Below are 72,089 nucleotides of genomic sequence, written 5' to 3' on the forward strand. Positions count from 1 at the left end.
TTGTACAAGAGGAAATTGAAAAGCTGGTAAAATGTGGATTCATATACCCAATTGAACACTCAGAATGGGTTTCTCCGATAGTCATCGTGCCAAAGAAGAATGGGAAACTCAGAGTGTGCGTTGATCTCAAAAAGGTTAATGCAGCCACCAGAAGGGATCATTACCCCTTGCCATATTCTGAACATGTGCTTGAAAGAGTGGCAGGCAAGGAGGCATATAGCTTTTTAGATGGGTACTCGGGTTACAATCAGATCACAATTGCAGTCGAGGACCAAGCTAAAACAGCATTTATCACGGAGTTTGGAGTGTTTGCCTTTCGCGTCATGGCCTTTGGCTTGACCAATGCACCTGCAACATTCCAACGATTGATAAACACGGCCTTTAAGGAATATCTAAGGGACTTCTGTGAAGCTTTCTTAGATGATCTTTGTGTTCATTCCTCGTGGGACGAGCACTTGATGTGTTTACGAAAAATATTTGAAAGGTGTAGATTATATCGCATCTCCTTGAATCCTTTCAAATGCCAATTCTGGGTTAAACACGGAGTTATCTTAGGGCATATAGTGTCCAAAAATGGGATTTCCACTGACGAGAGTAAAATCAAGGTCATTCTGGAATTGCCACCACCCACCAACTACAAGGGAGTCCAACGCTTTATGGGCCACGTTGGTTATTATCGAAGGTTTATTCTATTCTTCGCCGAGATAGCTCGACCATTGTATAAGCTTCTCATCGAGTTTATTTGGACCGAAGAATGTGACCGTGCCTATGAGCTATTAAAGAAGGCCTTGGCAAGTGCTCCAATCTTGAGAATGCCTAACTGGGATTTACTCTTCCATGTGCATATTGATGCATCAAACTTTGCTATTGGGTGTGTTTTAACTCAACCTGGAGAACACAAGCTAGACTACCCCATTAGCTTTGCCAGTCGCCAGTTGAACGATGCTGAGATGAACTACACCACTACGGAGCGAGAAGGGTTGGCAATGATATATGCAGTAAGGAAATTTCGTTATTACCTCCTTGCCACCAAGTTTGTTTTCTATGTAGATCATCAAGCATTGTTGTATCTGGTAAACAAACCATGCTCCACAGGAAGAATCACACGATGGCTATTGATTCTTCTTGAGTTTGATTTCACTGTTGTTGTGAGACCTGGCAAAAAACATGTTATGGCTGATCATTTGTCTCGCATACCTAATGGTGAGGCTCCTACGGGGGTTGATGATGACTTACCAGACACTTCCCTGTTCATGGTGGAGACAATGCCTGAATGGAGTGAGAAGATTGTTAACTTTTTGGTTAATGGCTTTCCACCCAAGGAGCTTCGTAAAGATCTAGCTCGAAAGCTGATCAAAGAATGCGAACCCTATTGCCTGATAGCAGGGACTCTTTATAAAAGAGGAAAGGATGACGTTCTTAGGCGTTGTGCCCGAGAGGATGAGTATCTATACATTTTGCAAGAGGCACATATGGGCGTAGCCGGTGGTCACTTCTCAGGAGACTTAACTGCGCGAAAGATCTTACAATCAGGGTATTGGTGGCCCACTATGTTCCAAGATGCATCACTCTTTGTGAAGGGTTGCGATGAATGCCAACGATACAAGAAACCCCAGAGGAAAGATCAGATGCCCCTACATCCAATCAAAGTAAACCAACCATTTGAAAAGTGGGGTTTAGACTTTGTAGGTCCAATTAGTCCAGCGGCCCGAAACACACAATCTCGCTATATTATTGTGGCCACTGACTATATGACCAAATGGGCTGAAGCGAAAGTGACACGTAAGGCAGATGCAAGGACAACAGCCAAGTTCCTCTTTGAAAATATAATCACACGCTTCGGTTGTCCTTTTGAACTTGTGAGCGACAATGGTACACATTTTATAAATGAAGTGATTAAGGAGCTCACAACAAATTTCATGATATCCCATCATAAATCTACTCCTTACTATCCGCAAGCGAATGGCCAAGCCGAGAGTACCAACAAGACTTTAATCTCTATTTTGACAAAGACAATTGAAGCTCATCGCACGGATTGGGATCTAAAGCTTACGACAGCTTTATGGGCCTATCGTACTGCGTACAAAGTGGCTATTAATAATACACCATTCAAAATGGTATATGGCCAAGAAGCAGTCATGCCGTGGGAATTTGTCATTCCTAGTCTTCGTGTTGCTACTCAAGAGGGATGGGATGGTAATCCCTTAGTAGAGCGTCTATATATCCTTGAGAGGCTAAACGAAGAAAGACAATTGGCTGTATACAATGCCCTTGTGGAGAAGGATAGAAGGAAAAAATGGTTTGATCGCCATCTAAAGGACAAGGACATCAAGGTTGGGGATAAAGTCTTGATGTATGGAGTGCGAAACGAAAAGAAGAAGCTCAAATATGCTGGTAAGGGACCATATAGAGTATGTGAAATTACCCCGCAAGGTACCATCAGAGTGGAGACTCTCGACGGAGTTGAAACCATTGGATTCCTTAATGGGAGTAAATTCAAACGATACTATGACCCCCTGAGCCAGGAGGAGTTACATGCAATACATCAAAAAAAGGCAGCTAAAGAACAAGCTGAGCTTAAAAAGATACAAGCGAGAGTCGAAGCTAAAGAACGTCAACAGCGTGCTAGGAGACAACGAGAAGCCAACTTGGGAATTACGCAAGTATTTTTCGAGGAAGCAGAAGAGGATGCACTGGAATCTGACCCACCTCTAAGATACCCAATTGAGTTACAGAGTCCTTACGGGGAGGTGCTGTACAATGCATTATTGGATACAGGAGCTCAACACAATTTGCTATCATATGGCGTGTGGTGTCAACTGGGAAAACCACCTCTATCCAAGAGTTCTATCCAAGTTCAAGGAATCAACAAGAAGAAAACCCCCGTCTCAGGAATTCTGCACACTCCGGTTGCCTATGACAAGGGAACCATAATTCAAAGCTTTTTGGTTATGCCAGCTGGCACCATGGAAGGGACTGTAATCTTAGGGCGCAAATGGATGATGGCCACCAAGTGCAATATCGATTGGGCAACCAGACAAGTCACAACGCAAGAACCAACACTAGGTCTGACAGCTCAAAATCCCGCACCTAAGTCATCCACTCAAATATTAGATAATGAAAAATCACAAAGTCCAGTGGCAAAACCATCTTCGATTGTTGGCCACCCCTCTAACGCTTCAACGCCAAGAGTGGAAACAGGCAAGGTGGTCCCTAAAGCTTTGCTTACTATGCCAAAGAGTACATACAAATGGGTCCCCAAAGCTTCGCTAATAGCTACTTCCCCTGCTCAATCTCGTTCAGCCACCACCAAGAAGCCTCGTAAAAGGAAAGCAGCCACCCACCCGAGAAAGGGCAATGTAACATCACGATGGATCCCTAAAAAATTATTAGTAGCCCAAGGGTACTACGAGGGAAGTGACCAGATTTGGGTCCCTAAACATAAGCTGAATCCCTCTACATCACCTGTAAAATCTTGCAAACCAATTGTTGCCACCCCAACGATAATTCAAGATCGTGGTAAGGGAAAGGTAACAGAGTGCTCCATACCACTTCTTCCAGAGTTAGTTTGGATTCCCAAACGATATCGATCACTACCACCTAGCTCAGGAAGGGGGGAGCCACATGAAGCTTCTAGCTCCTCATGCCACGCACACACTCATATAGAAGTTTCTACATGCTCTACACCTACTCTTGTCAACACCCAACAAAAAACCGATAAGTCTACGTCTCCCCTTGTAATAGTATCGTCGGAAACCATTTCCTCCATTCGTCAATGGGAGCGTACACTACCATCTCTGCAATTGGATGTGGCCACAAGGGTCATAAAGAGCTATCTGCCCACATCACAACCTATGACCCGCTGGGCAAATTGGTTCCAAGAGGCTGCAACATCATTGCAAATAATATGATCTGTCCAAGGAAAGGGGGAGCATGTACTCACGCTTGACATTTTAATGCTTCCCCCTTAACCTTCTCCCCTGACCATGTAATTGCCAAATTCAAGGGGATGTATATATATAGCTTCATACATAAAAAACAGAGAAAAGAAAAACAAAAAATAGTAAAAAGAGCAAGAGCACAAAACAAGAGAAATATCCGTATACAATCAAGAACTAGATTGACCTGTCTAAACCTACTGATGCTATATCTGTGTTTGCAGATATGGCAGATGCCCGATCATCATACACTTCATCCACTCCTACCTTTGGTGAGAGGTATCATCTATACCTTTCTCAGATATTCCACATGTGCTATCCTGTAATTGAAACTGAATGGGATCATATAGATGTACTAGCCAGAGAAGAAAATGTTGAGGAATTAGAATGGCTAATTCGCCTATTGACCATGACTGACCCCTACTCCGTAGAGGACATATCCCCGATAGCCCAATGCTTTCCTTTTCCACAAGATGACTATCCTCGCATGGTTACATTTTTGATGAGTTTATGTGGATGGGAAAATGAAAAGGAAATATCTGACAATGATGAATGGACGGATGAAACTCATGGCACTACTTAGGTTGACTTTATTTGTTTGGATGATGCGGATAGAGGCTTAGCCTTAGGGCTAGAGCCAGGACTCTACAACATCCTATTACCGTATCCTCAGTAGTAGTGTGGTGACTGGTAGGTAGGTTAGCGTTTCCAAGTTTTTTCTAGTTCAGATTCCTTAAACAAGTCTTGAAATTTTCACACTGATGTGCCTCTCGAGGTATAGTGCTTGTTAGTTGATTGTACAGGTTAAAAACTTTGAGGTGGGTTCGCTTCCAAGTCCAGAGACTGCCGCAACGTTCATCAAAATATATCTACATCAAATTGCAAGCTGTCTCGTCAAATCAAGGAGATCTCCAATTACAGGTGTAATTCTTCCATACCCACTCTCTTTCGTTTTTACTGTTCAATCAATTGCATAAACTATAATGCATGACCACATGGAAATTGTCAATGTACTACTTAGTTTTTGAAGTTACTTGCATGCTAGTGTAAATCATTAATGAGCTTAACTTTATTGGAAATATTCCTAGGCAGCATGACGTCTTTAGTTAACCTTGGAATACGATTGTCTTAGGTCTAGGGTAAAACCATCTTAATGTTTGACACCTGGCCATGTGTGTGTTGACCTCTAGGACATAGCTATTACCCCTTTGTCGAAAAGATGCAAGACAAAATATAGTTCAGGAGCGAGAATCAAAAGAAATAGATTTTAAAAAAAAAAAACAAGCCTACAATAAATGGCAATACAAGTCTATGATGTGCTTCAATGTTGGCCTATCGCCTTATTGACACTTGGTAGGCGAGGAGTATTCTACTCCAAACCGATGCCTTGGTTGGTAGGGGGTAGCCTTGCCTAAAGTGAGCTAATGGATTCCTGGATAATGCCTTGTGTTAAACATGGTACCAGGATCGATGTTAGTCTTGCCTTAGGAAGGTCGCCATTGTGTAAAAATTGTCACGTGCATTTTTTTTTTTAAAAAAAAGGCAAAAGGCTCCTGTAACTCTAATGTTTCTTGTGTCCCTAGACTCGTGGTATTAACTTGTTCTTAGAGTAGACACAGTGTGGTCATCTGTTTATTTATTAAGCTTGGTTATTTACCTTGACTTACGCCAGTTATAAACCTTGATTAACCTTTGACACCTTGCTTACTCTGGATTTACTTTCAATAATTTTAAACTCCTGTTAATTTGCTACACTAGCTCATTCATGTGACCCTTAAACTAAGTTCTCATAACAACATCCATTGTGGTCTAACATGCTTGAATTTATACACTTTATATCTTTTGAATTCCAGCATACTTTCACTCTACTTCCCTGTTTTGCAGACGGTCAACAACAACAACCCTCTCAAGCTTACCATACCATAGCTTCCGAGGACGGAATCTACATCAGGAAGGGGGGCATGTTAACCCATGACGGACACATACTATGTTTTACATCATTAATTTAAATATTCTGAGTCATGGGCCGGGCTTGTCGGTACCATATGTTAAGGATGAAGGGATTGGGTGATCGCCGATGAGAGGCGCACCTTGGATATCAGTAGGATAAGGGTTAGGGTCGGCCAGCCATGTATGGGCGCCCAAGTGTGAACGGCCAAGTCACCTATATGAGTCAAATGTAACCCTAAAATCCTTATTCTCATGTGTTGTGAATAGAAGAGTGCTCTTGCCTTATCTCCTGGTTTTCCTTCTCCTGCGTGTGTGAGAGAGAGAGAGAGAGAGTGAGAGCGATCGAGCGCACTGTGTAGCGGCACGGCGAGGCGGCGGAGAGGCGGTAGAGCGGCGTGAGTCAAATGTAACCCTAAAATCCTTATTCTCATGTGTTGTGAATAGAAGAGTGCTCTTGCCTTATCTCCTGGTTTTCCTTCTCCTGCGTGTGTGAGAGAGAGAGAGAGAGAGTGAGAGCGATCGAGCGCACTGTGTAGCGGCACGGCGAGGCGGCGGAGAGGCGGTAGAGCGGCGACGGCGGCTCCTCCTTCACGGCTGCGACGCGGGAATCCTTCAAGGCGGCAGTTAAGCGGTGAGTGACACACCTTTGGCATTCTGTTTTGAGCTTGCCTTCCTGGTTGTATGCTTGCAGCCATTCGTGGCTCGCATACGGTGTTCGATAAGTCCCCAGCTATGACCTGTGCGGCAAAAGCGCACATCAATGCACGATAGTCTACACACATTCGGTAAGTTCCGTTCTTCTTCTTAACAAGAAGTACTGGAGCTCCAAAAAGTGAACTACTAGGTCGAATAAGGCCTCTCTCTAGCAAGTCTTCTATTTGGCTTTGGATTTCTTTTTGCTCTAAATTGTTGACTCTATAGGGAGCTTTACAAGGCGGGGAATTTCTAGGCAATAAGTCAATACTATGATCCTCACTCAGGCCTAGACTTAGGTAATCCTGGAGGCAGATCTTCCATGAAACAGTCACTAAATTTGGAGATAAAGAGATCAAACTTTGGACTTTTGGATGTGTCAAACTCAGCATCAAGCTGGTTAACCCATACCATATAAGTCTTGTCTCTTTTTCTTAGAGCTCTCTTTGCTTGAGTGTGACTCAACAAAGGACTCATTTCTCCTTTGACTTGACACTGGAGGATAATATTTTCATTGTCCTTCCTTAGAGAAATGCTATGAGTGTCATAGTCTATAATAGGATTGTATTTGTGTCTCCAAGGCATACCCAAAATTATATCTACCCCTTGTAAAGGTGCAACTAAGAAATCCCTCTTTTTCGTTAAAGGTTTGATGCATAAATCCAAATCTTTCACCTCTTGTATGTAATTATACTTTGTTCCAGTAAATGCTGCTTTGACTTTATAGTGCGTAGGTAAAGAATGAAGATTTAATGCTTTAAGTACCTTTTCAGAAATGAAATCATGTGTACTACCATCATCATGCAAAATAAGAACTTCATGTCCATTTATCGTTCCTTTTATTTTAAGCAAAGAATGAACATGAGGTTTACCTTCTTGTTCTGAGTAATCTGGATCGAAATTACCCTCTTGCTCGAATGATTCTTCTTCATTGTCGTCTTCTTCAAACAAATCCCGAACGATTCCACATGATCCTGTAAACCTTGCCCAATCTCTGTAATAGTTTTCTGAAATTTTCAAAATTTTTCAGAAGCGATTTCGGAATTTTCTGGCCTTTTCTAGGCAATTTTCAAGCCTTTTAAAACCTGTAAATCACTTTTCTTCTGCACCCAGAAATTTTCAGAATTGGAAACCTTTGAATTTCTCTTCAAATTTGAAAATAGGGAAAAGTAAAGGTTCAAAAAGTGATGTGACTTGTATGGGGATTGGGAAAAGTAAGAGTAGATTAGGATTAAGAGGTGATTAGGCTTATGGGAGATTAAGCACTTTTTTTTTCTACTCCACTAGCCGTTTTGCGCCGGGGCAGGCTGCCGCCGTGCACCTCTTCTCCACGAATTTCCTTGATGATTTATTTGGTAGCTTTTACACTGATTTATCTGCTCCGTCTATTATAAATTTGCTCATCCTTGAAGCTTTCTGATTTCTGAGAGATACCCGTGAGGTTTTTGGCTATGAGGATTTCATCCATACGGTCAGATTTTGATTTCACTGAGTATTTGAAAAAACCACTTTTTGATAGAGAGGGATGGTTTTGCAGGGTGGTGAGTGGGTTTGAGAGTAGATCTAGTTTTGAATCTTTGACCTTTGGGTAAAGACCTGCAAAACACCCTTCTGTCCACTGGATAAATTCCTGCACTTTCTTGATTTTTGAGAAGTTGAAGCCCTTTCCTACCTTCTCCACAAATCTCCTAGCCCAAGCTCTGATACCACTGCAACCGGAATCTTATTCTAGGAATTGATTGTGGAAAAGTAGAGAATTAATTCAATCATAAAAACCATTGCTTGTAAGCTTCAACTAAATCAAATCAATTGAAATTTAAACACTTAAACAAAATTAAAAATACTTAGCTCATAGACCATATTGGGTGCAATCTTCCCCCCTCTTATGCGTGGCCTCTCCCCACACAAGAGTATTTCTTTATTAGCGTTCTTTTTCACCAAAATTAGGCCATAGCCCCCAAAATATACAAGATGTGCTTTTTAGAGAGCACGGCACTCTTCTTTAACAAAAATAGAGTGTCAAATTGGGACTAGGGTAAAGCCATAGGCTTTAATAAATTCCACATAAATAAATGTATCTTTCCTAAAGTTCAAAATGGAAAAATCGTTTGATAAGGTTACAAGCTACTATGCTTGCTAAAAATGAAATGTGATGAACCAAGACATTTCTTCCAAAGTAAACTCTTCAATTTCCATAGTCTTCATCACCTGAAAATATAAGCCCAATTAATTATAAAATTAAACCCACAAATATTAAACAGGCACAAATCATCACCAACTCATGACTACCAGGTGGTAGTACCCCAGGAATCACCCTGCCATACAAACCTAACTGAAATAATCATAGGTGGCCTTAAACATACGTCATATACCGCACGTATTAATATTTATAATGGTGTCACCCACGATATTAACCTAGCCGGCATGACGCAAGAGTAATCTAGGCGTCCCCAAATTACTCAAGAGGGGATAAATAATATTTTTCTAGAGGACTTAAAATATATTCTCATGACATTCCTATTCCCATGGGTAGCTACTAATGTGACTCCTTTTTCCAACGATAGCCTTAAATTGATCCAACATTTCTAACCACCAATGCTCCACATCAAAGTTACGAAAAACATCAATTTCAATTAACCTTTATAACCGAGCTCCCCTCCCAAGGTTCTATTTGTGCATGAAGAGATGTATACTTTCGTTTTGTGTTGTATACTAGAGGAAGCGCCCTTCTTTGTGTGTTGTATATAGGGGGTTATTGAAAGCCGAGTGAATGTAGGCGATAGATTAGATTTTGAATAGCTAGGCCTTTCGAGCCCGTCTTGAACTTGCATATAGTTGATTGATTTTAATTTGAACCACAATACTTCCTTGGGCATCACTAGTTTTGCTTGATCATATATGATGTTTGTAACTTGCATTACTTTAATAATGGTGTTAGAAAATATTTTGATAAAATTCCTTTGCATTCCATTATCAATGGTCCTCTACATGTTTTGCCACTAGATGTACCAATATGACCCTTATTCCTTTTAACACTAGCATAACATGTAGTGATCCATACGGAGTGCTCATCACACACCTCATAGCGTTTTAAGTCATCAAGGGAGAAAGCACTTTTTATTTGTTTTGATGCAAGATTCTTTATAGCTCTTCATTGATTTTTTTTTTGTGGGAAAATAGTTACTAGCAACAAACATTCAAACCAACCTAAGCTTGCAACAAACATCCCAATTTAGTGCCCCCCTAGAGTACTCTTTCAATTGATTCTTCAACTCTGTGAAAAAGTGTACAATGTGAGCTGATACTCAACTTGATCATCCCTTCTTGAGCCTGAATTCCCAGCTTTGGGGACAAATTTACAAGGGCGTTCATTCTCTAATTGACTTTTGTGGCACCACTCACATGTGAATGTGAATGTTGCCTACCTTGGGCTTGCTTCATTGGATGTCCTTGCAAATCCAAAAGCTTGAAGACACACAAAGCTATTCATATCCATAATAAGAAAACGACTAGGATTTACCCCGATCCTCATGGCACCAAGGAGAACTAAATTGGGTAAAAAGTTGTTACTTCTAGCATATTAAACTACAATTGGGTAAACCTAACTTCCCATTCCTCTTCTTCCTCAATTCCCATACGTTTAGCCATACCTATGTGCAATGTATGTCATCTTTGTTTGAGTTCTTTTGGCCACTTTTTGGGCTTCCCTTTGAATCTCCTTCTTTCGCTTCACCTTCTCTTGGGACTCATGTACTCCCATGAGTTGTTCTGAGTTAAGACCCATAGTAATGGTAGAGTTTATTGTTGCAAGTCTCTATTTGGATACCATCCAAATTTTCTCAGCCACTCTTAAAGAATTCATCCACTTTGTAGAGTCCTAGTCTATGAAGTTTTAGTTTCTTTCTTCCTTTCTTGATGTTATATGTCAATACTATGTCACCCACATGAAACTTGTGTTTCTTCACATTAGTATCAAACAAACACTTCCTTTGGCAATTCTTTGTCCACATTCCCACCACCACCACTACATATAGCCTTTTGCTACTCTTAAAGAATTCAGCAACTTTGTATAGTCCTAGTCTATGAATTTTAGTTTCTTTTTTTCCTTTCTTGATGTTATATGTCAATACTATGTCACCCACATGAAACTTGTGTTTCTTCACATTGGCATCAAACAAATTCTTTCTTCAGCCTTTCTTTGTCCACATTCCCACCACCACCACTGCGTATAGCCTTGCCTCATCTAGCTTTTCTAGCTCTACCAATCGTTCAGAGATAGATCATGTCCATCAAGATTACCTTCTTTTGTTGCCCTTAGGGTAGCAATTAACACGTCAACAATAGGGGTGATAGCATCTAGGCCATAAATGAGGCCGAAAGATGTTGTAAGTTGTACAATAAGGCAAAGAGTAGCTAAAATCTTTTGCTCTTAGTCTGTGTGGAGGATGGAACTATGTTTATGAGGATTTGAGAAAAGGAACTTGTTGGTACTTTCAGCTTGTCTGTTCGATTATGGATAATAAGGTGATGACTTTGTATGGATTATTGTTAGGAAATAATTCTCACATGAGCAATGGAGATATACCTAGACAAGAAACACCTAGAAAAGGAGAGATACACACACGATCTATACCAAAGATATAAGAAGGAACCCAAGGCTAGAGTGTGCGACTAATATTTCTCTTAGGAGTATGCAATCCAGTCAAACTCAACACCCCACTCCTTTCCACAAATGCTATGTGATTAATATTCTTTCAATGTTTATAATGCATCATGCAATCACTGAAAATAAAGCAAGTTTGAGTATAAATATTATGCACTACATTCACAATGGTGATGTTGACAAGTGTACAAATGTATGAATCATAAGAGTTCGAAAAAATATTTAATATGTGTGATGATGGAATTTCTCTAGAATTTTCAATATTGTTGTTTATCAATGTTTATCGCGGAAATGAGGAGGGAAAAGAAAAAAGAAGATCTTATCTCCTTTCGCTAGGTGTTTTTTAGCTGAAGTCATTTGTTTCACCGTCAATCGATGTTGTCATTCTCGAGTGTGTGTGTTCTCTCGATGTTCAAGATACACAAATTCAATAGAATTTTACAACTTTTAGTAGGCATTTTTTATGTGTAATATCACAATGTGAGTACGTTTGTTTATGTGCTTTTTTTTAAGGGAGGGAAAAGTTCACAAAACTGCAACATATGGAGGCGATAAATCCCACATAGCATTTGGAGATGTTTTTTATTAGGGTTTAGATGTGACTTTGAAACTATAGAAAATTGTGGAGGAGATAAATGCCACATAGCATTTGGAGACATTTTTTACTAGGGTTTAGATACGACTTCAGAGACAGGAAGCGAGAGAGTGTAGCCTATTCTTTTATGCATCCGTGTGTATTGGCCACCCCACTGTTGTTATGTCGTGGCGTCTTTTTGCACTCTTGTTGTCGATTATGCCCTGTGATATGCACCGGTTGTGCATTGTGTGCGCTCTATGTTGTGGCTAGTTCCGTGCTTGGTAGTTTCTTCTCACCGCCCATTGATGGTGGCTACTGTGCACACGGGGACGTTGATTTCTCTTTTTTTTATGTTATGCCCCCACCCCCTTTTCTATATCCAGTGGTTCTCTTCTACAAAAGGGTGTATGCCCCCAAAAGTCACCCTTTCGCTTCCCTTTAAATTTCCCTTTTTTAAAAACTACTAATGTGCCTCTTCTAAAGTCCTCTTTGATGCATAGGGCCACCTACAATAAATAACTGCATGGCATCTTTGATTTGTGCTAATTAGCACCCGAAATAGGGATGTCATGGTCTTTGACCAAAAACCTCGAACATGGCTACCTCCGAGGCCAATGATGTGCAGTTGTGAAAGAGTCTCATAACTTGAATGGGCTTGGCCCCTTTGTCGGTGACGTTCTATCCAGAATTTGTCCACATGAGAAAATTGCATTCATCTCCATCTTGTGCTCACTTTTGCATTGATGTCAATCTATCCTATCCAAATAGCTCCTCAAGGTTGACCAAGTGAGATCATCATCGGTGTGACATAAATGTGCACATAACAATAGTAAATGGACGCATGCCGACATAAAACACATACATGCATGAAATGCTCACACAATGCTCCCGGGCTCCAAAGAAAATGCAACAATTACCATGACTTCATTGAATAAGAATGCCACTACCTTATTTAGGATGTGTGTGCCTTGATCACTAACAATCTCCAAAACAAAGAACCAAATTTGGTGATAATATTTTTCTAAAAGAACCTTAGCCACTAATTGTCTACCAGCTTTCATTGTCGCCTTGGCTTCTGCCCTTTGGGTGCAATTGCACAATGATGTAGTGAGCTTGGGTGTGGCAACACAATGATGTATTTAGCTTTGCATGATGTAGTGAGCTTGGGTATGTATGAATTAGATGTAGTGAGCTTGGGTATGGCGACACAATGATGTAGTGAGCTTGGCATGATCTAGTGAGCTTGGGTATGTAGTGAGCACAATTACGTAGTGATCTTTGGTATGTATGAATTCATTCAATAAGAAGGCCACTACCTCATTTAGGATGTGAGTGTCTCGATCACTGACAATCTCCAATGGACAACCAAATGTGGTGATGCTATTTTCATAAAGAACCTTAGCCCCATTAATCTAATTTTCTATTAGCTTTCATTATCACCTTGGCTTCTGCCCATTTGGTGGTGCAATAGTAGTGAGCTTGGCATGATGGAAACTCATCATGAAAAGGACCTTGCAAATTAGAGCACCCATACGTGAACTACCTCTTCATCGTCACCTTGGCTTCTGCCCATTTGGTGGTGCAATAGTAGTGAGCTTGGCATGATGGAAACTCATCATGAAAAGGACCTTGCAAATTAGAGCACCCATACGTGAACTACCTCTTCATCGTCACCACTCATGTGAATGTTGCCTACCTTGGGCTTGCTTCATTGGATGTCCTTGCAAATCCAAAAGCTTGAAGACACACAAAGCTATCCATATCCATGATAAGAAAACAATTAGGATTTGCCCCGATCCTCATGGCACCAAGGAGAACTAATAGCTCTAATGGCAAAAACGCATTGATGGGTCTCATTTGCTTAGTGGGCTTTTGTGGGGTGTGTGCATGAGGTTAGTCACACAATACCAGCTACCTTCCAGCAAGAGCAGGACGTTGCACAAGTAGCCTTGGGCTATGACCCACCCTAGTCACACAATACCACCTACCTTCAGGCAAGGGAAGACTTTTGTAAGGCAAGGGCACACAGAAAGCTGCCAAATTATGGAGTGCTATGCTTCCTTTCTATGTGGTGCACCTTCACTTTGGGTTGTTTGATGTTGAAAAAAGAGGTGGTGGGCATGCTGCATTGCTGCTGAAGGGCTTGTTCACAAACTAAATAGTGAAGATGGTTTAAGCTGACAAGTCTTAATGATGCCTTTCATGAAGAGTATTGATTAATCACACCTCAAGATTTACCTGATATTTGTCTACTTGCATAAATTTTGAGAGAGTAAGGTATTTTATTAGATATCGGGGTTTTAACCTGCCGCCACAGCTGGGGAACGTAGAGCAATAGCCACTCAGGCAACATTTGCAGTACAGCCTTTAAACAGATAGGGTAAATACATCCAGACTGCAGCAGTCTCCCTTTATTTTTGAATGTTGACTGTGGAAGGTTTCAGAGCAAGCAAATCTCACAATAATAAGGAACACATACTGGGCTCTCTTTGTCTGAGGGATGCTCAAATTATAAACATGAAACTAGCTTCCACGATAGGTGGTATAAGAGAAGGGAGACAAGAGGACTGGAACATGAAAATGCTCAGACATCTGAGTGGGCTTTATCTCAAAAACAACTGAAATATAAGGGTAAAAGCATCCTGGTACCTCACTCCTATCACTGCTGCTGCTTAACTTTAGCAAGTACTTCCCAGTATTGAATGTCAGTTTGTATCTCCCTGCAGTAACACTATTTGAGGGTGGCATCAACGGGCCAGAGCGACCATCGATATCAGTAACAGATGAGCCAATATTGGCCCACTCAGTAGATTCATCTCCTTTTGAGTAGCCTTTCCACATGTCAAGCACTACATCAATACCTGCACCAGGCCTTCCACGAGACACATCCAGGACATGGGTGGTGATAGGTGGACGTGCCGAAGAAAGCTGACTGGGCACGAGGCATGCAGATGAATCTAGAGATGAAATCGCTCTTTTGTCTGCATCTACCACACCAAGGTGCCCCCCAATCTGGCGGACCCGCCAATCTGCAGTCAAAGAGCCTGCCCAAGATCAAAGAAACATTTAACTGACACCAAGCAAGAATTAGAAACAACTATGAGAACCCATTCTATTGCAAATGCAGTAAACAAGGCAGTTGGCTGGAACTAATCTAAAGCTTGGAAATCAGAAAAATTATTATGCTCAAAGATGGTGCACCAGATGATAAGTTCTGCATTGATTCTCGTTCTGCAAAAAGCTTGCCTAGCCGTATTTCAGAAATTTTTTGTTGCTCGGCTGCAGCTACCTGAAGCTCGTCTATAGGTCTGCTAGAAAATCGATCCTGATAAAAACTAGCATTAATCTCTCTCTCTCTCTCTCTCTCTCTCTCTCTCTCTCTCTCTCTCTCTCTATGTATATATATATATATATATATATATATATATATATATATATATATATATATATATATATATATATACTGGCGTTCGACTACGTGAAGCCGTGCGAATGATTGATTGGGAGCTAGTAAGAAGGGATACTTAGATGTTCAACTACATGAAGCCGTGCAAATGATTCACAGACATTAATCACTTTTTTTTTCCAACAAGCTTTGGGCCCAAGATCCTCCCTGTTGCATGCACGGAAGCCTTGCTATACTTGATCCAGCCCTCAGCCTACTGATTAGAAACACTAATGCGAAAGCAATGAATAGACAGTAGAGAGAAAAGAGAGATGAACAGTATTTTCAGTATATTACTATGATACAAAAAGATGTATATGTCTGTACAACTTCCATGGCCTGTGGCCTTCCAAAAGAGGACTGAATTCTAGACCAGAAGACTGTCTAAGAACTGACTATGACCTGCCCCCAACTGGGATCAGATGATCTAATGACTGATTATGAATTGCTATTTATAGGCTCTGTGAATTACCCTTGCAAAAGGCCAACTGCTGTCAGCCAGCAGAAAACAGCACAAAATTCACAAAATATTATTCAATGCTGCTGAATGTGTCTGTCTGATGCTCCTGACTTGGCCAACTGATGGGCTGCCTATTGGGACTTCTACTGTACCTACTAGAGCCTCTGTTATGTACTGTAAACTGCTGCCTAATCAGGGATTAGCTATGGGATTAGCCATGTCCAAGGTTGTGCATGTGACATTCCCTCATGTTAAACTTGATGATGGGTTGGAAATATGTCATCCTTCCTCCCTAGACTACTGACTCTGTACTTTGACTACCTGACTTTTGACACTGACTGAAAACTCTGTCATTCCTCTGATTCTGGTTAGAGAACTGTGCATCTGTTCCACATTGTCTCCATGCCTGAAATCCCTTTCCCTTAACACAGCTATGGTCTCCTGCTGAGAATGATAATGCCTGATGCTCCACCTTTGGAACTGATGTGAGAGCCAATGGTATGCTCCTTTGAGCACACTGCTCCCATGGAATGCTTTCCTTTGGCTTTGCCTACTGCCAACCACCTCATAAATGCTACCCTTGCTACATTCTTCAACGGATCTGTGCACCTTTTCTTGGGACAACTGAGTGCTTAGATGGCTGAGCCTGAACACTCTGATACAATGTTGCATGCACGGAAGGCCTTGCTGTACTTGATCCAGCCCTAAGCCTACTGATTACGAACACTAATGTGAAAGCAATGAATAGACGACAGAAGAGAAAGATGAACTATATTTTCAGTATATTACTATGATACAGAAAGATGTATATGTCTGTACAACTTCGATGGCCTTTGGCCTTCCAAAAGAGGATTGAATTCTAGACCAAAAGATTGTCTAAGAACTGCCTATGACCTGCCCTCAACTGGGGATCAGATGATCTACTGCTATTTATAGGCTCTCGGAATCACCAGCCATGTTCACGGCTGTGCACGTGACACTCCCATAGTTAATCATTTTTTACCGCCCATAGGCACCCGCCTATAGGCGCTTTTTTATCGGCCCGTAGATGATGCCACCAAGGAAGCACCTTATGGGGTTTTGAATCCAAGACCTCTTGGTCCTTGGCAAACACCTTTACCACTTGAGCTATCACCTCATTGGCTCACAGGCATTAACCACTTATCATATCAAAGCCATAAGATTGTGATTCACACACATATATACACTCATAGGCACTAGATAAGTGACAGATAAATGACAGATGACACACTTATCCTTTCCACACCTAAGGGTGGGTTCACACACATATATACACTCATAGGGAGTGTCACATAGCTCCCAATCCTAACAAACCCCCCTTCGAAGCGAAGGTAGAGATGGTGGAGAAACCTTCAATAGTCATGGTGATTTGGACTCTGGACTGTACCACATGCTCAGAGGAGACACGGTGGCACCAACACCTAAACTCTCATGTCAAGCTTGATATAAGAGCTTGACCACTCATGATAGCCTACATTAGTCTACCCAAAAACAACCCCCCTTTGCTTTAAGCCGAGCCTTTGTGAACATGGCATTCTCTGGCTGGAATGCAGCTTTTTTTGTTATGTGAGGCAGCGGTCTTCATCTAGAAGGATGGCTATCATTTCATCATATGTCGTTTCTCGAGCCACTCTCAGTACAGTCAAGGTTTCGAAGTATTTTGAAACCCCTTCTATGCTGGATAGAAGCACTGCTTTTATATCATCTTTATCAACATTTCAATAAAGTAGAGGTGATGAATGCTACATTGGAAGAGGAAGCCAAGAGACGGGCACGTGCCTTACATGTATAGATAGGAATCAATGTTCCGCCCTCAGCCCCACACAGTGGGAGGTACCAAAGGATCTGGAGGAGTGGTAGTACTTTTCAGAGAGGAGCTTCGTGACAAAATACATGTGGTACATAGAGATGTAGATGCGAGGTACATGTGGGTCCGAGTATACAGAGAGGGGCTCCGCGAGCTATATCCGGCGGTATGCTACTTTCCCCCAGCCAACTCCAGGTTTGCACCATCAAGAGAGTCGCCCTATATGCCACTATATGATGATATCATGAGGTTTGCCAACATGGGGGACATATTAATATTGGGAGACTTTAATGCACGTACAAGCATAGAGCAGACAGAGTTGTATGATACTCATGAGGCTATGTACCGCGAGATCACGGCACAGGATGCAGGGTTGCAAAGATCAGCACAGGATTGAGATCATGGCACAGAATGCAGGGTTGCAAAGATCAGCACAGGATGAGGGGGAGATTACAAATTATGGCAAGCATTTTCTCACTCGGGAGTGCACATGGGTTGGTCACATACAATGGCCTATCGAGATCGCAGGGATCAAATGTTCACACATGCTGGAACTCTAAAGGAGGAGCGAGCATAGTGGGATCTCCGTCATTGATACCTGATGTGCAGAATTTCACGATTTCCAGTCAGCCCATCGGCATAGCAACCAATCATGCATACCTAAGTTTCACACTAGTAGGTAGATCCCCGAGAGATGGGCCAGCCACTCATCTACCTAGGTACCCGAGATATCAATTTACACGTGAGACAATTGGGGCTTACTCAGATGCAGTATCTGATGGCTTGTTTGCTTTAGACCCGCATAGCCCTCTGGACGAGTTTACAAGAGGATCGGCAGGTGAACTGCATGCATCCGCCTCATATGCATTTCCTTGCACTATGACACCCCCCCCCCCCCCCAAACGCCTTGTGCAGAGGAAGAAACGAGCCTACCTGGCTAAGTTAGAGGAGGAGATCTACCAACTCTTCTTGGGGAAGGACAGCAAGAGGGCATGGAAGATGTTTCAGAAGAGACAACTTGGTACTCCGATTACTGCACATGAGGCATGGCATGCTTATGCTAGAGAGCTGTATGATGCACAAGGACAGCCCCCCACCCCCCCTCCACTAGGAGCTAGACCGGCTAGCATCACCTTTTTTACTATGCGGATGGAGCTAGATGCGATAGACAGGTTACAGAATGGAAAGACACAAGATCATGATGGGCTAGTTGGAGAACACTTCTCATACGCGCGTGATACTTTGGCTCCGCTGATTGTACATGTGTTTAATCGTGGCATTTGTGAGGGTTTCCCGACAAGCTGGATAGAGCATACCATTGTAACACTCTTTAAGAGTGGGGACCCCATGGTACCAGGCAACTACAGGACGATCATGATTGGTCATTACTTGGCCAAACTATATGGCTCTATATTGGAGTCGGAGCTGAGCCGCTAGGCAGAGAGGCATGGTCACCAAGCACAGGGCCAGGCCGGCTTCAGGAGAGCATTTACTACCTTGGATCACATACTTACACTTCGGGCACTTATTGAAGAGGGCAAGGCACAAAAGAGAAGGATATATTGCTGCTTTGTGGACTTACGCAAAGCCTTTGATACCGTACCACATGCCAAGCTTATGCACAGATTGCAGGACATTGGGGTACCTGAGGATATGCAGTGGGTTATATATGCTTTGTATGAGTCTGTGACAGGCAAAGTCCGAGCTCCATGCAGACTATCCGATATGGTGACCAGCACGATAGGGGTGAAGCAGGGATGCCCGCTATCACCCACCCTCTTTGGGTTGCACATGGATGTGGTCTCCGATTACGTAGACAGATTGGGAGGCCCAAGGGCATGCCTGGCAGGGGTGTTGATACCCATCTTGTTATATGCAGATGATATTGTTCTAATCTCAGACTCTCCAAAGGGATTACAGAGACATTTGGATGAATTACAGGCATTCTGTGCAGATAGAGATCTGACAGTGAACCTTGGGAAAACCAAGGTTATGGTGTTTAACACCACACAAGCATGGGTAACGAGATCAAATTATCAGTTCACTTTCCGAGGGGAGCCGGTTGAGTACCTCATGTCATATGTCTATTTGCGAGTTACTTCCACACGACCGCGTTTCTTCTTGAAGAAGGCAGCAGAGCTAGATTAGCCCGAGGGCATGCAGCCTTGGGGGTACTTGAGAGACAGTGTGCACACATACAGTTTCAAGAGCTGCGCACCAAATTGTGGCTATTTGATACATTTGTCACACCGACCCTCCTGTACGGAGCTCCAATTTGGGGGCCCAACATACATCACAGATCTGAGAGAGGGACGGATGAGGGATGGAGACATATGGAGAGACCAGTGATTACGATGATTGCCCGCGTGATTCGGAGCAAATCATCGGTACCACATGAGATTGTTCGGGCTGAGTTGGGTGCCGCACCAGTAGTGACCGAGGCCCTATTCCAAGCAGTTACCTTTTTACAACGGCTATGGGAGCTCCCTCTACAGAGGTACTCCCAATTGGCATTGACCTCATCCATATAGTTGGTAGAGGATGGAGATACTCATTGCTGGTATGCTCAAATGAGATCATGGGTTGACCTACATGGTTTGCGGATAGAGGGACTCCCACCCTTTAAGCACAACTTGGATTGTCCATTTTTGGATCTCACCCGCTCAGAGAAGAACCGCTAATTAGGATGGATATTGTCAGAGTGGACACAAAGAGGACATGGACTAGTCCCCTTGGGGCCTTAGGCACGAAAATGGCTCATCACAAGAGCCATTTTCTGCACCTCTCACCATATGGTTTTATCACCCGCCCGGCATACATTGATGTACACCTATCACATGGGATACGTTGTGCCATTGGACAGATCCGGACCTCATCACACCAGCTGCGGATTGAGACACGGCGATATGTGCATCAGATCTCGGATGACTGCATTTGTCAACTATGCTACTGGGAGACAGAGCCAGAAGAGCACTACATTTGCCCATGTACAGTCTATTATGATGTCAAGGGAGGTATCACTACCTCTTCCAAGAGGGTTTTGGGCCGTTGCGTAGGGTCATGGAGTTTGAGGATTAGAGATGCCTGGGATTGTTCCTACTTGAGCTCAGGAGACACAGAGAGACCCTCCGGCAAACACGAGACCGAGCCATGATGTACCTAGACAGAGGATCCTGACAGATTTCTTCAGCACCAACACCAGCACCAGCACCAGCAGCCCAGCCCACACACCTCTTGATACCTCCTCCATCGGGCCATCAGGACACCAACCACGCTCCCAAGGAGTCACCATTGATAGAGCAATCGTCTTATGTCATGCTCGTCGGCCACGCCCACCAAGATCCCAACCACGGCATCCTCACCATCGCCAAATCAGAGTCAATATTGCTCAGTATCAGAGGCGCCTACCTCGCTTCTACGACCTCTCCATTCTAGACAACCCCATGGCGGAGATATTTGATCTAAGGAGAGGGCAGCACTTCAACTGATAAGCATACATGGATATACTTGATATACATTTTCCAGTACTTTCTACTCAGTATCATCTAGGAGTCTTACTTACAGTTCTTATAACTGTAAGATAGTCATTTTATTGTACTTTTCAGTTTCATTTGGTTGTTCTCTTTGATGAGACACCAACTTCAGATGTACTCTCAATTTTCTCTCATAGGCCATTATGGCCTCTTAGAGATGTTAATATATCATTTCATCTCTCTCTCTCTCTCTCTCTCTCTCTCTCTCTCTCTCTCTCTCGCATACACACACGTGCGCACATATTCATCTGAATGCCTAGATACATAGAGATGAGTATGTCACACAACTCAAAATATCCATAGGACATCCAAAAGTTTGGCACAACTTGTAATGCGTAGAAAACTTCTTTTCTTAATGTCAAAATGTGGCCTCTGTATAAACCTATCATTGATGCATACCCATGTTTTGTGGTTATAGCTTCCTGAGCTCAAGTGCTTGGCTATGACGTTAAAAAACTCATCTCATCTTTCTCATGATCAGAAAAAAAAAACCATTCATTACCAAACTTGCAGGCAGATTTGCTTTCTATACTTAAGACACTAAAAATTAAGTGTTAGAACTTAGTGCCTTCAGACTTGTGAGAATTTCGGAGCTGGATTTCCCAGCAGCACATATCAAAAATCTGAAGCCAAACTTTGACATTAAAAGACTCATCTCATCTTTCTTTTAAAAAAAACATTCATTAACAAACTTGCAGGCAGATTTGCTTTCTCTAGATAAGACAGTAAAAATTAATCGTTCGTGCCTTCAGACTTGTGAGTATTTCAGAGCTGGATTTCCCAGAAGCACATATCAAAAATGTGAAGCCAAACTTTGCCTCGTATTGCCGGTTCCACTCCGCAAGCTCCTGTGCAAACAAGCATGAGTCAAGAAAGAAAGAAGATAAGTGGGAGGTTGACGCTAAAAGGAAAAAGGAACAGCATCCAAAATGCATTCTGGTTTTTTTTTAATCTATGGTGTTTGATATGGAAGGGACACAAATCAAATGCCTTTTCTAAAAATTTTGAAACTAAAATAATTGAGGTGGTCAAAAATCCCCATAAAAATAAATTATGGGTCAATGCTTACAAGGGAAACTACCACAAGCCCAGAGCATTTACCACCATCACCGTGGGGAAGAGTAAAGATGCACGTAATCAGTATCTAAGGAATTGGTAAAGTTCTTGAAATATAATAAAAAAGAGCATTATGTTGAAGAGTGCAAGAAGCAAGAAATAACAAGAATGGCACTCATAACCAAAAAAGGCCAATAGTGGTGTAGATTATGATATCATGTTCCTATTCATCTAAAAGATGAAAGAGTAATGCAGCATAGTAGCACGTGGAGAGATTAGGATTATCAGAAATGGAGCATCCCAGCACATGACTAATCACAAAGACAAGTGTTCCATGGTTGTGCTCTCTACACAATTTCATGCTGGGAACCAGAAATCAGCCCTCTCCAACCCCTTTCTTGCTCACCATCGTGCTCCCGGACCCCTACACTTTGTGCTGCAGCCATTCTATTTGCGAACAACTTGTTGTTTGGTCTCTTTCCCAGTTGTACCAACCTCTGTACCTGTCGTACCAGCCTATGTATCTGCTGTATAAAGCTTCTGTACCAACCTGTGTATCTGCTGTGCCAGCTTCAGTACCTGGTGTGGCTGCCCGAAGTTGGATTTTAGGGATTGAAGACCCATGGTTCTTGGGGAAGATCGGTACCCACACGGGAAGAAGGGTTTAAACATATGCATGAGTATTTGGATCATGGATGGTTGTATGCGGATGACTCACCCCTTAGCAAAGGATATGTGTGAACATTGAAAGGGCTTTGAGTATAAACCTTATAGTCTAGGCCCTAAGGTCAAAATGTCTTCCATCCAAAAATATCTTAATTTTGAATTACCTCTCTCTAGACATTTTCTCTCTCAAGGCCAAAACAGGGTAAAGCAAGATCTTTTTCCATTTCTGAGGGGGGGGATGATTACAAGAGACTAAAGGGAAGGTTCTTACATCGGTACATCTCAAAAGCTGGGGGAGAGGAATCTTACACTGATTAAATTTTAATACGTTAAAAGGTGGCACTTTAAGGTGGAAAAGGTACAAAATCCATGGGAACTGTAACATGCAACTCATGATCGTGTAATGCACAGCAAGACCACAAGTCATGTGTATTTGAGTGGCAAGACGGAGCTCTGTGGAGGACTGCATGGCAGTATCGCTCACGAGGTCATAACCGGATGATGACACCGTCGTGGGCTGGCCACCAAAAGCATCCACATGCACCCCCAAAGATGCTTGTTGTTCCGCCACGAAGTAGAGAATGCAGAATTTTCAGAAATCAAGGAGTTAAAAGCTCGTGATGAGGATGTAGTAGGGATGCGCTCAGCTTGTAAAGGAAAAAGCACACTTTTTTGCAGAACAAGGATGCTCACAAGGTCGACCAACAGCCAGCCTTTTATACACAAGGGTCTGATTTGAGCATGTCCCAAAAAAAGCAAGTTTCCTCCAAAAGCATGTGCCTTCAAACATCGAGAAGAAGACCAACGCTTTTTTACCCACATATTTGGAGAAAAGCCAAGTATACTAGCACTTTTTAAAGTTATCCACCCTGTATATACACTCATGTGGACCTCTACTATACACAACACATGGTCAGGTCTCCGCCCCCATGTGTAGTAACAGCAGGCAGGGCTGTCCAGCAGCCAGAAAAAAACTCTACAGTTTATCGCCACCCCTACACCCTTTTGTAGTCACACATGTGATAGGGTCCCCCCCCCCCCCCCTTTCTCTCAGTCGACTGCTCATCCAAGGTAGCGCTGTTTACAGCTATATACAGAAAAAGCATACAGTGGAGTCCAAAAAGCATAAACTCCCATGCACAACCACAAGCACACAGGTTACAGCCTTCTGCATAACTCGACCAGCTCTCTGTATATTATAGACAACAGCCACAAAACCTCATGTGCATAAAAACAACCAAGACCTAGGGTTTCACCCTGGAGGACATGCGTACAAGGATTGTCAGGGAACAAACAACATACACAAACATGACAAAAGCTCTTTCTTTTTCCATTTATGTGCAATGATTTTAAGAACGGTCTACACACATCTTACCATAGCATCTTCCCCGTTCACCTCTGACTCTGCTCTGTCCTCCGCCCTAAGTGTCCCATACCACCAGGCCTTGAAAGACAAAAAGCAGCCCACAGATTAGAACCCAGAAGATTCGCACGATGGATTTTCCCCTCCTTCCAGAGTGTTAATTCCAATAGGTATGGCTCTGATACCAATGTCACACCCCCAAGCTATCAGACCTTGCGATAAGCATAAACAAAAAGGAAAACACATAGACTCAGGCATCTAGCTCACCGCCCAACCATAGAGCCATTCAGGCTCACCCTTGAGCACACGGGGCATCCAAGACATGGCTCCACATGCACAGTCCTTAGCGTCCCATACCACCAGTACACACCCATCAGATGTAAGCACGCAATAGTCTCAAAGCCTCAAGTCCAAGTCTGAGGAGCTCTCTCTCAAACTGACTCATACATTCACTTATATAGGCCTCCTATGAACTAAGAGCCAAATATAGCACATGTCTCATAAAAGCTACTAACCCCACAATAGATGCCTAAAACCCTAGGCTATGGTTAACCTAGCCTGAAGGTCTTAACCAAAATTAGCCTTGGGATGTAACATGTTGTATCATGCAATAAGATAGTAAGTTGGGCAGTGACAGTGGATAGATATATATATATAGAGAGAGAGAGAGAGAGATTAAGTGTCTACTAGAGACCCAATGGGCCTATGAGACCAAAGTGATACAATAATGTCCATGGCGTATCTCATCATGGAACAGAAAAATAAAATAGAAACAAAACAAAGCTATCTCCCTAGGGTGATACAAAATTGTCCATGGAATCTCAGCATGGAATACCAGGAACATGGAACATGCAAGGAGCATCAGCCCCCAATAGATAGTATACCACTCTCCAAAATATCAAGCATGCGGCTAATGAGTATGGCCGAGAGCTATATTAAACGTCTCCTAAAGACCCACTGGGTCTATGAGACCACAAAGAGAAAGAGAGAGAGAGCACATTGGGTCCCAAAACCCACTAAAGGGCCCCCACCTTGCAGTGTATTTTCTTATATTATGAAGTTGAGATAAGAACATTCTAGCTCTTTGACTTTGACCCTCTGATGTCTCCTTACTTCCTCATTGGCTTTGGCATATGCGACATCTATACTGTCAACTGTCATTCTAGTTGCTCCCACTGTATGCTTGTCAAAACAACATGCCTCCTCTATGACATTGAAATCTCTATTGCTTTTGGTCTCATGTGAAGTTGAGTATTGTTGTCTTGGCTTTGGATGCTCCTGCTTATGCCTTGGATCCAATCCCCAAAGGAGATGAGATCACTGAACGGGGAGTAGAGCGGGCTATTTATAGGGAACTCTTTACACCAATCGACTAGCCTTTTACAAGCCCTTTAAAATGTCATAAATGTTAAGTGGGTAGCTTAATAAAGGTGTGAATCCTTATTAAAAAGGCGTTAAAAAACAGCCTGTAGCTGACTGGCTTTTGTTAATGGGGTTCATTGCACTCTTAGTTGCCGAGTGGTGTGTTGCCTCTATCATGGGCTTTTGCTAGTGTGGATAGAGGTCTTAGAGCATGTGCTGGCTTTTGTTAATGGGGTTCATTGCACTCTTAGTTGCCGAGTGGTGTGTTGCCTCTATCATGGGCTTTTGCTAGTGTGGATAGAAAAAAATGTAAAGCATTTACTCTGATACATGTCGTGTATTGATGGGATGCTGCCAGGGACAGTTGCGTAATTAGGGAGGCTATAGGGATTAATCAATGTTTGGGATGGCCATTGTGAGTTAGAAAGGCCTAATAGCATACCCAAAAGAATTAACTAAAGATGAAGGTGAAGGCCCAAAGGGGTCGAGCCTTAACGAAGCAATTGGCCACATGGTAAACATTGGGCAAGGCAGAGAACCGTCTAGCACGTGTAGAAGCCACAAATTGTGGAAATGCCCAGTTAAGACTTTGCAAGGAAAGAGTTGTGCAAGAAAGAGACATGCTCTAAGACCTCTTTCTAGAAGTGCATCAAATGCTCCAAGATTTGATCGCAGAGGTGATTATCAAATTAGATGCATGCTTCTGGATACTAGTTTTTTCTTTCAAAAAATGTTAAAGTACCTGCTAGCACTTGCGCGTGTTGTTTCAATTCATTTCATTGGCTCTTTTACGCAATTCACAGTCACTTCATTTTTTTCTTGTTTTTTTTCCAACTAAATGTCAACTTTGACTCACTATTGAGTCATTAAAAAATTAACCCAAAGGAACTAACACAAGGAACAAAATTCCCATAGCATTATAACAAGGACAAAAACATCCAAGATTTAAAGAATGTACCTGCATTACTGTATCATTGGCACTCTGAAGTGCCACTGATTGCTCCCCCTTACTCCACCTGCAACAACAAACGTTGATGAAAATTGTGGAGAGAAAGGCAAACTTGACCCAAAAAAATGATAAAAACACCCCAAAAAAGGTAAGAAAAACACTGGTGCAACAAGTTCATCTTTTCTATACCAAAAGCTTGAGGGGTTTTGATATATATGTCATGCCACAAAAACAATAGCAAAGGCAAAAGAGACAATACTCTGCAGTTGGTGCCTCCCTTTTCAAAGCCTCCACGTCGCCAATTCGAGGATGGGCAGCAAATGCTTCCAACCAACCAGGGATATCCACCTGCTTTGAAATGCATGATCCAGCAAGCAAAACAGATCCTCATTAAGACATAAACCACCAAAAAGAACCAAAGATGCACCAACGAAAGAAGGGGTTTTGATCATCTCACCTGGGATTGTTAGCTAAGCTTAGATTGTTTATTGAGTTTTATCATATACAATAATCAAATCCACGTGAATATGCATGCAAGCGTCATGTTGCCCTAGTGGCACATGGGAGCTCCCTAAGACAAGGTCAACTAAAGGTCATTACTGACCCAAAAATTTTATTATTATCCTAATGTGCATGCAAGAATGTGCATTCTGATTTTTTATTCCCCACACCCCTTGAGAAGTTGTCCTCATGATATGTAGTCCTTGCAGGGTCTGCCCAAACAGCCAGACTAAATCAAAATAGCAAATGATAGGAAATATTCCTGCCATTGTATTAGTAGATTGGTTAAGTCAAGGATCCACATGCAAATATCTTGGTGAGCTGGAGCTCCCCCCCTCACGCTAGCCTGTCGCCTCCCCCCTTCGCCCTCTTGCGTAGCCTATGTGGCCCCCACCCTGCCCTTCCGCCTCCTACCTGCTTTCTCCTGAGCCCCAGCCTGCCCTGGCACCTTCCTGCCCACCTGCCCTCCTGCGCACCCCTGCCAACTTCACATCAGCCGACGTCCACCTTCAGCCCTCCTGTCGTCTTCCACCTTCCCCCACCTGCTCTCCTTCACGCCCTGTCTCCTTCGCCCATCTCTGCTTCTTTCTTCTGCCCGTCACCCTTCTGAAGCTTTCTGCATGTGCCCAGATAGACCGTCCTTCACCTATCCGCCTTTCCACCGTTCCCCTGTCCCTCGCTACCTTGATCTCACACCCTATCCTCCCCCACCCCTTCCTCTTCAGGTGCCACCGTTTTGGTTTCTGTTCTTTCAGCAAGTGTCAGCTTACTATGGTCTCCAGAGGACTCCATGGCAGCCACTCCATCATCCCCGACCGAGGCTGCCGCCCCTTGCTTATTCTCCGAAGAGGACATCCAGCTCTTGACATTGACAGCCTCCTCCCTTGTGGCCTCTTCATTGGTTTGCAAGCTTGTGGGGGAACCACCCAACACGTGGTCAGATTTGGGATTTGTTCCAAGCAGCCCTCATTGGTGAGCCCGGCAAAATCACCAATATTCATTTTCTTCAGCATGGCTACACCCAAGTAAAGTTTGACTCTCCCACAATGGTTGAGAGGGGCAGCTTTGCCTCAGGACAGATGTGATTACTCTCTGTTCAAACCCACGCCTAAGACTCTTCAGGTGGAGGGGAATTCCGCCTCCCATCACTCTTAGTTATGCGGACTGTCTCACGGAACATTCACCGTTTGGGAGGACCGCAGTGCTTGCAAAGGCACGTGGTCTTGGGAGAGGAGCTTCATAGAGCCGTAGTTGGTGGGCTCTCTGACATCCTGCGGGAAGATTCTTCAAGGTAGGAGTCACACCTTTTGGTCCTATGCCTTTGCCCCCCCCAAAACCCAAGGTGGGTTATGCATTTCCATCAGCGAGCAGCTTACCTACAATGGTCGACTCAGGCACCATTGTCATTGGGAGAGCTCAGTGGGTGATCATCAGGATTGGAGAGATAAGAGTGGGCTTTTTCAACATATACGCGCCGAATGCCAAAATACAGTTTGTCAATCCCTCCCACAACGGATTTCTAGGGCATGGCTCGTGATTTCAACATGCTAGAGTCGACAAAGGACAAACTCGAAGGTGGCATGGCTACAGTTTTAGGTAGAGAGTACTCGGCCTTGGGAGGAGTTGATTCTAGCTTTGAGGGGTCGTGACCCTTGGCATTTACCATAGTTCAGACGCAGCCTCGGGAGTTTGTGCTTCTCGAGATCTGACAAGAGGGAGACTCCTAGAGGCAAGAAACATTTGAGCACCCAAATCCCAGACAACCTCATTCAGGACTCCAAGATATGCAGCAAGATAGAGGAGATTTGGGAGAGTCTAGATTTTCAATCTAGTTCAGCCTTAGGAGCCTTGGGCGCAGGCCTTGGAGAGATCAGCAACTTATTACACAATGCAGCATAGAGAAAATTGGTTGGCTTCCACACGAGCAAGAGAGAAGCGTCCGTCGAAGCCTAGTCTCCGTGCAACGGCTTCAAGAGAGTACCCTATATAGCCCGTAGATTGAGGCCCAGTTGGTTACCGCCCGTACAGAGCTTAGTTCCATTGAGAAGCAGAGAGTGGAGTACAGATACCATGCTAGATGAATAAAAACAAAGAATAGGGCTGGAAACAATACCATGACAATTGTATAAGGCTTAAGCTGAAAGTCTCGAGAAATTGCTCATCCCCAAACTGTAGAAAGTTGGAAACTAGTCCTGGAAAATGCCTAAGTGGTCCCACGAGTTGGAATAGGTGCTAATATCATTGGCACCGCAACGAACAAGAGGAGGAGTTCATCAACAGAAACCCTAATCCTAGTCGCTGAAAACAAGCTGTACTGGGATGAAGTTGTCATTTATGTGCCAAAATAGGCTGTCCCAGAGTCTAGAACTGGAGATAGACTGGTCTTATAGATGTACGGATGCTGATGTGGCAGTCCGTACAGTGTCTGTACAGTCCGTACGAGCAAGGCGGCGGTACACCATGATTTGCAACTATGGATCCATCTTGGCCTCACAACCTGTGGATACCATCCCTCTGCTTGTGTGGGCCTGCTATCTCAAAGAAATCTCCGGTGACCCTATCTCCTGCCTGGGTCCAAAAGGGGTCTTCATGTTCAAAGTGTTGTGCATACTCTCTGTGTGAGAGTGTTGGTTGGGCTCTTGATACACTTGCATACAGTGTATTTCCATTAGAATTTTGGTTATCATGGCACGAGATGCAATGAAGAGTATGGTCCTTTGTCTGAAGATGGTACCAATTACTCCTTGTGGAGTTTTATGCTACATAACGAGTATGGTACTTTGTTCGAAGAGATGGTACCAGCATTTCATGCTATGTAACATGTTGGTTGCCAAAGGCCTCCACGATTTTGGTTGTCATGGCACAAGATGCAACGGAGAGAGTGGTACTTTGTCTGAAGATGGTACCAATTACTCCTTGTGGAGTTTTTCGCTACGTAACATGTTGGCTGCCAAAGGCCTTTGGGACATAGTCTCAGGTGATGATGCAAGGCATGTGGCTATACAGCCAACTACTCCTTAGAGAGGTGCAGCTGCTGCAGCACCTGTCTACCGCATAGCAGAGGCAATAGGATACCACAGATGCTCAAGCAATATCTGTTAATGCTTTCTCCGTCTCGGGAGGACAATAACACTGCTTATCAGGTCTTGTGTGATAGCAACGAATGCCTAGGACACCTTGGAAAGGATGTATTAAGTCAGAAATGAAGTAGGGTTATGTATTTGAGAAGGCAACTAGACATTCTGTCAATGGATGAAGGTGATTCCATGACAAATCATCTCATTGAAGTCGAGGATTTGAGAGAACACTCGTGTTTATGTGCTAGGGTTTGAGAGTAAAGTGCAACGGAATCAACACACATAACAAACACGAGTAATTTTTGTATTATGTACAAGAAATAGTTTACAACTGAATCTTGAAAGTGTCAACTACAACCCTATGACCTACTGAATTCTCCTCACTAGCACTTCACCTACAAAGAAACACTCTGTGAAGTCCAACAATGAGAAATCCAGATGATTATGACAATTTTGCTATGCACATATATATATAGCACATACCAGTGTTGGTCCACCTATTTTACTAATGTCGACCAACTTGCCACATGTTAGGGCTTGCCACGTGAAATTGGAGACTGCCCACCTAGCCACACCACCTACCCAACCTCTGCCCAAGGCTAGTCAACCTATACTATAGGTGAGGTGTGTCACATTCTCCCCCATCTACCCTCACATGCACGGTGTCCATATAAAGTGCCCTTTATCCAAGCAAAGTTCACCAAGGTATCTAAGATTCCAAACACTGCAAGACCACTTTGCGTCCAGTGCTGCGAAGGTTCACATTCCATCCTTGCTGCAACAGCACAAAGACTTGCAAAGAAACCTATGGATGACCAACTCTTGTCAGATCCAACACTTTCCGTTTGTCCAACCGTTCATTAATAAACATTGCAGGCCGTTGAGTGTCCTCCGGTAGCTCACGGAAAGCACACTCTGAAGAAAGGCCTAGCAACACTCCGCTACCCACACTCCAGCCACTAATAATGCATCAACTCAAATGGATCACAATACATACTTGCACCACCTCTAATGCACCCTGAAGAAATAAAGCAAAGCCAAGAACAAGACTCCCTAGAAGCACACCAAATCTGTATCCATCGGTATTGCTTGGCTCTTGTATGTCAAAGGCCACCATCTCCCTGTGGAACAAACTCAAGTAATACCTTTGCCGCCGATACACGGAAGGAAAAACTCTGGCTGCTATCGATACAGTCTCCAAGAAACATGTGCACTATGAAGACACAGCCGTTGGCATATCTTCCTAAGGTGAAGACAAATCTAGTGATATGTACTCTTGTGGTGCCGCCATGACACCCAAACACTAAGTAAACTCCATCCAATGCAAACAGCAGGTGAGAAGAGTCCTATAATCCTCGAAACTAAAGCAACTGCCATTGAGGCAAAAGATACTCCAGCTAGGGTAAACGTCAACTGTGAAGACTCTCCCTCAAAGACCTAGCCGGAAACTTCCTTTTTTCGAACATGTAGCATGATGCAATGACCCGAGAAATGAAAAAGCTAAGACGCGCACACACATGCATCTCCTTCACACTCATCCTCCAGTTCTAAAGAAGATGCCTCCTCAATTGCTCCTTCGGTTCTGAAGAAGCTACCTCAGACTGCTCCTCCAAGGTCCTTGGACGATCCTTCACGATGAAGTCGGTGGAGTCACACTTGAAACATTGACTGGCCAGCCGCTTGGCTTGGAACTCCTCTCAAGGAAAACTCATCAGCGACAATACCCAAATAGAACTATTGTTATCCTCCATGGCCTTCTGTAGAAACCTACTACTAGACTTTCTGTTGAATCCCAGACTTGGGACTTCCCACGTCTCGAGGGTATTCACCCTACATACCACCCACATTCGAGAGATCACAGGGATGGAGTACACGCACATCTGCACGCAAGGACGGTTTCAAACCATCCACGAAACACTCAACCTGTGGAATCTTATGGGCTGCTTCTACCTCAGGTTTTGGGCAACAAGTTCACAGCTAAATTACCATAAGCCTCGTCATCCACACACATCTCTTGTATACTTCGTGTATGGACTTGGACATATAGCTTGGACATGGAACTTGAACATGGAGCTTGGACATGGAACATAGAGCTTGGACATGGGACTTGAACATGGAGTTTGGACATAGAGCTTGGACATGGAACATAGAGCTTAGACATGGAGCTTGGACTTTGGACTTGGATCTAGATCTTGTGGGTCATCCTTGTGGTGTGCTCGACAACAGAGAACTTGTGCCTCGACATTGACATCGACTTGGATATCCTACATCGGCATATCTGTTATTCTTATTAAATTTGATTCTATGCATAGAAAGATGCATAAAGGAATTTTTTATTACAAAAGTGTTAAGGGGGTGGGGCTTGTTCCCTGCTCAATGTGGTGTACTATGTAAGATCCCTATTCCCTTCTCTCTCTCCCCTCTCTCTCTATATATCATTATCTATTGCACAAGTGGATGAGTCTGTCACTGCACACCCCATTGGCTTACAGATTTCAAGCCAGGACCAATACAACAAATGAATACAATTTCATACAAAAGTGTCGATGTCGAGGTCGGGCCGAGATCGATGTCGAGGCACAAGATAACTGATGTCGAGCTCACCACGAGGATGACCCAAAAGAGTCTTACACTAGGACTGACCATGTTAGCTATAGGGGCTGGTCACCCCTCACATATGTTTTCCCATTTTAGGGAGTCTTGGGCTTTTTTCCTAGTCGTGGAGGATCTTTTCCCTAGTCGGTTGCGTTCATGTGGGCATAAATATAGCTGGCTTGCCTCCCTCATTCTTCACTACTTACTTAGCATTGTTTGCTACAATCCCTCACATACGAGGTTTTCTCCCCTCTTGCTCGGAACATGTATTCCATTGGATGATGATATTGAGAGCACGTTCTCACCTGTGTTTCCTCTCCGTCTCTCTCTCTCTCACTCTCTCCTGTGTTTCCACTTTCCCTTCTTCCATTGCACATTCTATCATGATATGCGCCGGTGACAATGTTGGATGCTCCCTCCTCTCCCTCTTGCGTTTTTTTCTCAGAGTTGTTGCTGGTCGCCTGCCTCTTCCAGGCGTCTTCTCCATTGCAGCTATTGGTCATCCTTTACACGTTTTGATCCCTAAGATTCACCTGTTTTCTGCTCAATTTTCAGGGCAGCAGCACCTAGAGTGCTGCATTTTTCTACAACAGTTTTCAAATTCATCTTCCCCTGTAGTGCAGGCAGCCTGTTGTGTGCAGGACAACAACCACACATGTGCTACGTTTTCTTCTCCTACAAGTTTTCTGATGCTATTTGCTGATCTGAGGCTTGGTGGTACCATATATCTTCTGTTTTTCTAGATTCAACCCGTTCTACAGCCGCTTTTACCTCTGCATTTTCAGAATTCCATCCCTTGTTGCTGCGTTTTTTTTTTTACAGATCTTGCTCGTAGCTCTCCCTTCATCTGGGCTTCATCTGTTGGAACCGAAGGTAACTTCTCTTCAGCGTTTTTTTCCTCATAGGAGGTGTGGACACTGGTTGGCCGGAATTTTCAGGTTTGTAGCCCTTGTTTGGCTGCGTTTTCTTCTCCAATGGACACAGATCACTTGCAAAGGGAGCCTTGTTTGGATTGTGGCTTTGGAGGCAATTTGGTACTTGAGGAGGATACTGAATTTTTTATACTCAGAGGGGACCCATCTCTAGCTACTTCACTTGAGGATCAGTTTCAAGAGCTGTTTTGTATCTGTGGAGACTTTCTTCTGTGATAGGAGTTTACAGATTTTGAAGGAAACTGTACGCTAAGCTAGCGTGCTACGCCAGCATGCCACGTGGTTGTGTACAAGCCTGTCCATAGTCTCGGTGCGGCCTACTCCAAGCCTATATAGCCTGCTAATCAATGTTGTATTGTCTGTTCGACGGTCTATCTAGTCTTGTTTGGCCTGGTCCACTACTTACAGCCCTATAGTCCACCTTGTATTCGCTCTTTATGTGTGTGTATGTGTTCCTCCCAAATAACCTTCGTATAACACTACTCTTATGAGTAAGTGTGTATACATGGGAACGGGTTATATCACGCTTTACAAAATATTAAAGTTCAAGTCATAGAAACATGGGACGGGGAACGGGAACGGGAACGGGGATGGGGACGGGGACGGGGAACGGGACGGGGACGGGGCAAAAGGCCGTCCCGGGGACGGTGGAAAAAACGGCAATCTGAAAACGATTGTTTTTTTGCAATTTTTTTTAACACACTTGATTTACACTTAGAAACCAAGACATTAAGCACAAAATTGCACCAAAAAGAGGAGAAATGCATAGTCGTATTAGCAAAAAACTATAATGGATGGCGTGATAAACAAAAGTGAGTGTACAATCTAAACAAAAATGCCAAATGGCATAATGAAAGGCCCAAGGAGGGTGTACACTCAAGGCAAAATGACTAAGTGCCAAGATACAAGATTGCTAGCAAAAAAGTGGAGCAAGAGTCGAGACTCGAGACTCTAGACTCAAGAGACTAGGCAAGAGGCTGAAAAGGGTGAAGATCAATCGTGACCTCCTCAGTGAAGTCCTCCATAGGCTGGTCCTCAAGTGGAGGGGCAGGGGGAGGTGGGGGGGACAATGCCTCGGGCACAACCTCAAGCTCCTCTAAAATCTCGGCCCTCTGCTGATCAGAGAGATGTGGGTCCTGCTGTGCCTGCTCCCATTCGATGAAAGGATCTACCTTCTTTGTCAAGCCCTTGCAAAGCATTCGCAAGTTGGCACTGACAAATACCAAATCATTTGCACGCTATACACCAAGGCGGTTCCTCTTCTTAGAGGCAATGTGGCTATAAACTGTCCAGAGTTGCTCTAGGCAACTGCTACTGCAAGCATGCGAGAGTACGCGCACAGCAAATTCCTACAACTTTGGAGTTTCCGCACCATAATCCTCCCACCAAAGTGCAGACCCTACCTTGAAGCGGTCCGCCTGTGCATCTGCCAAACCAAAAGCCCCCCGCTTCTCTCTATAAATCTGCAATTGGTCCTTGATTGTGCGACGATCCTCCTCACTAGTGTAAAGGCGATCCAAGGTTTGTCGAAGGCCTTTGCTCACCTCTTTGTCCTTGTGTTGCCCTTTGTCTTGAAACTCAAGATCAACAATGTAGGCAGCAGCATGGAGGGGAGAGTGGTAGGCTTGCCACCTTTTCAAACATAGGGATTTGACCTGTTTATAGTGAGGCTTGACTTTGAACATTGCTTTTAGCTTCTTTGTCATGCGATCCATTGCCTCGTACACTTTGCCAATGCATGGTTGAGTGGAATCCACTACCCTAAGGAGATCAATAATCGGTTGCACCATCTCCACAAGCGCCTTGGCCTCCTCCCACCATGCCGCATCGTCCGCCCTTTCCCTACAAAATTTGCCGACCGTCGTGGAAGCCTCTGAAGTGCGTGCAAACTCATCACTGAGGAAGAGTCCCCTCAATGCCCCGCTACATGTACACAAGCGGCCTAGCATGAGAAAGTTGAATGCAAACCTCGTCTCGGAATACTTAAGAAGAGAGGGGCTTGACTTCTTGGAAAACTCGTGTTGCCCCCTTTGATGGTTGAGGACAAAGGTCACTATTTTGTTGGCACCCTCAATGACAGGTGCAACCCAATCCAAGGCCCCTATGTCTTTGATAAGGTTGTTGAGGCAATGGGCCATGCAAAAGCACACGGTGATGCGAGGATAAGTTGCTTGGAGAATTGTCCCCGCCGCCCTATTTGCCGGTTCTCCATCCGCACATATGGCAATGACATCCTCCGCCTCCACCGTCTCTAGTGTTGTTGCCCACTCCGCAGCAAGTATCTCAGCACTCTTCCCCGTCCTGGAAGCATCATGGGAGTCGACAAAGTATGTCTCCCCTCGTGAGTAGGCAACAACTCCATGGATGGAGCGCTTTCTAGTGTCACTCCACCCATCAACGACGAGGGTAACACCATTTTCAGCCCATTGCTCTTTCATGTGGTTGGCCGCCACCTCCACGCTTGCCTTCTCCTTCTCAAGGAGAGGTGCGGATGGTCTCCGAAGAGGGGGGAACATAAGAGGGTCCATACTCCGCTATCAATTTGCACATGGCCCGAAAGTATGGAGATCTATCCAAAACACCATATGCAAAACACAAACAAAATTCAGATTTTTACCATCATTTAGTCTTTTAAGTTTTAGTCTTTAGAGCATGATGTTTGAATAGTACATGAGCATAGTGCCAAGGACTTACCGTGCCGCCCGAAATGCTATGTGGTCATGAAAGAAGAATCGTGCCACCGCCATGTCCACCTCCTCTTTCAATTGAGGGTTCCAATTCTCATCAAGAGTACTTTGGCGTCCCCGGGAAGCGGATGCCTCTCTTGATGAACGAGGTACATGCGGCATTGATGTCCTCACAAAGGATGTGGGGTCGACGGCCACTTGAGAATTGCGTTTTGCCAACTCGGCCGCCTCATAAACCACAAGCTTTTCAAGGAGCTCCTTCTTCTTCTCGGCCGAAACCTCCTTGCAAAATTGCACTTCGTTGCCGGGCTCATGCAAGAAGTGAGCACGCACTTTGTGGGCACCGCCGGTTCGCTTGTAGCCGCAAAGCTTACATACCCATGGTCTTGAACCACCCCCTTGACCGTATTGCAAGCACTCTACCTCATTCCACCAACTCCATCGATGTACGGCGGGCCTCCTCCTTCATGATGGAGCGGGTGTTGAAGTGGTGGAGGCGGCGACGGCGGCGGACCCGGGTTGAGGAGAGGAAGGGGTTTGAGAAGAGGATGCCATAGTGATAGAGTAGAGCTTGAGATGGATGGTAGAGCTTGAGAAAGAGTCAAGACGGAGAATCGGGATGGAGATGTTGGAGAAGGAGAGCTTGGACAATGGAGAGGGTGAGCTTGGAGAGGGAGAGCTTGGATGTTGGAGAAGGAGAGCTAGAAGAGGGTGAGCTTGGAGAGGGAGAGCTTGGATGTTGGAGAAGGAGAGCTTGGAGAGGGTGAGCTTGGAGAGGTTGGAGAGGGTGAGCTTGGAGAAGGAGAGCTTGGAGAGGGAGAGCTTGAGCCTTGGGTCTTGGAGAGGGAGAGCTTGGAGAGGAGAGGGCTTGAGGAGAGCATGGAGATAGAGGTCTCTTATATAGAAGAAGAGGGGAGACATGTGGGAGAGAGAGACTCAAGGAAGAAGCCTTGGAGCCTTGGAGGAGTGGCGCAAGGGAAAGGGCCAGGACAGATAGCCGTTGGTGCCCCGCCAACGGTCAAAAACTGCCGCCAACGGTCTGTTTGACCGTCCCCGTACGGACAGGGAACGCCGTTCCCGGAACGCGTTCCCGGCGTCCCCACATTGCCGTCCGGAAGTCATCCCGCCGTCCCGCGGACGTCCCGCCCCCGTCCCACGTGTTCCCCGTCCCTAGGGTCCGTTCCCCCCGTCCCATGTCACTATGGTTCAAGTCTATGCTTAATAAACTAAGGCTTTCCAAAATAAATCAAAATGTGCACAAGCTAGCACATGTATATACAAAGCTTGTTTACAAAAATATGTACCAAGTAATAATTATGTGCGAATTCTCCTCAATCTTCGGAATCCTCTTCACCTATAAAATAACCAACAATAAATTGGTAAACAAATATTTCATAAGTATACAAACCATAACTACACACATGTTTTCCAGGCGTAAGTAACCCAAGAATCTGTCAAAATGCGCAGCGGAAATGAAAGACAACTGTTGTAAAGAGCAAAATGCAAAATAGAGAGAGAGAGAGAGAGAGAGAGAGAGAGAGAGAGAGAGAGAAGCTGTAGAAACTCTACTCTATACACAAGATCCGATACACAATGTACAAAAGGTGTGGGGGGCAGGCCACCTATATATATGGCCCTGGGGTGCTAGTCAGCCAGCCCAAAACACGCCGACAACAGCCAATATGTCCACAACTCCCTAGAAAGGCAAGTCGGCCAAATCAATACAATCGGCCAGCACTGGAAACAGCCGACAGCAACACATCCAGTCGGCAAATAGAGTCGGCCAGCACATGACAGCCTCCCATGACCCAGAAAAATGAAAAAAATACATGAAAAAATAGAGAAAATGGAGATACACCTAACTAGGCGGACACAACCACAACTGAGGCCCTCGTGTGTAATGTACAGACAGGAGATGACTCCTAACACCCCCTCTCAGCTCCAGGATGTGGAACCAACCCCAGAGAGCTGGAGTGTTGATGGAGCAAAGCCTGAGATAGAGACTTCGTGAAGAAGTCCGCCGCATTGTCCTTCGTCGAACAATAAACAAGCAAGATGTCAGCAGCCAAAATCTTCTCACGAACAAAGTGATAATGTATCTCTATGTGCTTGGTTCAGGCATGGAAGACCGGGTTTCGAGCAATAGCGATACAGCTCTGGTTATCGCACTGGATGATCGTGGGCTCCTTCTGTGGAAACCCAGTCTCGCCAAGCAACCTCCGCAGCCACACAACCTCGCAAGCAGCACCACAAGCAACCCGGTACTCTGCCTCTGTAGACGACAAGGCAATAGTTGGCTGCCTCTTGCTGCTCCATGAAATAGCTCCTAAACCGAAGAGGTTCAAGGCTGTAAAACAACCCTTAACCTGACGGTTGCCACATGGACTTCGTCTTGTGGATCAATAATGTAACATGCAGAAGCTTCGGGGTCAAATCAGTAACTTCAATGCTCAGAATTCAACAATCTTTCACAACGAAAATAACGCACAAAACTGAAGTAGATGTGTAGAAAAATAGAGAGAGAGAGAGAGAGAGAGAGAGAGAGAGAGAGAGAGGGAAGAGGACATAGTATTGGGTCCCGAATACCCTCTGTAGGGCCCCCAACACGAATGGTGTATTTGCTTTGTTAGAATGATGCAAATCAAAAAATAAAGACTAAACCTTGACCTGTTTGGCTGAGATAAATCTTTGCCCTTGACCTTCAACTTTCACCCTTACGTTAGCTTCTCCCTTGGCTGTCCAGCTGTCCGGGCCCTTGAGATGCCTCAACACTTTGTGAAATATGAGATGATGGAATCGTTTCTTGGCTGGAGTATTTATACTTCCAAAAGCTTCTAGTCGGCTAGCACCTAAAACTCCCACGACTTGTGTAAATGATATTTAATGCTCTTTATGTATTCGTTTTCACACAGACAGCTGCTAGCTTTCCATCGCTTCTGTCCAACCATCGATCTGGGGCTATAAAGCCTGCGCATGCTACCCATCGGGCTAGCCCACAGTCTAGCCTAGCCTTTCGCCGATTGGGCTGCCCAAGCCTGCCATGCTGGCCGACAGGCTGGCCGACTTGCTGTCCAGGCCCCCTTAGGACTGGCCGACAGCATGTTGGCCCAAGCATGGGCCTCTTGGCCCCCTCTAGGATGGCCTCCAAACCTTTCCATGATATATTCAAGGAGTCTTACCTTCTTTTCTGGGGGAGCCATAAGGGCTTCCCCCTCTTCTATATGCAACCTAAATGCACCTACACAGAAGTCTGCAAACCAAATACACAGAACATCTAACATCATTCCAGAGGGAGACTCACAACGCGGACTAGCACTGCATCATGTGCAAGACAATGCACACCTGAACTCGGACGCATAAAGTGGAACCCTGGCTAACTCGTCCCGGATTGAGGTCACATGGGACCAGTTTCCACTCCAGGTCCTGCACCTTCTTGTTTAGATATGTCCATGTGGCATCCAAGTGCGGGATGCACATGACATCCCCTTCTGCTTAACTTGAAGGAAGCTGCATAGCCTCCCAATAGTCCATCAATAAAGCTAGATAGTTGTAGAAGAACTCTTTGTCAAGCCATACCGCTTCGTGGGTCCTTCAGTCCTAAAACTTTGTGAGGAACTGTCTTTTTCTTCGGCCTAAGCCATGCTTGAAGTGGTGCAGAAGGATCTGTTCTGGAACCATCACTTCAGCTTCATCAATGATATTGTGATATGCAGCGGAAGTCTTTGTATTGGTTGATCCTGTCACACAATATGCTCACACCGTCTTCTGTATCCTGAGTTTCGTGAGTTTAGCAATCCATTTCATTTACTTCAAACTTTAAAGAGATGAGAGAGAGATATGAACACTGTACACCAGATTGGGTCCCGAATTACCCACTGAAGGGCCCCCTATCCCGATAACGAGATAGTATTTGCTTTATTACTTTTAGAGAGAATGACTTTGGACTGTAGATAAGCCAAACGCAAGATCTCGGAGGATCGGAGTATGGCTGATCTGTACACTGCTGTAGAAACACCTCAATGACTTGATCTTGAGCCTATGCACTCCTCCCAAGGGCATGAGGAAGGGCTGCACACCTGAGGCTCAAAGAAGAAGAAGGTGGACTGTTCTACACACTGTTAGAATGCTGAAAACACATATGAATGCTGTGTTACCTTCACCAGATGACTGCTGAATGTGTTGATGATGCAGAGAATGCTGGATACTGATGCAAACAGCAGATTCAGGGCTGGAAACTGCTGTGGACTGAATCTTCAGGGCTGGAAACTGCTGTGGACTGAAACACTGAAGAGTAGGGGTGCTGAGGAGCTGAAACGCAGACCTGTAGGGCTGCTGGACTGCAAAACACAGGTATCTGGAGCTGCTGGACAGAAACGCAGCACTGCTGCACTGCTGAATCAGAAAACGCAGGAGAAAACAGGCTGTTTGCTACTGGTTTTCAGGCGTGGAACTGAGCTGAGTCTGGGGGACTGTAAGGGACTGAATCAGGGCTGCTTTGGTGCTGAAAACAGGCTGATTAGAGGCTGAGGACAAGCACCTAGGGCTGGACTGAAGCTATGGTTCTCAAGGGCTGGAGAAGAAAGCTTATGGGCACTAGGGCATGGATTAGTCTTATGCTGAGAGCAAGAGAGAGAGGAGAGCTCTTAGCACAATGAAGACTGAATGAGCAAAAGAGGCTCTAGGCAAGCCTATTTATACTAACTGGAGGTTGGTCATTAATATTTATAAATGCCCAATAATGCAAATAATGATAAATAAATACTAATAAATATGGGAAAAATACCAGATAAATCCCAGTAAATTCCCTAAGGCTTTGGGGATGTTCTAAATGATGCACAGGCATATGTATGCATGTTATGCAAGATGCAGAGTGCTTTCTGATGCAAACCCTAAGGCTTCTACTGACTCTACATGCATGAATGATTCTCTCCAAGTGGGTTAAGGGACTTGACTGACTGACTGACCCACTAAGGCTGAGGAATGACCTACGTAGCTCGTGCCTGACTTATCCTGGACTGAGGATGTACAATGGGGTCACGGCATACGACAAATATCATCCTACTGGGTTCTACAACTGTACAAATGATGCACTTCTGATGATGAGCCATCTTGTCACCATGCACTTAGTGCAGAGTGCATGTGACATTCCCTCCTGATTAGCTTGGCGGCAGGTTCATGGCTTCCAAGTAGTCCGCCAATAACTGGGGGTACTCCTGGAAGAACTCCTCGTCGAGCCATACGGCTTCGTGGGTGCCTCGATCTCGGAACTTCGTATAGAACTGACGAATCCGGCGACCGGAACCATGCTTCCATCGATGAAGAAGGATCTGCTCAGGCTCAATAACTTCTGCCTCGTCTACCACGTCTGGCTGCTGTTCATCTGAAACATCAAACACTTCTGGACCAACATATGGTTTTAGCCAAGAAACATGGAAAACATCATGCATTGTCCAACTGGCAGGCAACTTTAACTTCATTGAGACATCACTTATCTTCTTAACTATTGGAAAAGGGCCAAAACTACGGAATGAAAGCTTGGGACAACGTTTGCCCACTTGTTTCAATCTCTGCTTCATGATACGCAAATAGACCCAATCCCCTTCCTTGAAGTGGACATCTCGTCTAGATTTATTTGCCTGTCTGCTATATGCTTCCTGAGCTTTGGTCAAGCGGTCTTTGACTGACTCAATGATCTCGGAAAATGCTTCCGTGGTTTTATTAGCCTCTAAAGATGGAGACACCATTCTCGTCAAAAGAGAAGAAAAACGGCGACCAAAGGCTGCTTCATATGGAGTCCGTCCGACACTGGATGAATGAGTGTCGTTCAAGATAGCTTGGACCAACGGAAGATAGTGCTCCCATTTGGACTGCTGGTCATGACAGTATGACTTGAGGACGTCAAAGGCCAACTGATTATAAATTTCTGTCTGGCCATCTGTCTGGGGATGGAATGCACTGGACAACTGCAACTTAGTTCCAAAGTTTTCAAATAATGCCCTCCAGAAATGCGAGGTAAACTTGGAATCTCTGTCTGATGTTATGGTGCTAGGCAAACCACAAATTGGATACCAATGCTTGAGAAACAGACGGGCTACGTCCTCGGCTGTGGCCGTATGCTTGCATGGGATGAGCATGCAGAACTTACTAAAGCGATCCACAATGGTAAAACACTGAGTGTTACGGGATCCAGTGGATGCTGGTAGAGGCCCTACAAAGTCCATAGATATGTCGATAAAAGGTCCGTCGGGGATAGGCAAAGGTTGAAGTAAACCTGCCTTCTTTGAATGGGGAACCTTGACTTTTTGACAAATCTTACAGGCTTGTACATGTGCATAGACATCACGCCTCATCTTTGGCCAATAAAAGGACCGTTCTAATTTCTCGAGGGTACTGTTGATACCCCTATGTCCTCCAACTAAGGAGTCATGGGCATCATGGAGAAGAGCAGAACGCTTTTCTCGAGTAACACAGAGACGGTTCTTGTAGAACAACCAACCGTTCTGTACTGAATAGTGGCCAGGCTCAAAAGTGAGGGCCAAACTATACTGAGTACCAAACTCAGGGGAGTCGACATATTGGTCTTTCATACTATCTAAGTCCTTCCCCGTGATTTCGAGAATGGTAGCTTCTTGGACTGCCTGGATGCTGGACTTTCGACTGAGAGCATCTGCTACTGGGTTATGCTTACCAGGGATGTATTCAATCATACCTCCAAACTGTTGGAAGATTTGACTCCACCTGGCCTGTCGATCACTCCACTGGGCACTTGGCATAGTCTGAAGCCACTTAAGTGCTTGGTGGTCTGTTTTGACTGTGAAAGCCTGTCCATAAAGAAAAGGCTTCCAATGTTTGAGCGCTGTGATCACACCCAAAAGCTCTTTGTCATATACTGAATAATTCTTTTCAGCGACATCCAACTTTCTGCTGTAATATGCCACAGGTCTATTGTCCTGCTGGAGGACTGCACCTATGGCTACATTGCTGGCATCGGTGATGACCTCGAAAGGTTCGTCCCATGATGCTAACTTTAATACAGGTGCTTCTGAGGCAGCTTTCTGGAGTGCACGGAATGCATCAAGTGCCTTACCTGTAACTGAGACTTTCTGCTTGCGAGTCTTCACCCCCTTGAGCAAGTCGGTAAGAGGTGCTGCAAGGTTGGAAAACTGATGGACATGTGTGCTATAGGCCTGACAAAGACCTACGAATGAACGGATTTCTTGGGCGGTCTTAGGAATATCCCAATCTAAGATCTCTTGAACCTTTGAGGGGTCCAGTCTAATCCCATCGGAACCGATGATGTAGCCCAAATACTGAACTTCCTTAACACCAAAGATAGACTTTTTGGCGTTTATGTAGAGCTGATTATCTCGCAAAAGTTGCAAGACTTTCTCCACATCTTTCTCATGCTGCTCCGCAGTGGCTGAGAAGACTAGTATGTCATCAAGGAATATGAAAACACACTTCCCAATGTGGACTGCGAAAATCCTAGACATCATCTTATTGAACGTTGCGGGTGCATTTGTAAGCCCAAAAGGCATGACTACGAACTCGTAGTGACCACGTTCTGTCCTGAAAGCTGTTTTTGGAATGTCAGCTTCAAAAATGCGGACCTGATGGTAACCACTCTTGAGGTCGATCTTAGTGAAAAATTTAGCACCGTCTAAACGCTCCAAAATGTACTCTATCCTGGGCATAGGAAACTTGTTCTTGATAGTGAGTTTGTTTAATGCCCTGTAGTCTACACAAAGGCGTGCAGACTTGTCCTTCTTTTGGACAAATAGGATAGGTGCAGCAAATGGGGAGGAAGAAGGCCGAATGAATCCGGCTCGGAGAAGCTCAGATAACTGCTTTTCCAACTCGCCCTCTAAAGTCTTGGAAAGACGATAGGGAAACCTGCTAGGAGGGTCTGATCCAGGGACCAAATCAATGTGATGGTCCTCAAGGCGAGAGGGTGGGAGACTGGGTGGGAGATCGTCCCTAAGCATAATGTCCTGGTGTCTGGATAGGAGGTCTGCTAACTGAGGGACTGAAGATGTAATGGATGCTACTAATGAGGGAGGGTCTGCTTGAGCACGAATATAAAGGAGTGCTCCTTCTGCTCCCTTGCGGATAGCTCGTCGGGCCTGGAGATGCGAAATCAATGGGATGCCAAGAATGCTTCTATCCCCACGAATCATGACAGGCTCAGGAAAACCTTTACAAATAGTAAAAGTGTCCTGCCCCCAATCGGGAATAGGCTCATACTGACGGAACCACTGAATTCCTAAGATCATGTCACACCCTAACAGAGGGGAGACGATGAAATCTCGTTGAAATGAGGCCTTCTGAACTTCAAAGACAAACTGCTGTGCCTTCTGGGAAATGTGGGTGCGAAGACCAGGTGTAAACCCGTCCACATCCAGATGATATGGGACTAAAGTGCAGTTCAATTTATTAGCCAACTGGGGAGAGATGGCGTCTTCAGAACTACCCATATCGAAAAGGACTACAAATTGTCGGCCCTGGGCAGAGCCATAAGCTCGGATAAGGCTCTTCTGAGCAGCATCGCTCTCACCCTCCTGCTTAGCATCAAATACCACGGATGGCATAGGATGCATGGAAGGTAAAAGTTGAACTGCATTTGAGGTAGTAGGCGGGGCTGGAGGAGCTGGGGAAGCTGTGGCAACTGTGGCAGAAGGAGCTTTGGCAGCTTGTGCCGCTTGCCATTTGTGGCAATCCTTCTTACCATGCCCTATAATATGACAAAAAAAACATCTATTTTCTGACTGATACTTCTTTTGCTCCTCTGGAGGAAGATAACCTCCAGTAATGCCTGCTTTAGCCTTTTCATCAGGGGTTTTCTTAGGTTCTTTATCCTTCTTACCCCCTGAACTGGAGCTATTACTGCTGTCCTTCTTAGCATCTTTAGAAGATGCGTTACCTTTCCCTGACTGTGCAGCTGATTGCAGCTGCTGGGGTTTGGTACTGGACTGAGATGTCTGCTTGGGCTTGCCCCCGTTGAGCTTCATTTCTTCGTTCTGAGCGAGAGTCAGAGCCCGGTCATAAGTACTTGGTTCAAAGTTACGAACTGTGAACCGAATGTTGGAGTCCAATCCACGAATGAATTGCTCCATCTTGGCCTGCTCAGATAACCCTAACTGCTGTGCTAAAGTAATAACCTTACCGGAAAACTGAAGCACTGGGGAACCGTTCTGTCGGAGTCCATAGAACTCGTCTTTCAGACCGGTCATGTACTGGGGCGGGAGAAATCTGGTCTTCAGGTCATGGACAAAGATGTCCCAGTCAAAGGCTGTGACACCTGTGGCCTGGTCAGTATGAATACTAGACCAATGCTGCCACCAAGTGACTGCCTCACCAGTGAGATGGGGAGCCGCTAAGTGGACTTTGTCTTGTGGGTCTGTGATCCTAGCTAATGGAAAATGAGCATTAAATTGATGAACAAATTGATTAACTGAAGAATGATCACACTTACCATCATACTTGCTGAAATTCGGTTGACTGCGAATGATGGTTGCTGCTGCTGCGGGATGCTGGCTGGTGACACCTATGACTGGGGAGACTGAGGAGAGCTGCTGATACCTCAAGTGTATGGCCTCCTTTTCCCGTTGGTGTTCGAGTAGCATACGTTCTCGATCAAGCTCACGTTGGTGTTCCCGAGCGGCGAGTTCAGCCTGACGCCGGTCTTCGTCGATCCTGCGTTGGGCTTCCTCATAGTCCCGTCTTTCTTCTTTTTCTCTTCTCCTTCGGGCCTCGTCCTCTCTCCTTTGTTGTTCCATCTGAAAGAAGAGGGAGATGTAGTCGGGTGCTGCTGGAGGTGTAGAAGGACGTGCTGCTGCTGCCTCCAAGAGTTGGAGACGCTCCATGAGTAGCTGGTTCTGAGCTCTTAGAAGAGCTATGGTGTCTGCTGTAGGCGGAAGAGCAAGGTCTCCTTCGGGGGAGACGTCTTCCGGCTGATGAGTACTCTCTCCTGTAGACATGATGCTGAAGTCGGTGGTCGTGCCGGAACGCAATCTAACCATCCGAGGATGCCCCCACGCTAGGATACGGTGTGTGTGGACTATCTGAATCTGATACCAATGTGATATGCAGCGGAAGTCTTTGTATTGGTTGATCCTGTCACACAATATGCTCACACCGTCTTCTGTATCCTGAGTTTCGTGAGTTTAGCAATCCATTTCATTTACTTCAAACTTTAAAGAGATGAGAGAGAGATATGAACACTGTACACCAGATTGGGTCCCGAATTACCCACTGAAGGGCCCCCTATCCCGATAACGAGATAGTATTTGCTTTATTACTTTTAGAGAGAATGACTTTGGACTGTAGATAAGCCAAACGCAAGATCTCGGAGGATCGGAGTATGGCTGATCTGTACACTGCTGTAGAAACACCTCAATGACTTGATCTTGAGCCTATGCACTCCTCCCAAGGGCATGAGGAAGGGCTGCACACCTGAGGCTCAAAGAAGAAGAAGGTGGACTGTTCTACACACTGTTAGAATGCTGAAAACACATATGAATGCTGTGTTACCTTCACCAGATGACTGCTGAATGTGTTGATGATGCAGAGAATGCTGGATACTGATGCAAACAGCAGATTCAGGGCTGGAAACTGCTGTGGACTGAATCTTCAGGGCTGGAAACTGCTGTGGACTGAAACACTGAAGAGTAGGGGTGCTGAGGAGCTGAAACGCAGACCTGTAGGGCTGCTGGACTGCAAAACACAGGTATCTGGAGCTGCTGGACAGAAACGCAGCACTGCTGCACTGCTGAATCAGAAAACGCAGGAGAAAACAGGCTGTTTGCTACTGGTTTTCAGGCGTGGAACTGAGCTGAGTCTGGGGGACTGTAAGGGACTGAATCAGGGCTGCTTTGGTGCTGAAAACAGGCTGATTAGAGGCTGAGGACAAGCACCTAGGGCTGGACTGAAGCTATGGTTCTCAAGGGCTGGAGAAGAAAGCTTATGGGCACTAGGGCATGGATTAGTCTTATGCTGAGAGCAAGAGAGAGAGGAGAGCTCTTAGCACAATGAAGACTGAATGAGCAAAAGAGGCTCTAGGCAAGCCTATTTATACTAACTGGAGGTTGGTCATTAATATTTATAAATGCCCAATAATGCAAATAATGATAAATAAATACTAATAAATATGGGAAAAATACCAGATAAATCCCAGTAAATTCCCTAAGGCTTTGGGGATGTTCTAAATGATGCACAGGCATATGTATGCATGTTATGCAAGATGCAGAGTGCTTTCTGATGCAAACCCTAAGGCTTCTACTGACTCTACATGCATGAATGATTCTCTCCAAGTGGGTTAAGGGACTTGACTGACTGACTGACCCACTAAGGCTGAGGAATGACCTACGTAGCTCGTGCCTGACTTATCCTGGACTGAGGATGTACAATGGGGTCACGGCATACGACAAATATCATCCTACTGGGTTCTACAACTGTACAAATGATGCACTTCTGATGATGAGCCATCTTGTCACCATGCACTTAGTGCAGAGTGCATGTGACAGATATCTAGTTCCGCTTCGTCTTTCGCTTCTGAAGGGATTGGACCTGCATACAGTTTTAGCCAACTGACATGGAGCACATCATGCATAGTCTAGCTCGGAGGTAGCTTCAACTTCATTGAAACCTTGTTAATCTTTCTCTCGATGGAAAAAGGTCCGAAGCTCCTAAATGATAGCTTTGGGCATCGCTTGCCCGCCTATTTCAATCTTTGCTTCATGATCCGAAGGTAAACCCAATCTCCTTCCAAGAACTTCATATCCCTTCGGTCTTTGTTAGCTTGTCGAGTGTAGGCCTCCTGTGCTTTAGCCAACCTGTCTTTCACTGACTCCCAAATCTCCTGCTAAGACTTTCATTCTGTTCACTTCAGGTACTAAAGACAAGGTTCTAGTCAATAGCGACTCGAATGCTCTTCCAAATGCTGCTTCATATGGAGTCCTACCAATAGTTGAAGAAAAGGAATCATTCAAAACAGCTTGAACTAAAGGCAAATAAGATTCCCACTTACCTTGCTGATCGTGGACATAACACTACAACACATCAAAGGCCAACTGGTTGTAGATTTCTGTCTGGCCATCAGTTTGTGGATGAAATGCACTGGAAAAATTCAATTTAGTACCAAAGTTATCAAACAATGCCCAAAAATGACTAGTATGCCTTTCCTGAAAGGTACTCGATCATACCACCAAATTGCTACAAAATCTGGCTCCAACGATGCTGTCGGTCACTCCATTGTGCACTTGGCATTGTCTGAATCCAACGTAATGCCTGATAGTCAATGCGAACCTCAAATGCACGACCATAAAGGAAATGTTTTCAATGTTTCAAGGCCTGAATGACTACGAGGAGTTACCGATCGTAGACCGAGTAATTCTTTTCCACAAGCAGTAACTTACAAGACATGTAAGCTACTGGATGGCCATTCTGTTGAAAACACCTCCAATTGAGATGTTACTTGCATCGGTGATTACTTAAACGGCTCGTCCCATGAGGCAAGCACTAGACAAGGCACTTCTGACAAAGCCACCGTGAGGTTCTTGAATGCCTCCAACGCTCGTGGAGTCATTCGAATCCGTTGTCTTCTAGTCTTGACACCCTCTCCCAGATCGGTGAGATCCACCCAGAAGTCAAAAAACTTATTTATGTGGGTGGAGTATGCCTGGCATATGCCCACAAAGGATCTGATATTAAACGCAATCTGTGGTACTTCCCAATTGACAATCTCAACCGCCTTGGCCGAATCAAGTAGGATGCCCTCGACACTGATAATGTATCCAAATAAAATTCCGACTTCTCATTGACATAGAGCTTTCCAGCAACCTCAGGACTTTCTCCACATCAATGTCATGCTGCTCAACGGTAGCTTAAAATACCAGTATGTCATCCAGAAAAATGAACACACACTTTCCCATTAAGTCCCTGAACACCTATATCATCATGCGGTTGAATGTGGCTATGGCGTCCGTCAAGCCAAAAGGCATGACAACAAACTCATAGTGGGCCCGTTCTGTACGGAAGGCTGTCTTGGAAATATCCCCCTCAACAATCCTCACCTAGTGGTACCCACTCTTCAAGTCTAGTTTCAAGAACACCTTGGCCCCATTTAGCCTCTCAAGAATGTATATATATATACCTAGATAAATCCAAGAACATGCCCAAATTCACCTTTTAGGGAACGTGCATGTTATATACTCATGGTAGTCAACCCACAAGACTATATAACTATCACCTCCATTATGCATAGTATGGACTAGATACTACGACATCCCCACTAACGTCATCAGTGCCTAATAGTGGGTGTAGAACTCTATATCAAGATATATTCTCACACACGCACTCCACACACACACACACACACACATAAGAGCATATATTCACACAAAGGCCTTCGTACTGAGTTTCTATCAAACCTCCGAAGATGCAAGGCAGACTCGGCCATAATGAAGCCTAGCACTAAGGAAAGTAGCAAATAGAAAGAAATAGTACAGCAAATAAGTAGTTGATAGGGCAAATGCACTGCTAAAGATAGAAAGAATAAGCACAATATCAACTGGCCGCAACTCGGACGAAAAATTCACACATAAGAATATTCTCGAGAATGTAATCTATTCGAGGCATCGGAAACTTACTCTTGATAGTCAGCTTATTAAGTGCACGATAATCGACACATAATCAAAAAGACCCATCCTTCTTCTTGACAAACAAGTCGAAGCTGCAAATGGCGACACTGGGACGTATGAAGCTAGATTGCAACAATTCGCGGAGTTGTAGGTCAAACTCCGATTCCATTGCCTTGGAAAGGCGGTATGGAAACTTGCTCGAGGGATCCGAGCCTAGGAGGAGGTCTATTATGTGGTCCTCCAGTTTGGACGGGGGAAGCTGGGCAGGGAGATTGTCCCAAAGAAAAATCTTCTGGAACTTGTCATGGAGAATCTGGTAGTTCTCTGAAGCCTTGGCCACCGTCTGGGCAGTCTGGATGTAAATTATCGCACACTGTGCGCCTTTCCTGATTTCTCTTTTAGCCTGTAAATGGCTTATGAGAGAGAAGTTCGGGATTCCTGGCTCACACTTAATGGTCACTGGGGCTTTAGACACGTTCCGATTAATAACGAAAGTGTGCTTGTCCCACAAAACTTGTGAAACAACTGAAAGACACTTGATATCTGGAAGAAACTTGTGAAACAACTGAATTTCCAAAATTATGTCTCCTACAAAAGGTGCAACCATAAAATCACGCACAAACTCTTCGCCCTAAATGACTAACCTAGCACTCTGAGCTTCAAACTTGATGCTCGTCGTCATGCTTGTGCTAAATCCCTTAACTTTCTTGTCCACCAAAGCCAAGACGAAACAGGCTCGCCGAGCGGCCTGTTTTGGAAGAAAGTGAAGCAAATAGAAAACACAGATGTAGGCCCAGTACAAGACTTGTAAATGCTAAAAACTAATGTTTATTGTTGAAATCTGTGCACGAGGGAAGCCCGTAGGTGCTGTATAATGGTAAGAAGCAGAAGTAGCTGCTAATGACCTCAACTAAATGCTGAAAAATGAGATGAACGGGGGGAAAGGGAGTCAACCTTTATATATTTCCCCAAGATGCTGTTCGGCCAGCTGTAGCAGGCCGACAGCAAGATAGTAGCATAAAAAGCTACAAAAATGCCTAAAAATACCCAAAAAATGATAGAAAAATGATGAATAATCTCTGCTAAGATATGCCAATGCAGGGCCTCATAAATAGCCAATCCAAGCATGAAAAATGTGATGTAGACCCTCTGGAGATGATATAATCCAACATGTTCTGTGACCACATCCTCCGTGCTACCGTTGTCAAACAAGACGACGACTCTTTGGCCACCTATGTAGCCAAAGGTCTTGAGCAATTCGTTGCGCTCATACTCCTAGTCATGGGCGCCCTGCTGCTTATCTTCGAGCTCCTGGCTAATGATTGCTCCAACCGAAGCACCAGGATCCGAAGAACTAGGGGCAGCCACTGAAATCTGTGTGGGAGCTGGGCTCACCACTGAAGCCGTGGAGGCTAGGGTGGTTGTCTGTGGAGTAGTAGTCTTCTTAGAGCACTCCCTAGAAGTGTATCCTTTTGTATAACAAAAGAAGCACCTACCCTCGTCCTTGTACTAAGCTGTCTCACTTGTCTTGCCTGCTTGAGCTTTCTGGTCTGGAGTAAGCTTGGGCGCATTGGTCGAGTTCTTGGAGCCACAAGCTCATGTGCTCTGTCCTGGGAAAGACCCGATCTGGTTCTGGCCTTTTCCCCCCGCACCGTTAGCCTTGGGAGTAGCAGGCTGGGAAGTCTTGGGCTTTCTGCCATTGTGTTTCATTTCAGCACTTTGCGCAAGTGAGAGTGCGTCTTTGAAGGTGGCTAGCCTAATCACACACACCTCCCACTGGATTTGCGTGTCAAGGCCATAAAGGAACTACCCTTTCTTGTCCTTGTCAGATAAGCCCAACTACAAACATAAGTTTGAGATTTTATTGGCAAACTGAAGGACTGGTTACGCGTTTTGACGCGCTTCCCTAAACTCGTCTTCGAGTCGCTCAAGGTAATGGGGCAGAAACCGCCGCTTAAGGTCGAGGACAAACTCGTCCCAGACATAAACTGCCATACCTAATCTGGTGTGGGCATGAGTGTCTGAAAATGGCATCTTGTCCAGCCCTAAAAAGGGGATATTATCTAGATTTTTGTGGATTTATTAGCTTTTTCCTATTTTTGTGTCTTTGCTGCTGGCCGACCAGCAGTCCCACAGTATATATAGCTTTGCCTCATCATACATCACTGTGTACCACTTCATTGTCATATCCAGTACCACTTTTGCTGCAGTTGCTGCTGCCGGGAACTGCACATCATCTGCCTCATCTTCATTGGCTCTTCAGGTCCGCACATCAGCGTTTTATATCTCGCCACTCATCACGGGACAGCAGCCCACTCTCTGCTACAGGCCACACAGTGGGACAGCAGCCCTCCCTGCTACATTCAGTGCTTACATCAGCGTTTTATCTCTGCATTCACATCTGCGTTTTACATCAGCATACATCGGCGCTTACATCAGCACTTCATCTGCATTTTACATCAGCGTTTTACATCAGCACTTCATCAGCGTTTTCCATCAGCATACATCAGCACTTCATCAGCGTTTTACATCACCATACATCAGCGCTTACATCAGCACATCATCAGTGTTTACATCAGCATATTAGCCTTGCATCCACAGCTCATGGGACAGCAGCCCTCTCTGCTATACATAGAGCACTTCAGCATTTTTCCTCAATTCTCACCATCGGGATAGCAGCCCACTCTCTGCTTATCTTCACCATCAACATCACTTCAGGTACGCAGCACCCATGTCACCAGAGCTTACACCACTCGGGACGGCAGCCCTCTCTACTCCTTACCCCCTCAGGTACGCAGCACCCTTGTCACCAGAGCTTGCACCCTTCAGGTACGCAGCACCCTTGTCATCAGAGATTGCACCCTTCAGGTACGCAGCACCCATAGTTGTCTCCGTACGACATACGACAACATATCGTACAGAATACCGCACGGTACGATACCGTATGGACTCATAAGAATTTTCCGAGCAAAAAATTTCCAAAAAAATATTTCCAAAAAAAAAAAATTGGGAGTAATGGTCTTGTTTTTGCTTGCCTATGGCTGTTTGAGCTTTCCTCTGTACTATGATGCTTCCCTCATTTTTAAAATACTCCATATCTCAAAATTGGAAATACCGAAGTTTATAAGTAATTTTTTAAAACACACAACGAGGTTCTGGTAGTTCTTCCTCCGCTCTTGCAAATGAGGACACTCCGATTGCCTTGTCACAGGAGCTTAGAGAGACCGAGTTTGATGACAAGGGCAACATCCTTAGCAAGGGTGACTTCTGCAAGCGCTCCGATAGGCACTCTTCTGATGGAGATGATCCTAGCGAGAGCTCTGATTTTGATACTGATCACTTCTCCATCTAGATTCTAGCCTCCCTTTTTTGTGCACCACTTTTTGTACTTACTACTATGGCCACATGTGCCTAGAGCGCCTCGCATTGTATGACTTAGGCTTTAGCCTAACATCTATATATGTTTTCAACTTCGTTTTAATGGAATTTTGGTTTGAGTCATCATCATGTGACAACTTGTCTTCTCTTTGAATTGAAAATACTAAAGTTTGTAAGTATTTTCTTAAAAGACCGAACGATACCATACGATAAGAATTTTTTTTTATCATACCGTATTTTCCCGTACGGTATCGTATCATACGAACCGTACGATATCGTACCTGACAACTATGGTAGCACCCCTTCACACCACAGCTTGCATCAGATGCGGTTAAGTTCGCAAAATTCCTTGGGATAGATCCCTCCACCTAAGGAATTTGGACTGATATACAAAAACTCCTGAAAGGAAGGAATGTTGGGAACGAAGAGATCATCTACAAAACGTCTCACATTACAAAGTTTGTGAAGAAAGACTGGACAAGTATTAGCAGAAATAAGGCGTTCCATAAAATCAAACTCATAAGTAAAAAGATAAAAATTAGCAAGAAAGACGGCACAATTGGTACCCATGGGAATACCAATTGCTTGCTTAAATAAACATGTATACAATTTGTGATAGGAGATGCATAGAGCATACCTAAAAGCTATTATAGCAAAGAAATAGAAAATAAAAAGACACAATCATACCAGAGCCATGGAAGAATTGAAAAGGATGAAAAAACCAAAAAAAAAAAAACCAAAGATCTCCCCTCGGCCAGTACCAATCTCACTGGAAAGAGGGTCAGGCCTCTGTGATGGGAGCATGGCATGTCACCGGAGAACCTCCCGGATCTATCTCAGCGTGGTGGAGGGTCCTTTGATTCTCTGGGTGGGGGGCGCATGGCTCATAAAATGGATCAGGCTCTCTTGCTAAGAACTCCATTGCGGCATGAAGCCAGAGCACAAGTATGTGTGGTGGGCTCCGAAGTCACAGCAAAGGGACTATTATGGGTGGTGGACTCTGATGTGTTACAAAGTGTTAGGAGATGTCAACAGCATACCTAAAATGCTATTTTGAAAAATTAAATGACCTGTAACCTAGTAGATGCTAGAAATGCACAATGAAATACTAATGAGATCTGACAAGATACTCCTCTGCTAAGGCCACGTGCGTGCTCTATGAGAAAGAAATAGGGTTATGAAGGCGGAGAAGAATCTCATCTTTCAAGGGCCTACATGGTGAGCCCTTCATGTATCAACCTACATTCCACAATTTGTATCTTCCCTAGTTAGTTACATACTGCCTCCTTTGTCTTCTCTATGATCTCATATGGGTAATAAATCTCACTCTACATAATCTCCTTTAAGTAATGGATGTGGATCTTGGGTCTGTCTGTGGAATGTCAGAATTGTCCACTATCTCGACACAAGTCCCCACTGGGTGGGCCTCAACCCAAACCCTGACAAGTTGGAGTTGTGAGGTGGTGTCATCTATCTCTTGCACTAGCCTTGGCCAAACCTTGGGAAAGAGTGTCTGAATAGAGTCTTCCTGAAAGAGTCACTCTCTGCCCTTAAATTTCATCTGCAAGTAGAGAGGCTCTGAGTGGCAGAAAGCCCCTCTTTGATAATAATAGCACCCTAGGAGCTTATAGTATGCTAAACAATGGATTATAGTTAGTATGATGAACACAGGATTATAGCATGTTCCTCTGTCTCCATATCCTGTGAGTTACATACCATATGTATATGGAGCTCTCTGCGCTCTGTTGTGAGATTTCCCATCTGTCTCTACATGCAACATGTGTGATGAAACACAGATCTACACTATAAACGTCCTCAATGCATGTGATAAGTGAGCCCTCACGTCCAGCATCTTGATAAACCAGTCATGACACAGCAATCTTCATTCTGGATGGGGGTGTGTCAAGTTGAACCTTGTTTTGACCAGCTCTGTTACAATATTTCTATGGTTCTGTGCCCTTGATTGAGTTTGCAATCCTACTTATCGCATGAACATCTCTGCATGAGGTGGTGGTTTAAGCTCTTTCTCATCGACAATTTTTCACAATCACTTTCAGGCAGCTCTGCATCCATAGGATATGGGAATCCATTCGAGGCAAAGGAAATCAATTTCATATGACTATGTTGCACAAACTCATGTATAACTATGGCACTTGTGCAACCTGCTTGCTCATCACAAACTGATAAATCAAGCACAGAATGACCCATCACACAAAAGATGCCTCATATATTGATGTTAGATCATTGGTAGCAAATGGTGGGTTTGTGCAATGTGTGTGTGTGTGTGTGTGTGTGTGTGTGTGTGTGTGAGAGAGAGAGAGAGAGAGAGAGAGAGAGTGAATGAGTAGACCAACCTTGTTCCACCAGATGCTTCTAGAAGCCTCCACAGCTTGGGAGGGGCTGGAGAAGGGGGCCACTTTGGCCATCTCTGCCGCAAACTTGGAGCTCCCGCAACAAGCCAAGAAGTCCTGAACGCTCAAGTTCGCCATCGTGCTGCGTGCTGCTCCAAAACTGGCAAGCTACCCTTGGTAAAAATCTAGAGAGAGAACAAATGCGTAAATCAATACAAATAAATTGGTCTAGATTCTCGAATCTAGAGAGATGAATAAATGCTTAAATAAATTGGTCTAGAGAGATGAATATTAAATAAATGCTTAAATAAATATAAAAACAGGTTGGACTCCGGAGAATAAACTTGGGGCTTATACGACTTGAGTTTTTGGCCATTAATTATATAGCTACTTATTTGAGTTGCCCTCCCTGTCATGCTTTACTAGGCTTATACACATTTGCTTATAGTGCCTCCTCTTTAGCTCCATCTTGAGGGACGTTGTCCTCAAGGCTTCATGGCTGCATACTTATCCGCACTACTGAATGGCTTCTCGCATACTTATCTAGTTGATCGCCGACACATGTACCCGGACAAGGGGGCGTGCATTCCATGATCTTTAGAAGACCCCCATCAATTCCTTTGAGTTTCAGTCTTGCCGCGATGCCTTTTTTAATGAAGAGCTTAAGCGCAAGGCCTTTCATGGGCTTGTGTGTGCCTCGAACACCTATAAGAAGCACACTATCTAGGGGGGCACCATCATCATGCTATCAAAAAATAGAAAATAGGATGCTCAAAATAGTAAATTGGCCATGATGTTCTTGAAAACATTCATCAAGATTGTTGCACCAAGAACCTTTAATATGGGCAAAATTTACCCAATAGTTCGCGTGCATGTGAACTACCTGATTTGGCCTCAAGGAACAATATGACCAAGTGAAGGAGATGATGATGAAGGAGACAAGCCTTGCAGAACAATAGGGTTTGTTGGGACCTTACATTAGACTCAAAGAGTTCACAGAAAATATGCAAACTATATATGATGCGCCTGCAACATTTTTGTTTTCACCTGTAAATTTTTTATTCTCAATTTTGAAAAATATGCAAAATACAAGGCATGTAGTTATATTATAGCTCAAAAATCTACAAATTCTCACAAAAAACCTTCAAAGTTTTAAGGGTCCAAGTTCTGTGTTTTTTTAGAAAAATGTTTGAAGCGAACACTTCTATAGAGCAGAGTGTTATGGTGTATCCTCACTTGTTGCAATGCATGTCACAATCATTGGACTGGATTGTAGGTAACTATGCATGCTTGTGCCGTGTGCAGCCTATCATATAATCACTAGTGGTAGGAAAAAAGTGTCCTTTAGTGTATTTTTAAAGCTTGAGATTGTCAATGAGAAAAAAACAATTGAAATTTTAACGATTGAGATTGAGAAAAACTGATCAGAATTTTGGTTGGTCTTGAAATCAATGATTTAGATTTTGGAATAGTTCTAAAACTAGTTCATTTGTAGATATGATTGTTGATAGAAAAAATGACCATGGTGGTGAAGACCTCTCCTTTTCTTTTTTGTATTAAAGTTTTTTTCTAACATTAGTCACTACACGGAGACATCTAAGCACTCCAAAGTAGCCCACCATCGATGTGCAGCAAAAAGTAAAATGCGTAAGCCTATGGATCCCTCTGGTGCGTAAGACGTAGCGATTATGCACTCGTTGTACAGCCATCTCCACACACAAGTGATCACGAGAAAGCACTCTAACAGGAGAATTAGCCACATATAAGAGGGCTCCTTCTACAAGTTTAATTAGTATTCATTGTTGATTCAAATTGTGATTTAATTTATGTTAGCTACACAAAACTCTAGACAGGAGGAAATAGTATCATGGAAAAAAATTACAATGTCATCATACCACTAGCCTCGTTGCTTTCTTACGTGGATAAAGTAGATAAATCATGTGAGATTTCCATGTTGATATAAGTTTAGGCCTAAATTTGCCAAGATTTGAGTTTAAACTTTTATGTTCACTACCAAAAGATCAAGAATCTACTCCTTATGGCTTTAGATACATGACAGAGAAAAGAGAAAACATTTTCATACGAGAATCATCAAAGACTATACATTAAGCTTTCTACACATTGTCTTATTGCTACGAGATTGTAGCATTCACATGAGTGGACATGTTAAACTACATAGTATTGTCCGACGGTCCATGAATTTAAATGATCAGTAGCATGAGTGTTTGTATTCTCCTATGGTTATTGTTGGATAAGAGAAGTCATAATAGGGTGTTGATTAATGAGCCTTGAGATGGGGTCTAGTGATGTCATTCTAGAGCAATATGAGATGGATTCATAGTCTTGAAGCTTGGCTTTTGGTATGTGCACTTTGAACCATGTGTGTGTAGCCACCCTAGTTATAGAGAACCAAACACCTTGGTCTCATATATGGGCCAAGTGTTGGTTCTTTATGCCCACACAATGCACTTTGAACTCCATGTGTTTGTGTGTGTTGTAGTTCCCCTAGTCTCATATGTGGGCCAAATGTGTGCACTTAAAACTATGTGTTTGTGTGTGTATGTTGGTCACATACATTAACACCCTAAGCACATACGTTACACCCTGATCATATACGTTAACACCCTAATCACACATGTGACCACCCTAGTCACATACATTGACACCCTGGTCATATGCATTGACACCATAGTCACATACATTAACTCCAGGGTGGTCACACATATGTGACCACCTTGGTCATATGCGTTGACACCCTAGTCACATATGTGACCACCTTGGTCATATACGTTGACACCTTGGTCACATACATTGACACCATGATCACATCACATATGTTGGTCATGTACGTGTGCGAGCACCCCAACCACATACGTTGATATCATGGTCACATCATATACATTGGTCACATGTCACTACCCTAGTCATGTATGTGACCACCCTGGTCCCATACATGGTCACATATGTCACCACCCTATTCACGTAGGCTGGTCACGTATGTCACTACCCTGGTCACATATAAGGTCACGTATGTGACTGCCCTGGTCACATATATGGTCACACGTATGTGACCACCCTTGTCACATACATGGTCACACATTTGTGAACACCCTAGTCACCTACCTTGGTCACGTATGTAAGCACCCTAGTCATGTACCCTGGTCATGTATGTGACCACCTTGTTCACATAACCTGGTCATGTATGTGACCACCCTGGTCACATACATGTGTGGACCAGGGTAGTCATGTGGTAGTTACATGTGACTACCCTCATCACATATATGGTCACACGTGACTACCCTCATCACATATATGGTCACATGTGACTATCCTCGTCACATATGTGGTCACATGTGACTATCCTCGTCACATATGTGGTCGTGTACATGTGTAGACCAAGGTGGTCGTGTACATGTGTAGACGAAGGTGGTCACATACGTGTGTAGACCAAGTGTGGTCACATATGTGGTCGTGTACATGTGTAGACCAAGGTGGTCACATACGTGTGTAGACCAAGGGTGGTCACATATGTGGTCGTGTACATCTCTGGACCAGGGTGGTCACATATGTGTGTAGACCAGGGTGGTCACATATGTGTGTGAACCAAGGCGGTCACCTACGCGTGTGACTACCTTGGTAACATGTAGATCAACAAGTGTGGTCTACATGCGACAACTCTGGTAACACATAGACCAACAAGTGTGCTCACATACGTGTGACCAGGGTGTGTGCACTTAGAATCGTTTGTTTTTTATATTTTTATATTTTTTTATTTTTTTAATAGACTATTCTTATCTTATTTTTAACATCTATTGATTTTAATATTTAATTTAACATTAATATTTTTAATCTTGAATAGATTTATCTTTAAATTTAAGTTCTTTTATATTTTGTCTTTAATTTTTACATATTTTAATTTGAATGTGAATAATACTTTTAATTTCAATAGTAGATTTTTATCTTAGATAGATGTGTCTTTAAATTCATGTTTATTTTTTATCTTGAATAGTCTACGTGTTTTATGTTAATGTGAATTTGAGCTAGTTGTGTACACTTTAGCACCCTTGTGGAACAGTTACAAATACTCTAGCACCCTTATAGGGTAGTTGTGAACACTCTAGCTCATTGTTTTTTCTATGTTTATCTTTTGGCTAATTGTGTGCACTTTGGTCTTATATGTGGACGAGGTTATGACCACTCTATGTCAACTTGTTTTATTTGAACTAGTTATGTTTACTCTGGTCTCATATGTGGACCATTATGAACATCCTAATTCAATTATGTGGACACTCTAGTTCCTTTCATCCGTTTTATTTTGGCTAGTTTTGTGAACACCCTAGTTCAAATATGTGGACTAGTGTAAACACTCTCGTTTTCTTCAATCTATTTTTTTAAAGCTAGTTTTTTGAACACCCTAGTTCAAATATGTGGCCCAGCTGTAGTTTTCTCCATTTATTTTAGCTAGTTGTGAACACTCTAGTCATGTATGTGGGGCTTTGTAAACACTCACGTCTTCCCTATTTATCTTATTAAGACTGCTTGTATACACTCTAGTCTTATCTCATCTTTCCCATTTGTTCTATTAAGACTACTTGTGCACACTCTAGTCATGCATGTGAGCTAGTTCTGGACACTAGTCATATCTCGTTTGTTACTAGAGCTAGTTCTGGACACTAGTCATATCTCGTTTGTTACTAGAGCTAGTTGTACGCATGAAAGATAAGACCAAGAGGGTGTGCGTTTACTACAAGGGTTTTAATGTGTGTTGACTACAAGGGTTTAATGTGTGTTGACTATAAGGGTTTAAATAAATTTATAATAAAGACAAGTATCCATTGCCAAGCGTGGATAGTCGTTGATCATCTTTGTGGAGCACGAGTGTCACGTAGGCTGTAACGTCTTTATTATAAATTTATAATAAATTTATAATAAAGACAAGTATCCATCGCCAAGCGTGGATAGTCGTTGATCATCTTTGTGGAGCACGAGTGTCACGTAGGCTGTAACGCCTGTGATGACCGACGGCAGCAGACCGGATGGCCATGTCCGGGTTTCAGTGGGAGAGGACGCCCATGCGGAGTCATGGGCGGCCAGGCTAGTGTGGACGACAGGCCACACACTATATAGCTTGGTGGGGGATGAGGGGCAATCCTCATTCTTCCTCTATGAGCCAGAGGCCGTCCCCTCCTGTGTGGTAGCGCCCGTAGTAGCGGCGTTACAAGTATCTAACACGGGTATCAGAGCGTGGTTCGATGGGGTCGTCAGGGTCCGCGCGTGACCGGGGGACCGGAGCCACTCAATGGTTTTCAACCATTCATCTCCTCATCCTTATCTCCACAATGGAGTGTGTGGAGGGAGGCGGCCAAAACCATTTTTGAAGGGAAGAACTCTCTCTCTCTCTCTCTCTCTCTCTCTCTCTCTCTCTCTCTCTCTCTCTCTCTCTCTCTCTCTCTCCCCCCGTCACACACAGCAAGCAAAATGCAGGCATTTTTTCTCTCGGATCGGAGCATCTCGGAGAAGCGGCGCTGTCTGGCAGGCTCGCAGCGCAACACATATCGACAGGCGAACGTAAAGGGGGGTGACTATTCTCTCTCCACCACTGCTCATATTATTAGCATTTTTTTTAGTAATTTTTGAGTTCTCGCATTGTTTTTTTGCAAGAATTAAAGATGTCAGCTAGGCGTAGTGTGTCCCCACCGCCTTCTGCTTCTCTAGGTTTTTCCGGTCTCTTGTCCTCGGTCGTGGGTTTGACCCTGACCGAATTGTCAGGCCGTACACGCCCGATCATTGTTCGGTCCGGAGTACGCTCGTCGATCACGCGTGATCCACCAGCGCCCTCCTCGTCTATTGACCCCGCCCTAGGACCCAGCAAGCCTACAGTGGCTGCATTGGCAGATGACCCCTTTCTGGCCGACGAGCCAGAGGACATGAACACCGACGTCGCCGAGGGGACCGAGGAGGACCTCTTGTAATACGACGACGATGATTATGACCTATTGGACCCTGCTGACATCCTGACAGAGACGGAGCTCTCTAGTGGACTGTTTAAATATCTTAATGCCAAACTGAACAATATGGGTAAAGTCCAGGCTGATTTAGTCACGATGCTACAGAGCATCTCCATACGGTTAGATACACTGACAGCCGCCTCAGCTAGTACTCTGACTCCTCGTGGTAGCCGAGCTCCTGCGGCACGGGTGAGCGTAGCCTCACCAGTGGTTGGAGGAGTACAAGCTGATGCGCCTGCGGGGCCGTCCGTAGCGACAGCTTCGTCGTTATTAAAAGACTTAAAGCCGCCTAGTTTTGGTGGCGAGGAGAAGGAGAGAAACAAGGACTCGGTCAATATGTTTCTAGCGAAGTGGTCAGATTTGCACGCGCTGCCACAGCAGCCTAGCCAGATACAGCCCGTAGAGGCTAGCCTCTCATACCGGCAAAGTGGTGGATGAGTTTAACAACTCGTCCTGCCACTTGGACGGAGTTTGAAACGATGTTTCGAAAAGAATTTTTGCCTGTTAATGAGGCAGAGAGAAGTTGGGAGTTATGGGACAAGTGCTCGATGGAGAACAAATCCCTAACTCAGTACATCTCAGACTATAGGGAGATAGTACTCAAACTAAAGGGAATCGATGCATTCCAGACATTGCGAGGCTTTAAGAGAGGCCTCAAAGATGATTACCTTGAGTACGTAGAGCCCTTACAGCCTAAAGACCTGGTAGAGGCAATTAAGTATGCGTAAATATTTGATGACATCAAGCGCCGTAGTGCGCGTGGTGGTTCTAGCAGGGCCGAGGGTAGTGAAAAGAGGAGGTCAGGCCTCAAAAGAAAAGGGTTCCGCAGTGATAAACAAGGGGATAGGACGGACCAGGAAGGACAGGGTGGTCATTGGTCTAAAAAACCGCGACCATCCAAGAAGAAAAGAGATAGCAAAATCTAAAAGAAAGAGCAATATATTAAAGCGTGAAAGGAAAATCGCTGCTTTAATTGCAATGAAGTAGGGCACACGAAGGCTGAGTGTCCAAAGCCTTAAGCCAACACGAGTGGCCAACGAGCCCAAAAAAGATGGTAAATCTTCTAGGCAGTTGCATACAGTGCAGAGACTCCCTCTCAGTTCCGCAGAGTTCAAAGAGGTGACAGTGTGTCATTGTGATGAGCATCACGCTTGTTCAGTAACACTAGCGATGTGGTAGCCTACTGTAGGTCCGCATGACATGGTGCGCATGTATGGCACCATAGGTGGCCGTAGAGTCACAGTTTTTATTGATGATGGAGCTAGCCACAACTTCTTGAACTACTCGTTAGTCAAGAAGTTGGGGTTGACTGAGACCTGGAGTGATCATGAGTCACAGTTTTTATTGATGATGGAGCTAGCCACAACTTCTTGAACTACTCGTTAGTCAAGAAGTTGGGGTTGACTGAGACCTAGAGTGATCATGAGTATACTGTTGGCCTAGCCAATGGATATGACAAAACGGTATGGAATACCGTAGTATTGGGGGTCCCATTATCTATGCACGACTACGAGGCTCCGCTTGACTTTCAGGTCATGCAGTTAGCCAGAGCAGACGTATATCTAGGCAAGGAGTGGCTGTATGGCTTGGGCCCTAGTCTAGCTCGGAATTACTTACATAATACGCTATGTTTTGATCACGGAGGTAGAGTCATTACCCTGCAGAGGGCGACCGTACTGTCCCTGCCACACCACTTATTTCCTCCATGGAGCTGTGTGCAGCGGTCCGCAGAGACCAGATAGCAGAGGTATATGCTTGTTACCCTCTTTTGAATTCTGTTTCCGTAGATGAAACGATAAATAATTTTTGCGTAGACAAACAAGGAAAACAAAATAACCTTGGGTGGACGAGACCCACTGTTTGAAAACCTTGTTTGGCATGCATGTGATTCAAACAAGAAAAAATCCAAGGTGAATGAGACATTAAAGAAAAAGTACGTAGATACTTTAATGAATTTATTAGAGGAATTTCAGGATGTTTTTCCTGATGATTTGCCAGATGGTTTACCACCATATAGAGAAGTAAACCATGGCATCGAAGTTATGCCAGGATCAAAACCTATAAGCAAACCTGCTTATAGATTAAGCCACTGGGAGGCACAGGAGGTGGAAAAACAATTAACGGAATATTTGAACAAAGGCTTTATTTGGCCTAGTTTAAGTCCGTGGGCATCGCCTATTCTTCTGGTAAAGAAGAAAGACGGATCTATGCGGATGTGCATAGACTATAGGGCTCTTAATCAGATAACGATTAAGAACAAGTATCCAATGCCACGCATGGATGAGTTGTTTGATCAACTCTATGGATCGAGATACTTCACAAAAATAGACCTGAGATCAGGATATCATCAGGTTAGAATAAAAGCAGAAGATGTTGGGAAGACGGCATTTAGGACCCGTTTCGGGCATTTTGAGTTTTTGGTTATGCCATTTGGGCTAACCAATGCTCCAGCGACGTTTATGACGCTGATGGACAGTATTTTACGTCCATATCTGGGAAAATTCGTAGTAGTTTTCCTAGATGATATTCTTGTGTACAGTAAGACACAGAAAGAACACATAGAGCATTTGCGTCTAGTGTTGCGAAAGCACAAACTATTTGCAAAGAAGAGCAAATGTGAATTTTTTGAAACAGAAATTCACTACCTTGGCCATATTATATCCACCGATGGTACGCAAATGGAGCCAGAAAAAGTAGAGGCTATTCTTAAATGGCCAGCGCCAAAGAATCTCGAGGAAATGCAGATTTTTCTTGGCATGTCGGGTTCTACCGACAATATGTGAAGGACTACGCGAAGATCGCAGTCCCGTTGTGAGACTGACCAGTTTTACGATCAAAAACAAAAAACATTAGTTGGGGGGACGCCCAACAGAAAAGCTTTGATAAGCTCAAGGTGACCGTAGCAGTTGCACCTATTTTGATAATTGTCGATCCAAATGAGCCGTTTGTTTTGGAAACAGACGCTAGTAATGAGGCCATTGGGGCCGTACTTATGCAAAGGGGACGCCCAATTGCATTTGAGAGTAAAAAGTTAGATCTTGCGCAACGTAACTACTCAGCTTACGAGCGAAGTTACTAGCGATAGTTCATGCACTGAAAAAGTGGAGACACTATTTATATGGTGCTACTTTTGAGGTCCGGACGGACCATGAAAGTCTGAAATGGCTTTCAAGTCAAAATGAACTGAAGGGTAGAAAAGCTCGGTGGGCGGAGATTCTACACGAGTTTGACCTTCAGATACGTTACCAGAAAGGTAAGTATACCATGGTGGCAGATGCACTTAGTCGCATGCCACAGATTAATGAACTTAGTTTCACAATCTTCAAGAATGATTTCTTGGAGTCACTATGTGGTTTATGTGAGCATGATCCATCTTTTACAGAGGTCTGGAGCGCTGTACGCGTACGCACTTCTTTACAGACACGACCACCTCCCTCGTTGGCACGTATTGCTAGTTCGGAGAGACTAGCCGAAGGTGCAACGAGAAGGGAAGCAAGAGTTAGTCCGGAGAGACTAGCCGTGTCTTCTGGGTATAAGCTGGAGAGCTCTGACGTAGGCCCTTCATCACCTTTGACTGCCACGGCTTCAAAGGGGAGTGATAAACTTCGTCGGGGGGAGAAATATGCTAATTACTCCATTGACGACGGGTACTTACTCTACAAGGGTAGAGTATGTGTACCAACTATTGGTGACTTTCGGGCCCAAATTCTTAAAGAAAGTCATGATAGTCCAAGTGCGGGTCATCCTGGGATTCAGAAGACCTATGCACTAGTAAAAAGAGTTTTATTGGCCTAGTTTGTTTAAGGACGTCCAGACTTATGTGCTGAAATGCAGTAAGTGCCAGGTCAATAAACATGAACGTCTTAAGGTTGGAGGACTACTCCATCTGCTGGAGATTCCTCAAGGAAAATGGGAAAGCATTTCCATGGATTTCATTACCGGTTTACCCAAGATAAATCGAGGGAATGACTCGGTGTGGGTGGTAGTGGACAGGTTAACTAAAATGGCAAAGTTTATCGCCACGAAGAAAACTGTTAAAACGCCAGAGTTGGCAAAACTCTTTATTGAACATCTCTGTAAGCTATATGGCCTGCCCGCAGATATAGTGTCGGATAGAGATAGAAAGTTCAACAGTCATTTTTAGAGAGAAGTCTTCAAAAAGTTGGATACTACTCTGAGTATGAGTACGGCAGATCATTCGAAGTCTGATGGTCAAACTAAAAGAGTTAACCAAATTCTAGAGGATATGTTGCGTTCTTATGTTAGTAAGAAGCAATCTAATTGGGAAGAGTACTTGCCCTTATTGGAGTTTGCCTATAATAGCTCCAAACACTCAGCGACTGGATTTACTCCATTCATGTTAATGTATGGATTCTAGCCGAGATCTCCGATGGCTGTAGGCCTAGAAAAGGAGAAAATTCAATCTGTCAAGGATTTCCTTGAAGATATGAATGATATGCTCAGAGCCGCACGTGAGAGCATTCGTAGTGCTCAGAATCGCGCTAAAACTTATGCGGATAAAGGATGTAGAAAGATGACCTTTGCAGAAGGTGACTTTGTATTCCTCAAGGTTCCTGCGCAGTCACAAACCATGAAAACGGGAAAGTGTGATAAACTTTCTCTGAGATATTGTGGTCCTTTTAAAATCCTTAAGAAGATTGGGGACGTAGCATATAAACTTGAGTTACCGGAGAGTTCTCAAGTCCATCATGTCTTCCATGTCAGTAAACTTAAGAAATCAGTTCACGGGTTAGAGAACGCAGTTTCTCTAGAGATTTTGGTGGACTTGATAGAGCCACCAAAGATACCACATGAACCTGAAAAGATTCTACAGTATCGTGATAGACAAACTCGACATAAAGTGTACCAGGAGGTACTTGTTAAATGGACAGATAGGGATGAGGAGGTAGCTACCTGGGAACACCGTAGTGCAATTTCCAAAAGGTTTCCCCTGTTTGTTTTCGAGGACGAAAACTCTTCTTAAGGGGGGGTAATGTCACGTAGGCTGTAACGCCTGTGTGACCGAGACGGCAGACCGGATGGCCATGTCCGGGGTTCAGTGTGGGAGAGGATGCCCATGCGGAGTCATGGGCGGCTAGGCTAGTGTGGACGGCAGGCCACACACTATATAGCCTGGGGGATGAGGGGCAATCCTCATTCTTCCTCTATGGCTGGGTGGTGAGCCAGCGGCGGCCTCCCCCCTGTGGTAGCGCCCGTAGCGAGGTTACAAGTATCTAACAACGAGACTTCTCAAAGATTGAGAAGTCTCGTTGTTAGATAACAACGAGACTTCTCAAAGATTGATCTAAGAATGGGGGGTAGCACCATCAGATTAAGGTACTTGAGAAAGATGTCTATAAGACTAGTTTTAGAATAAATATGGGCATTATGAGTTCTTGGTCTTACTTTTTAGACTCACTAATACACTTGCTACTTTCTAACATATGATGCACAATCTTTTTCATCCATGTCTTGAAATGTTTTTCATAAATCGTTTGTTGTAATATTACTTCTGAGACTCACTAATGCACCGGCTACTTTCCAGCATGAACGATCTTTTCCATCCATATGTCGATAAGTCTATTCTAATCTTTCTAGGGAAGTTTGTTGTAATCTTTCTAGATGACATTTTAATATGTAGTAAAACACCCACAAGGAAGATGGTCAGCACCTCAGAATTGTGTTAGCAATTCTCATGGGAGAGCTATTATTTGTAAAAGAAAGCAAATGCAATTTATTTAAAGAAGAGCTCATGTATCTTGGACATGTCTTATAATTAATGGTGTTCGTATATTGATTATAAGAAAAGTATGCGAGTCGCCAACTTTAAAGATCATTACACAAGTCAAATCCTTGTTTGTGAATTCCTTCCAGACATCCATATGGAATTATGCTAAGATATGAGCTTATTGAATAGAGTTAGACAAGTGTTTCAAAGAGTTCAAAGTTGTTCAAAGAGTTGAAACTCCTATTCTCCAAATCATGGTTCTTAGTAAGAAATTTGTGGTGGTTAAAATGGATGCTAATAATTATGATATTGGAGCTGCTCTATTCCAAAATGGTAGGATGGTAGCCGTAGTTTAAGTGGCCCATGCATGAGAAAGAACTCAATGTAGTGATTCATGAAGTGGAGGCATTATTTGTATAGCTCTACTTTTGTGGGTTATGTGGACGACTCGTCTCTGAGATACTTGAACCTCTAAATTGAGGAGAGAAAAGCTCAGATCTTATGGATCTACTTTTATGGGATAACTTGTCTTTGAGATACTTCCTTTAAATTGAGGGAGTAAAAAGCTCATTATTAGTATAAGCTTATGCAAGAGTTTGATATACATTATCAAAAATGTTTTACCAATAAAGTGATAGATGCATTGAGTAGAATTGGACATCTAAATCAACTTTCATTTAGATTCATTTACATTCAGTCTAGTTTTTGACTCCCTTAAGGGCTTGTATGATAGAATGAGTGTGTGTAATCAATAAGCACATCAATGCATTCAAAGTGATGCATAGACATTGCTAAGAAAAATAATTAGTGATTCATATATTGTGATGAAAAATAATTATTAAATCTTGATTAGTGCTAATTACACATGAGTTATATTAGAGCTTAATCTCACACATTATTCGTAAAATAATCCCCTTATATAGGCAAGATACATGCATAAAGAACCAAGCTTGATTCCCCTAAATCTTTGCACTATTCTCTCTAGTTTGACCCACCATTCTCTCCCAAGAATGTAAGTACCTACTAGATTCATGGTGGGCTATTTTATGCCATCTCCCATTTTCATTTATAGAGATTCTCACATAGTTTCCAAGCCTTTTACTTTAATACTTGATTTTATAATGCATGATTGACACTAAGGTTATTTGGGGCTCTTACACCTTTGATGGCTATACTTAAACTCCCAACATTTAATAATGGGTGATGTTTTTACACAAGTAGGGTTTGAAGGTGGCTTCAAGTGCCTTTGATGTTTGAAGGTGGCTTCAAGTGCCTTTGATGTTTTAGATTACCTAATCTTTTTGAGCAAGGTTTGCCGCTTGATGATCTTGAGGCGTGTTCCCCTTCTTCCTCATTGCTTGAAAAGTTAACTTGAGCCTTTTTTTTGAAGAAATAATCCTTCTCTAAGTGATTGCTTATGCCACAGTAGTTGCACTTAAGGTTTCCCTTTGCTTTGAATGGACGTTTATTGTGGGTCCTTTGTTGAATCTTGATAGAGAAGTATGATTAGTTGAAATCTCCCCCTTCTTGCTTACTCTGGAACTTTCTCTCTTCTTCTTGGAGTGAGGTAATTACCCCTTCCAATGTTGGATCCAAAATGTTCTTCAAAGTAGTAACATTTTGCCATAGATGTCATCAATCATGCTCTTGAGTAGCATAGCTATGGCATCATCATCAACCACTAGTGCTCTAATGGTTGATAATTTATTAATGAGGCCTTTCATTTAATTAATATAAGTGGCAAAAGAATAATGTGGTTTCATTTTTAGTTTAAAAAATTCAATATTTTATGAAATCATTGATTTGTTATATTTTTCCCCAAGCTTCTCCCATACATCAAAAGTTATTAAAGATCTAAAATACGATGTATATAATTGTCACTCAAAGCTTATGTAATAATGGAGAATGATTTTTCATCCCTTGTAGACCATGTCTTCTCACCTCTCTAGTGTGTTGTTTCTTTCCCCTTTCCATTTGCTACATTCCATATACTTTCTGTCAGAAGATGATATTTTATCCTTCATTTGCCATGTATGGAATCCATTCCCATCAAACTTATGCAATTGCATAGAATGAGATGCCATTATGATAGTGTGGTAAGGTCTTACCTCTTTCTTTTTAATCCAAGGGTAGTCTCTAATCCCAAGTACAAGAATGCTTTAAATCCCCTCACCATACAAATGCATGTTTGTACTCAAGAGCACCAAAACCTAAAGCTTTGCAAAATGATAATAATAAGATTTTGATTTAGGTTTAATTATAATCTTCTTAAGTTTAGAGATAAGGTTCATTTTCTCTTTCTCCGTTAGTGAAGTAGGCATATTAAATCAATGATTTGTGTGCTCCTCATAGAGCCAATTGGAAATCCCTAAGAGGGTTTTTTGTCTCTTCAATAGCAGGTGCCAATTTTTTATTTTTACTCAACCTGGCTGGTCTTCTGCATTGTTTTCTTCATCAATTAGATGGCATTTTGTTTCATTTGAGTTGAAGCTCTTTCATGTGAGGGAGGCTTAGGGTCTTAGCTAAAAGGCTAGATAATTTCTTTGAAGTCCTATTTTAATGTTATGCATTAGTATCCTAATAGGGACAAACCTAGCTCTGCTGCCAATTGATAGAATAAGTGTGTGTAAGCTAATGAATGAGCACATCAATGCATTAAGGTGGATCAAAGTGATGCACAAACACTGTTAAGAGAAAAAATTAATGATATGATGATGATTAAAACTTGATTAGTGTTAATTACACATGAGTTGCATTAGAGCATAATCTCATGCTTTATTCATAAAATGATAGCTCTTATATAGGCAAGATACAAGCATAAAAAGTCCAGCTTAGTTTGATTCGCTCAAATCTCTCCACTATTCTCTCTAGTTTAACCCACTATTTTGTCCCTAGATTATCGATGCCATCCAGGATGTGTGGAATGATCATTGTGAAAAGGCGTTCCAGAACCTCAAGCTCATGCTCACAGTAGGCTAGATTGTGCAACCTCTAGATTGGACAAGGCTTTTCCATATGTTTATATATGCCTCAAATGTTGCCTCAGATGTTGCAATCAAGAGTGCCCTCAAGCAAGAGACAAAAGGAGGATGGTACTGCCCAATTTATCAAGCAAACTGGATGCTTGCCAATACAGAGAAGAACTACTCCACAACTAAGAGGGAGGACTTACGTATGATATAGTCAGTAAATAAGTTCTCCCATTACCTATTAATAGGTCATTTTATTCAAGATTTAGTACATTTGGTGAGTAAGCCAAATCTAACAAGAAATACCACTTATATATCAAAGACAGGTATTGGTAATGTATCCATATACTACCTCGGGTAACTGCCACACTCTAAGACCACTTATATGTCAAAGAAGGCATTGGGAATGTATCTAAATGCTACCACTGTGGGTAAGCTTATTTCTTGGGCTACAATTTTATTTTATTAGATATAGACAGAGTTAAGTAATGTCAACCCTAGCTCACAAAAGACACAGATCAAGCCATATATGTCTTTATTGCATCAAGGCATCCTTGTAACAATAAAAATAGCCCTAGCACAATAGTAACAGATCTATCTAAAAGTCCATATTTCCATAAGAAGATGAAGAAGGAGAAAGATACAATCTTTGTCCAGTGGCAAACAACACCATAAAAGACCCCATAACATCAAGTTAGAAGGCGTTCTAGGTAGCATTATGCATCTTCTACAGTATGATAGTAAGAGAGACTGCTCCAAAACTAGCATAGTAAGAAACAACTCCAACACACTTGAGCACACTATGATCTTTCATAACAGCTAGATGTGCCCTACAAATATATCTCGAAATGTGTAAAAGAGAGAAAGGCAACCTACAATAAGTTGGATATAGAAAAAGTGGAGCTAAAACAAGGTGATAGCCTTGGAAAGTGATCAAGGGGTCTCGAGGCAAACTATTGAAGCTCTCTAGCAAGATGTTGTGCAATCTAATGTAGCTAAAGCCAAAATGTAAGAAGACATCCTTGACTTCCAACATAAATTTATAGACATTGGAACTCAGATGCCAATATGTGCTGACGCAACACTTATTTTCCATGAATCAGCATCATGCAGTTATTACAACCAAAGTGGATACAGTAAAACTCTAGATTTTGTAGAGGCATATTAATGCTCTTGGTAACTCGGATGATTCGAAGGTGCCAGTTTTATAAAGATGGATACCTATTAGACTCGTCTCCAATAGATGATGCAAGAACTCTATACAAGATACCTATCATACTCATCTCCAATAGTCATATCCAACATATGATGCAAGACCTCTATGCTAGATACATAAAGCAATCATGGATATTGATGGATCTAACTTTCAAGCCAGATGCCCTATAGAAACTAGATGATACATTTGGAGCAAATGGATCAAGAGAAGTAGGACGATCTAGAGGCACTACATCATTACCAGATCCAAAAGCTGCTTAGCAAAGTGCTGGATCCAATCCAACCTCTGACCCTTGCACCCAATCAATAAGACGACAAAGGCAAGAAAGTCAATGCAAATCATGATAACCTGATAGTAGCAAAATATCAAGGAGAAATTATTTGTAATCCGAGTGCAACCCAAAGCATTTCAACATAATGCTATGAAGTATTTGCTTTGAAATTAGCAAATCAAGAATTAGAAAAGAAAAATGCAAAACTAGAGGATCAACTTTGCAAGATGTAAAGAATCAAGCTCGTGAAGAATAA

General features: G+C 43.7%; 1 protein-coding gene across 2 annotated transcripts; it reads right to left on the reverse strand.

Annotated features, from left to right (window-relative positions):
- Positions 1-14,083: 14,083 nt before the first annotated feature.
- LOC147631268 (transthyretin-like protein) lies at positions 14,084-55,836 on the reverse strand. Of its 2 annotated transcripts, none has more exons than XM_086809613.1 (6): positions 55,645-55,836; positions 26,743-26,831; positions 26,493-26,550; positions 21,834-21,935; positions 15,023-15,146; positions 14,084-14,850 (listed from the first exon to the last, which is right to left on the reverse strand). In XM_086809613.1, the coding sequence occupies exons 1-6, from the start codon at positions 55,777-55,779 to the stop codon at positions 14,345-14,347; spliced, it is 1,014 nt and encodes a 337-aa protein (XP_086665739.1). In that variant the 5' UTR covers positions 55,780-55,836; the 3' UTR covers positions 14,084-14,344. The 2 variants fall into 2 exon arrangements, with proteins under 2 accessions (XP_086665739.1, XP_086665738.1); XM_086809612.1 differs by having other exon boundaries at positions 14,084-14,865.
- Between the last annotated feature and the right edge of the window lie 16,253 nt (positions 55,837-72,089).

Source organism: Cibotium barometz, chromosome 15, assembly GCF_041138505.1.
Source record: "Cibotium barometz isolate CiBa-2024 chromosome 15, ASM4113850v1, whole genome shotgun sequence".
Taxonomy (NCBI): Eukaryota; Viridiplantae; Streptophyta; class Polypodiopsida; order Cyatheales; family Cibotiaceae; genus Cibotium; species Cibotium barometz.

Bases quoted from the DNA above. Each gene is read 5' to 3' on its own strand.
- LOC147631268 (XM_086809612.1), bottom strand. From the start codon at position 55,779: ATGGCGAACTTGAGCGTTCAGGACTTCTTGGCTTGTTGCGGGAGCTCC. The intron at 26,832-55,644 runs GTTGGTCTACTC...ATTTCAAAGCAG, and splicing joins GAAGCATCTGGTGGAACAAG to GTGGATATCCCTGGTTGGTT. The intron at 14,866-15,022 runs GTGCACCATCTT...GATCTTGGGCAG, and splicing joins AATGCAGAACTTATCATCTG to GCTCTTTGACTGCAGATTGG.